Here is a 72,089-nt window from a genome sequence, read left to right on the forward strand (position 1 = left end):
TTAAACTTTTCAGTTACTTAATTGAATCCATCAACCGATAGATTTAGACTGAACAGCAGCATTTATGGCATTTATTGACCAATTCTCTAAACAGTCTCAATCGAAACCCTCATGGGGTTATAGTTCTCTTGAAAAAGAAGCAGATTGTTTTGCTTTTACTGAAACCATAGTGCTGTAAAAGCTCTTTACTGACCTTTCTGCTCTTCACCCATTCCAACACTTTTAGACTACGAGAATTAATTTCTTAAATGAAATTATATTAACACTAAACAAATCATATCACATATTTTTAGTGCCGCACAGCTGAAATTCTGCTCAGTGAAACCTCACAAAGAAAAGTAATTGCACAGCCACTAGACAATTTTTCATAAGCCTTACAGCACAACAACATAAATCAAATTAGCCACAAGCTAATAGTAATTAACATCAACAACATTTGCTGAGTTTTTATATTTGCATGGACTATTATTTCTATTTAATGGTGAGCACTTGTGCAAATGATACTTCCTCTGCCATGTAAACATGGGGGTAAAAAGCACGGCTCAAAACAGAATGCTTTCTTACTAAATACTAACCAGTGAGGACTGTATGTTGCTCACTGTTTTTTTTTTTTTTGTTTTTTTTAGTTTTTTTTTTGTTTTGTTTTTTTTTTTTAACAAAAAGAGGTGGAACATGCATTATTCCACAATAAATGTTTCATTTTTTCACTTCAGAAGCTTCAAATTCAGGAAGTGAAATGGAATTTAAAAGGCAATCTCAATTCAGTTCTTAATGGTGAATAACCCTGGCATTCAGTTATAGGCTTAAACATAAAGGTATTTTGCTTTTTTGTGCTTTGTTAACTCATCCTGCCATGATTCACAGAATATTCACATACTGTGCACAGTATCCATACTGCAGAAATAATAAAAACAGTATGTTGTATCATATGGTATCCTAAAAATAGCCCATGACCCTGAGGTGTGATGACATGGCAAGCATGGCAAATCCAATTTAATCTTTATAGGACTAATGGTCTGCACTATCATTTGCTAGTGATGAAACTGGATCCATTTGTTCAGACTATTGTATAAATAACAAAGTGTATTTAGGTTGGATAAGCCATTAAAAAGGGTTTTTGTACAGTCGCTAACAAAATAAAAAATAGACATTTTTCCCAGCCAAGTTGAGAGACAAATCCACAGTGTAACCAGATTTTAAAGGACGTGAAACAATTATTACGCATATTAAATCTATTTATATAATGAGAAAGACGCCCAACAAAAGAAATGGACCAATCTTAAAATTTAACTGACCATAATTAGCAATAGACATACTTTACCGTTTTTCACTTTTACAGTTTTGCTCATAAGTTTACACACCCCTTGCAGAATATGCAAGATGCTAATAATATTAAAATCATAAAATGTTATTTTAGTACTGTCCTCAGTAAGCTGTATTTTTTTTTTCATCAGATGTTTACATAAAATCCACAAGACAAAATAACTGAATTTGCACAAATGAACCAGTTTAAGAGTTTACGAACCTTTGAATCCTAATACTTTTGTCATTTCCCGGATGATCAAAGGCTGTTTTTATGTTTTGTGATCGTTGTTTATGAGTCCTTTGTTTGTCCTGAGCAGTTAAACTGAGCACTGTTCTTCAGAAAAATCTGAACATTCATTGGTTTTCTTAGCCTGGATGCCAGCCGAACTTAGCTCCGCCCACAACATTTTGAGGTCGGGGAGTTCGGTCTGGACTTGATCTGTAGAGGAGTAATTATACCCGAGCAGAAACTGTACGGAACAATATTTGTCAGGTGATGATTGACAGATTGTCACCAGAAACGTAATCAGTCACGTCATCAAAGAGCACTTGGGTTGTATTAGTTTACAACAATGATGGCTGTTGTTGAAGAACTGAGATGTGTAGATTCCACTATCGCGTCCGTTATAGAAGATATCGACAGCGCATTAATTGGCAAGTACTCTGTGTATACTTATTGTTTTTACAACACCGGCAAAGATTGTTTACGCTCATATTCTACTAGTTCCAGCATGTGTGCAGTTGAGTTCTGTTGACAACTATGCGTCGCTCAACATACATCACTTACTCTGTAGCTCTGACTGGTTGTAGGTCTATCCAATTGAGGTCTTTCCTGGATCGGTTGAAATACGCCCCCATAATCAAAGCCCAATCGAGCAGTATCAGACTCATATTCAAACTAGAATTGAGTATGACCACGTCAGGCTATGGTTTTCTAGCATCTACTTCATATTTCAGCCCTTTTCAACAGTGACTGAATGATTTTGAGATCCATCTTTTCACAATGTGGGCTATTGAGAGATTCATACACAACTATTGTAAAAGGTGAAAAATAAGGGCTAGGAGGGGGTGTACATTTTTCTTATTTTGTTTATTTATTTATTTATTTATTTATTTATTTATTTTTTAGAACTGCACTTCAGAAGTAATTTGCTTAACCCTCTGCTGCTGTTCGGTCACTTAAAAAAAAAAAACAAAAAAAAAAAAAACTTGATACAGGTTTTGGCACTTGCTATGTGAACACACACACAAAAAATAAAAATATGAATATCATCTATTCTAGTGGAAATGTTTGGTACTGTGCCCAAACAAAATCTTACTGAAAGCTCATTTTTTGAGATATCAACCTCAAATTTGGAACACAACTTGATTTTATTTCATTTAAATAAAATTTTCACCCTCAAAAATGGCTGATATTTTTTTTATGTCTAAATTTGCAACCCTGTTACTCATTTTGATTTATTGTATTTCATAAACATATTTTTATTGATTTTTTTTTCTAGAAAAGTACAATATTAATCAATATTTAAACTGTATTTAGACATATCAGAATTTTGTTGACATGAAAAATTGGTTTTACTTTATTTTTTTTTACCCAATTTGTGGTGTGTTGAGAAATAGTACTAGATCATAATATTTTGTAATATGATTTACTCTGTAAAGCCAAAACACGCAGGAAAATTTCAAAAGAACTTCTTAACTTACTACTTACTTCTGCTGCCTTCAAATTTTAAGCTTAGTCAACTAAACTTAGTCAAAGTTAAAGTTCTCAACAAGTTAAATCTTTTAAATCTAAAAAGTTATTCTAATACAAAATTAACAATAGCAACAATAAATGTTGTTTTTGAGAGCTCTACTTTATAATTATACACACTGATGCAAACTTATTTTTCTCTGTGCACTGTCAGAGATAGTAGACCTTAATTCTTGTTTTATTCTGTTTGACATTGTCATGGCAAATTTAGACAAGACAGGATGTGAAAATATTATTAGATTTTATGGTATAATTTGTGTAGTGTTCTAGAATTCTTTATGAAGGCAGCAGAAAGATGACAAGGGAGGTCCAAACTCACTGAGGAAATTTAATTGACCCCCATTTAGAGAAACCTGATGAAATTAGCTTTATTTATATTGAATTATGTGCTTCATTAGCAACACAAATGTTTTAATAAGCGTCTTACTCTACAAACACTTGAGAAATGTCATTTCTTTGTGAGCTGGCCGGGAAAATATTTCTATAAAAATAAGCTTTTTTGTCATTAATGTACACTGTAAAAAAAATAGTACAGTGTTTTTACAAAATAATTTTGGCAGCTGTGGTTGCCAGAATAATTTTGTAAAAAATACAGAAAAACTGTAAACACATTTACAGAACAAACAAAATTTTACAGTATAAAACTGTACGTTACAAACAAGAAAATTTGAAGGTAAACCAGTAAATTCAACAATGCACACTACTACTAAAATCTATTTTGTACCTTTAACATATACTGACAACCACCATAATAATGCAGGTGAAGTATATACTAATATAAAGGTGCACAGAGGCATTCACACAAAGGCAAAACACCATCATGGTGACCCACAACACTTAAATAATGCAATAAACATTCATTAAAAAACAGAAGACAGAACACAAACAACAGAACATAAAACCCTAATGTACATAACTGACAGCAAAAACTATGAAGAAACATGATTATTTAAGCAAAATACTATCAAATGTGGAGTGTCACACAGGGAATTGTGGGAATATCAGTTTACAGTTTGTAAATTATACATTGATTTGTTCTTTTTTACTTATAAAAATTATAAAATGTACAGCATTTTACTGTGAAAATTACATAAAATGTCTGGTATGAGCAATTTTTTTTTATTTATTTTTTTTAGTTTTTCCCTGTATATAGTACGGGAACTTACTGTTAACCTATTTACAATTTTTTTCAGTAGCATTTTTACATTTTACCATTAAAATCACATTCATTTTTTTTACTGATACCTGAAAGCATGAATCGGTTTCCCAATGTCATGAAATCAATAAACGCCATTAAAAGATCTTCAAGGCCCAAAAAAAGAAAAAGAAAAAAAAAAAAAAAGAAAAACGATGATTATGATACAATCTATCAATCATTTAAACATAAAGGGGGTCGCACACCGGACGCGTAGCTCGTCGCCGTGCAGCGTCGCGCCACGTCTTTAAAATTCGAACGCATTGTTTCCTATGAGAGTACGCACACCGGCGGCGACAAGCAACGACTCAGGAAGTTGTTTAAAATCCTGCCGCGCCACAGAGCGCCATGTACATTGTTTTACATTAAATGTATATTATATTTCTCTCAAATCGTCGTTAATGTACATTCTGACTTCACCCTGTGCTGCAAGATACATCAGTTTCACATTCTAAGTTTAACAGCTTGAATAGAGTCTAAAAAATGTATAATATACGTAGCATTTTCTTTCTTTTTGCTTTGTTGTGCCATTTTTCCATGTACACTAACCTCAGTGCGAAATACTAAAGCAAAGGCATGTAACGTTTCCCTGTTGACGTAAAACACTCCCATTGTGCAGCTCTTCTATCAGGAGTCGAGTCAAAATTGAGCTCGCGCGTATATAATGTGCGCGGCCGGTGTGCGATACCTGTGAGTTGTCAGAGACGCGACGCTGTGCGGCGCCGAGCTTCGCGTCCGGTGTGCGACCCCCTTAAGTCTCCATAGTGTACTACTTGCAGTTTGCAGGTAAGGTGCAGTTAGATGTAATTTGATGTCGTAGTTATGAAATATACCCTTCCTTTCAAGTGTCTTTGGGATCTGTAAGATTTTTAAATTGTTTTTAATGAAAGAAGTCTCTGTTGGACTAGGCTTGTCTTTAGTGGAGTGATAAACTTTGATAAAAAATAAACTAGGTGTATCTGTGTGACCGTTCTCAAAGAAGCTGGTGCAAATTAGGACACCTAGTCTCAGGCCAAGAACACGGCTAGAATTCATTTACACTTTTAAGGTAACACTTGTATGAAACAAAACAGGCATGGAGGAAAAGACACCTTAAAGAGATGATAGAATTAATTTATCATATTCATTCTAATTACAGTCCATTTACATTCATCTTGCTGTTACAGCATTAAGTATAGAAATAAACACACTAAAGCAAAAGTTGTGTTTTACATAAGCCACAGTCAGACCAATTAGAATGCTTGAAAAACACAGTGAACACTAAAATATAAACATTTGAGTCGTAGTCACAGATTGTGCTTATTCCTCGCATCTTCGCCGCACTGCTGTTCTGTTTTCTCTCGTAGTGAACAGTAGCTATATCAAATATGACATCTTTCTGCTTTGGTATTAACCACAAATGGTGTTCACTCCAATGGTTATCACAACAGTGTTAATATCACTCATTTACATAATTATGGACACACACAAATACAATATACTAATACATATTTCAGGAAAACATTTGTGCAACTCCAATGCAATCTTGAGAAAAGATAAACAGCCAGTTTACTGATCACAGCTTGTTGCCTGATCTGAGAAAAAGGCTTAAACGACAGACACAGACTCCAGTTCAAATATCAAAAATTATCCCACAGATTTTTCTGTTGGATGTTTAGACTAGATGTTTATTTTAAATATGTGACTTTATTAGCATGAATTTGAGTAATTAAAATCTTTTAATTGCAAATTAAAGTTTGTAAACAAATGCTTTTCAAAGCAATATTTTCTTAACCATTTTCAACGATTTAGTCCCTTGGAATCAGATTGACCCCCAAATTTTTACAGAGCGATTGCATAAGGAAATATACGTTTTTTTATACGACAAACTATATATCATTTTTTATTTTTTATTTTATTTACTTCTCATCTATCCATTTATGCTGTGTTTTTTTTCTACCTATTTACTGCACAATTACTTAGGCATGTCATAATTTGGCTTATGAAAAATTGAAAAAAAAACACTTCAATCATGAACTTAATTAAATCTAAATTGTATTTGGACATTGCTCTATGTGTTAGGGATAGAATACTACCATCTAGAGGTTTGTGGAAAAACTTTAGGAATTATAGTGAAAGGAAAAAAAAGTGCAATGACTACATATATCCAATAGAGGTCAATAGTTACTGTATGTTTGTGTTTGTGTGTGTGTGTGTGTGTGTGTGTGTGTGTGTGTGTGTGTGTGTGAGTGTTTGTGTTTATGTGTGATTATAGAACATTCTATATTTGCCAATTTCTATAAAAATGCTCTCTGTTGCAGTCACACACATGTGTGTGTTTGTGTGTGTGTATGAGATAGAAAGTTCGTTCCACTTTGTGTTTATGGTCAAGGACCAGACCTTTATGGAAATGTAGAACATTTCAGATTTATACTGGATTTATTTATTTATTTATTTTGACAAATGAATTGAAAAAAAGTAAAAAAAAAATGTCATTTTCCCATTCATTTTCAATGTGGGATCAATCTGACTAAATCTGTGTTTTTTGTTTGTTTGTTTGTTTGTTTGTTTGTTTACACACCTTTAGAACAACCAAATCAAGCCCAGAATTTGTGCATGTTTAGATTATTTAGGAGGATTCACAAAGTTTTATGTCCCTGAGATGAAGGGAACACTTTTTAAAAATGAAGCAAACTGTCAGCGGGGTCAAATTGACTCCAAGGGCCAATTTATATGACTTATTTTAACGTTGTTCTCGTTTGCACTTTCCAGGAAAACAAAAATAGTGCTTGTGAATTTTGAGCCCAAAATCCCTTTTACAAGTATTTTCACAGAAATTGTCTGAAGAAGTAGTACTTTAGGACTGATTTGATCCACTTTTTCATATCTCACTTTTTCATTAAAGGTCTGTGGAGTCAGGTAATTGCACAAGTAATCTATTCATCCCAGGCTTGGTTTTTACCCACTCTGATAGGACTTTCTGGCTCCTCCATTTGAAAGACTTTTTGGTTTGTCACCCCTTTTATCCCAGATCCCACACTAGATCCTGTGTCATTGGAGCAGACCGAGTTATTACAAAGCCGCCCTGTTCTCCTGTGCTCCAACTCCAGGCATGTCCCAGAGTTCTTCAGATCACCGTCATTGTAGACCCGGTTCCTTGCACCAAAATTCAAGGGATTGGAGTTGACTGCAGGATCCCTTACATCTCTGGCTTTCTGTTGCATTCCGCTCCTCACTGATATTCCCTCACAGCAGCCCGAATGCGTCCTGCACACCGCCTGAAAGCCCCTCTTGAAGTTCTCATTGTAGTACCCGTAGATGATGGGATTAACGCTAGAGTTCGAGAAGGCCAACCAGTGAGCGAATGGGAACACGTAGCCACTCAGTAGCTCCAAGTCATCTTCGTTCAGACCTCCATAGTCTGTGAGGAGCATCAGGGTCCACAGAGGCAGCCAAGAGAGTGTGAATAACAGGGCCACGATGCTCAGCATCTTGATCACTTTGATCTTCTTTTGAGAAATGAGGGGCCGGCCTTCCTGCTGGGCTCCTGGGACCGGAGGGGAGGTGTGAGACTGTCCACCTTCGTGCTGATCGTTCCCAGAGATCACAGACGTGGTGTAGAGTTTGATTCCGATACGTCCGTACATAAGCGTGATCAGGGTGAGGGGAATAAGGTAAATGTGTGCAAACAGGATGGTGGTGTAGACTTTTCTCATCTGTGGGTTGGCCCAGTTCTCAAAGCATGAGAAAAGTGGGTATGTGTGGTTGTAGTCGTTATTGTGGACCATGTAATGATGTTCCACTCTCTTCACAGTCAACGTCACAGCTGATGGACACATTATCACCACTGCAAGCACCCAGATCATCACTATGGTAACCTTGGCAACCAGTAGGGTGAGTTTAGCTTGAAAAGGGTATACGATGCAACGGAACCTGGAGATTGGAACAGAGTTCTTTACAGCTGGAACAATCCTATGACTTTTTCTATAATTATTTTCATCCTCTTACATTATAAAGGCATTCTTTCTCTTACTTCCCTTTTTATCGTTTTTTATAATAAAACATGTCTTTATTTAAAGCAGTCATGAAATGGAAAATCAAAATGTCCTTAATATTTACACATATAAGGGGCTAGTCTACAAGAAAATCAAATTACAAAAGTTCCATACCTCAAAACAAACTCCTCAGTTTAAAGGGGACCTATTATGCCACTTTTTACAAGATGTAATAGAAGTGCATGTGTCATTAAATGCAAATGAGCTGCTGCTCCCCGCTTTCCAGAAGAGGGCGGAGCCTGTACAACTTGTGCCTCGAATACTCTGCTAAAAACTAATCAAAACATCTGTTTGGTTTTGATGATAATTTCTATCGCGGTCATGCTCATGTTGCTTTGCAGTTCTTTGTCATCATTAAAGTTAATTGTTTACATGCATTTAAACAGTCTAAACTTCAAATATATATTTTTCTGCGCACAGACATCTGAAGCATGCATGCATAAAGCTGGCTGTCAGACAACGTCCTGTAAGTATTAAACTAATTTCTCTTACATGTTGCATTTACAAAAACACACAAAGTTCACAAACACAGTCAGTTATGTCTGTGAACATAAACAGCAGGGAAAGAAATCACGTGTATATTAGATCTGTGTATTAAAGCAACAGCTGGCAGCAACGTAATATACAGTAGGATACTGGTGTAGACTATATGCTGTTAATATGAACCAAACAACAAAATAAAAGCAGAAAATCACTCACTGATTAAATAACTTTAGTAGCTTTAATAAAAATACATTTCTTACTTGAATGCTGGTGTTTAGGGATGCACCGATACCAATTTTTAAGGACCAAGTACGAGTACCGATACTTTTTTTCTAGTACTCGCCGATACCTGTACATTTATTAATTTCTCTCTCTCTCTCTTTTTTTTTGTGATGTTGCAGTTTTCCAAGCACAACAGTGAATGAACTAATGAATGCAGGACAGCTTCTTTATTATTACTCTAATGAAAAAAGTTAAATTTTTATGTGCTTGTCACAAACTTAAAGAACAAAGATTTCACAGTGTCCAATAACCTTCAAAGGGCATAATTACCAATATATATATAATTGTTGTTATATAAAAATAAATTTACAAACTATACAACAGATACTATAGAGATACAAATTAAATAAACTTGTTTTTCAGATACAGTAGGTTTATTTACCATGTTTAGGCCTACATTTATTTACTGTGACAAATATAGGCTACGGTCCCTTTAAGACCATGGATACTGACACATATCCTGTTTTCACCCAAATGTTTACGTCCATTTAAAGGGTTAGGTCACCCAAAAATTACATTTTCCACACCCGTAAGACCTTCATTAATCTTCGGAACACAAATTAAGATATTTTGGTTGAAATCCGATGGCTCCGTGAGGCCTGCATGGGGAGCAATGACATTTCCTCTTTCAAGATCCATAAAGGTACTAAAAACATATTTAAATCAGTTCATGTGAGTACAGTGGTTCAATATTAATATTATAAAGTGACGAGAATATTTTTGGTGTGCCAAAAAAAAAAAAAAAAACTTATATAGTGATGGCTGATTTCAAAACACTACTTCAGGAAGATTCGGAGCATAAATTAATCAGTGTATCGAATCATGATTCAGATCGCGTGTCAAACTGCCAACGGCTGAAATCACGTGACTTTGGCGCTCCGAACAGCAGATTCAATACACCGATTCATTTATGATCCGATGCTTCCTGAATCAGTGTTTTGAAATCAGCCATCACTATATAAGTCGTTATTTTGTTTTTTTTGGTGCACCAAAAATATTCTCGTCACTTTATAATATTAATATTGAACCACTGTACTCACATGAACCAATTTAAATATGTTTTTAGTACCTTTATGGAGGCCTCACGGAGCCATCGGATTTCAACTAAAATATCTTAATTTGTGTTCCGAAGATTAACAAAGGTCTTACGGTGTAGAACGACATGAGGGTAAGTAATAAATGACAGAATTTTAATTTTTGGGTGAACTAACCCTTTAAGCCATAACTGAATGTATTTACATGAGATACTCCACACTATGGACATTTTGACAACTATGTGTGTATCACTGACCATTCAGGCGTGAGGAGAACCGATCGTGCACTGTCTGAGAGAGCCGGAATCGCGCGCAAGAAAGAGAGAACGCGTGCGAGAGAAATCTCTTCTTTTCTGTGTCATCGAGCGCGATTCCGTCTATCCCGCCTTCACTAATTGATAACGAATTGTGATTGAAAGCATGCAGTTCACAATGTGTGTGTTGTCATTAATTTTGAAGTATTTCCACACCTCTGAGGCTGACATTGTTTCTGTGTCTCTGTGCACGGACAATTATGTCAGTTACGTCACGTGAGGTATCGGTCTTTGGTGTCGGGGGTATTTTTACGAGTACGAGTACAAGTACATGAGCTTGGTATTGGGCCCGATACCGATACTAGTATCGGTATTGGTGCATCCCTACTGCTGTTCAATGCTCTGACGAAGAGATAAACATGGCAGACTGTATACAGCTCACTCAGGGGAGGAGCTAAGTTTCTCGTCACCAGTCATGGGTGGGGCTTCCCCCTACTCTTAAGAGGGAAATTTGGGAAAGCTAATTTGGCAAGACTGTTTATGATTTATGGGGATTATAAAAAAAGGAGTGGGTGAAATTTTACCATTATAGGCTGGTTGTTTACACACACTGTGGACACACATCTGTGTTCAAACACCTTATAAAAGTGCATTTTGCATAATAGGTCCCCTTTAAAATATGAGTATTTGCTTTCCACCCTTCTGAAATGCCAGGGTTTGAAATTACCCCATTCGTGACATTACGATTTTTCTCTAAATGTCCCTTAATATGCTTGTGTAAATCAAAGAGGCATGCTCTTTACAACTCATGTCTGTCCATCAATCACAAGAGAGATACTGCTGTCAGTATATTATAATATTAGAAAAGCATGACTTAAGTTTATTTTTAACATGTCTGAGCGGATAAACAAGAATGTTTTCATTTGTCCCATTTCACTCTTTTTTAAATTATTATCAATACGCGGCTGATTTTTCTAAATATCTTGTATTGAAAGCTATGACAGTGCCATGTATTTTGCCCTGAGAGGCAACACCAGTGCGTTTATTTATAATCTTTAATTGTGTTTGTAATGAATGTCAAACCAGCATTTAACACTGTTAGGTGTCCAAGTGAAACTGCTAGAGAACTACTAATCAAATCGGTACATACACAGATTAGCAATATTTTATTGAGTTGAATATGAATATATTGTGTGAAGAAAGCATAGTCAATATGAATATATGCTGGTGTAGTTTGTTACTGTTGCTATTATAAACCCTTTACACATTGTATTGTCGTCATCATTTAAGAAAACAATACATAATGTATATAGATAAATACTCAAACATCGAAACAGACGTCACACAGGCTGTATGTATACGGTGCAATTCATTTCGCCAATCACAGCAGTGGGCATTTATTGCATTTTTGAAAGAAAGTGAGGTGTTTTTGACAGAATAAAAAATTATATATTTCTTTTTACAAATATTTGATGTTTTTGGTGCAAACACTTCATAAACTAACCTCCAGAAACATAATATAAAAACTGAAAATGGATTTCATGACCCCTTTAAACAATTTATCTCAATATATCAGAGAAGTGTTAAAAATAACATTGTCTTACACTCAGAGAAGATTTGATGTTATGTAAATTCAAACTTTTCCTACTTGCAATAAAACACTGAAATACGTACTGGGTGAATCTCATAAAGTCAGAGTCACATTTCGGTCCAAAATCAAATGAATATATATTCACATACATAAAAAATATTAGAATGTCTTTATTTCATTTCAAATATATATAATTTAAGAGCTTTATAATTAAAATGATTATCTTTCTTTTTAATTTTAAAATACTCTTGACAAGTTTCATCAGATTCAACTAAGTGATGACACCACTGACCTGTCCACTGCAATGGCCACCAGTGTGAACACAGAGGCGGAGACAGACATGCCCTGCACCAGGCCACTCATCTTACAGACTGTGTTTGTGAATGGCCAACCTTGGAGGAAAAGAAAAAAAATATGTAATGATTGACAAAGTAAATTGGACTTTACACAACCCCCTCATCACTCGCTCTCACACACACACACACACACACACACACACACACACACACACCTTTCAGGTGAGAGAGAAAGCAATCGAGCTATATAAAGAAAAGCAGTGTGTGACAGACACAAAATATTCTTTTCAATTTATCAGCAGGTTGACTGCTGTATGCTGCGAATGTTATGTAAGGCTTGATTTTCCTGCTAAACGAAAACTGAGATCAAGCATCCTGCAATAAAGCAATAAAACTCGCCTAGAGAAGATCTCAGAGAAATAGCAAGGGGCAACGCCTTGCCCTAACTCCAAAAGGACAACGCCTACCCCCACCACACACACACAAACTCTCCTTCCCCCTGACTGAAAGTTATTCAACACGTTTAATGTAACTTGTGTATTTATTTATTTTTTTCCCTTTTCATGTTTGGTATCATTTTTACAGAAGCCCTGAACCGCATGGTGAAAAAAAAAAAAAAAAACTTGGTAGGGAGGAAAAAAAAATCGAAAGGTTATCTCGTTATTTCAACATAATAAGTCGTTATAACGACATAATATCTCGTTATTTCAAGATATTAAGTCGTTATAACGACATAATATCTCGTTATTTCAACATAATAAGTCGTTATAGCGACATATCTCGTTATTTCAACATAATAAGTCGTTATAACGACATATCTCGTTATTTCAACATAATAAGTCGTTATTTCAACATAAGTCGTTATAACGACATAATATCTCGTTATTTCAAGATATTAAGTCGTTATAACGACATAATATCTTGTTATTTCAACATAATAACTCTTCATTATCTATCAAGTATGATAAAGGAAGTGCATTTGACAACGTCCCCAGTGGCGTAACGCTAAAGTATTGGACCGCCAGTCTAGCTTTTACTGCGATCGCCGCGGTTTCGAATCCGCCTTTTGCCGAGTTTGTTCTTCTCTAGTTTCACATCACATATCAAAAAAGGCATTTATTTTCAATAGAAATTAAAATAATGTTATAAAAGTGCAAGTAACCTGCCTAACGAGTGTTTAATAACATTAAAAGTAGGTATTGGGCAGGGTTAGCAGCATGTTCGATATTACCCACTAGAGGGCAGAATAAGACAGGGAATCAATTAAAGAATGCAATAGTAATGTTGAACTACTGTTACAATTTGGTGCTCCAAAATCCCAGAGGTTTATCAAGGGAATTTGCGTTCATCCCAGGCTAACCTTTATTGAGGTTAAATTTATTAGACCATAGTAAATAAAACAATTTACAGTGCAAATCTCAGGGGTGTCAAACTTACAGCCCGGTGTCCAATCTGATTTGAACTATAATAAAACATAGAGATGCACTAGTCCAGGGGACAAAAATGTTTTTAAGCGGGTTTTTTTATTATTATTATTATTCTGGGCTTGCAAACAAATTGCTTTGTAATATTTTCCCAAAATTTCATCTGTGTATTTACGAAGTATGTAAGCAGGACTTTAACACGCTGAATATGGACACAAAGAGAACAGACCCGCCAGCAGAGGAACTACTGTACCATGCACAAGCTCACTGTTTGCGAAAAATAGGGAGAATAATATAAATATTACCGTGGGATTGATATGAATATATCGCCGAAGGCAGCTGTTTTAAGAAAAGTTTTGATGGCTTTTCCTCTTATCTCCATATAAAGTAGTAATATTCATTCAGTCCGTCTGCTAATTTTGTTTTAATTTCACAAAGCTAAAGTCAGACCAGACCTAGTTTTTGCTGTTAATCATGAAATTATTCAGTAATTTAAATTAAAAACAACTGCTCATGTGCATAACATCTTTGACTATGATAAAAAATGCCTCTAATATCCAAATGCCAGTGTTTGCCTCTAATATCAAAGATATATTTGTTTAAGGCCAGTTTGGCCTGTGGAAAAAAAAAACAACAAATACATTTGCTTTAAAAAAAATCTGCAACCAGTATCAGAATCTGGCCATGATAAATCAAAATAGTAAATAATCATAAAAATTAATTTGTTGATGTTTAATATTAATGCAACTATCTGCGCACCAAGGTTATTATAAGAAGAAGGTAATTCGGCCCACATATGGTTAATTTCTTTCCAGTCCGTTCCTCAAACTAAAATGAGTTTGACACCCCTACTGTAGATGCACACTAAGTGAAAATACCCATACATCCTATTTAAACTAAATGACAATAGCAGCATTTTCACAATATGCTATTTATACTAGGTGAAATAGCGATATATTCTATTGACACCATGTAAAAGCAGCCTATCAGTTCTTTGCAAGAAGTGTAAATAGTATTTAGATGCTGTAGGCTAGTATTGGCAGATAATAATATCAGAGTGATTATATTTATTAAAATTATTAAATGGATGCTGCATTATTGGGAGAATAAAACCCCTCCACTTTGCACCAACCCCATACTCAATGAACACTTTTAATATTATTAAACACTTGTTCACATTTTATTTCCACTTTTTGAACATTATTTTCATTTTATTGAAAATGTATATGATGAGAAAATAGGAGTGAGCTCTATTATTGGGTGAGCTCGGCAAAATGCTGATTCGACCCCACAGCGATCGCTGTAAAAGCCAAATCTGAAACCCTACATGTTATTGTTACGCCACTGAATACATCAAATTACAACTGTCCCTTTTTAAACTTGAGTGGCCCAACCAGACATTGGAGCTATACTGTAAAGAGTGTTTGTCAACAAGGGACGCTATTTGCACTTACTGTAAATAGACACTCTGTGTCCTATTATTTCAATATATTAGCACCTATTTTTATATCTTTAGAAAATATTACACAACAGTTTGTTTGCAAGCCCAGAATAATAATTAAAAAAAAAAAAAAACCCGCTTAAAAACATTTTTGTCCCCTGGACTAGTGCATCTCTATGTTTTATTATAGTTCAAATCAGATTGGACACCAGGCTGTAAGTTTGACACCCCTGACATTTGCACTGTAAATTGTTTTATTTACTATGATCTAATAAATTTAACCTCAATAAAGGTTAGCCTGGGATGAACGCAAATTCCCATGATAAACCTCTGGGATTTTGGAGCACCAAATTGTAACAGTAGTTCAACATTACTATTGCGTTCTTTAATTGATTCCCTGTGTTATTCTGCCCTCTAGTGGGTAATATCGAACATGCTGCTAACCCTGCCCAATAAATACTTTTAATGTTAATAAACACTCGTTAGGCAGGTTATTTGCACTTTTATAACATTGTTTCCGGCAAAAGGCGGATTCGAAACCGCGGCGATCGCAGTAAAAGCTAGACTGGCGGTCCAATACTTTAGCGTTACGCCACTGGGGACGTTGTCAAATGCACATCCTTTATCATAGTTGATAGATAATGAAGAGTTATTATGTTGAAATAACGACTTATTATGTCGTTATAACGACTTATTATGTTGAAATAACGAGATATTATGTCGTTATAACGACTTATTATGTTGAAATAACGAGATATTATGTCGTTATAACGACTTATTATGTTGAAATAACGAGATATTATGTTATTATATACTTTTCGATTTTTTTTTTTTTTTTTCACACATTACATTTCAAATGAGTGTTTATTCATTTCCTTACAATGATCTAACTATCAATTGATACAACTGCTCAAAATGATAAGTAACTGTTGCATTACTCTTATTGCATAGTTGTATGGAAACAGACAAACAATCTTCCATGTTTACTGTAAATCATGAAAGTTTCAAGATAACAAGATTTATTGTCACCAATTAGCGTGGAGCATGAACCAATTAGACTACAATATCCATGGATGTAGCCTAATATTTTATCATGCTTCAGATACAACTTGTGGCCCATTTCAATTCAGGACAAGTCAGAGAAGACAGAACCTGCACGGGTCCATTCAGAGTAATGAGTTCAGCTGAGCTCATGATAGGCACCCTCATGAACAAGTCACTGTTCTCCAGGCCATGGATGACGCCTGCAATGACATCACAGCAGACCAGTGTCAGGCCTGGATTTGCCATGCCCAAAGGTTTTTGCCAAGATGTTTGGCTAATGAAAACATCCATTGTGATGTAGATGAGAACCTGTGACCAAATCCACAACACAGAGCTGATGACAATGTAGAAGTAATTTCATCCGGACTAAAGAGGACAAGGACAACCCAAGTTGTTATCAGTGCTCAGTTCAGAAGCCTGCTTCTCTGATGGTATGAGGTTGCATGAGTGCGTGTGGCATGGGCAGCTTACACATCCGGAAAGGCACCATGAATGCTGAAAGGTATGTCCAAGTTCTAGAACAACATATGCTCCCATCCAGACGTCATCTCTTTCAGAGAAGACCTTGCATTTTCCAACATGACAATGCCAGACAACGTACTGCATAAATTACAACATCATGGCTGCGTAGAAGGAGGATCCGGGTACTTTCACCCATAGAAAACATTTGGCGCATCATAAAGAGGAAGATGCGACAAAGAAGACCTAAGACAGTTGAGCAACTAGAAGCCTTTATTAGACAAGAATGGGACAACATTCCTATTCCTAAACTTGAACAACTTGTCTCTTCAGTCACCAAACGTTTGCAGACTGTTACAAAAAGAAGAGGGGATGCCACAAAGTGGAAAACATGGCCTTGTCCCAACTTTTTTGAGATGTGTTGATGCCATGAAATTTAAAATCAACTTATTTTTTTAAATTATACATTTTCAACTCAGTTTGCTATGTCATCTTTGTTGTATTCTGAATAAAATATTGAAATTTAAAACTTCCACATCATTGCATTCTGTTTTTATTCACAATTTGTAGTGTCCCAACTTTTTTGGAATCGGGTTTGTACAATATTTAATGATTGTACGAACAATGACACAGTGAAACTATCGGTTGCTTGTGTGTGGGTGATCTATAGTTATGTTTCAATGGTACTTCACAGTAAATTTGTTTTGAACCAATGATTGTGCAAGTGCAAGATTTCTTTAAAGACAATGCAATGCTTTGAACATTAGACAGCCTGTGCTACAAGTGATAACCGCTTTGAGTTTTGTGTCGAGTTTTGAAAAATGACATCAAGGTTCTGAAAATAGTAGCAAAGTGATTGTAAAAAACTGTAAATCACTAGTCTTACAAGCCAGTCATCCATTTTTTTTTTTTCAATAAGATTGTTCATAACTTTTAAAGTCAGTTACATAAAAACGTACATTGGCCTAATTTGATACTAAAAGGTAAGACTGATTGCCCCTTTATTAATTGCTAGTGGGTCAATTGAGTGAATGAATGAATGAATGAATGAATGAATGAATGAATGAATGAATGAATGAATGAATGAATGAATGAATGAATGAATGAATGAATCACTGGGCATGATTTAAACTAAGCATTAGCACATTTATACATGGTTAAACACATAATAATATTAATCTGGAGTAGACATGATCAGGTGATTCCCATACATTTTATACCCAGCAGCAAGGCAATTTTTTGAAAGGTGAGAAATATGAAGCAAGATAATACAAGTGGAACAATATAAATAGATGTATTCAAAACTATGCAATCATTGATGCATATCCCCATACACGCTGACTGAGCAGGAGTAAACAAACAATCTAGCACTATTTAGATTTTTTTTTTCCTCCAGAAAGATGTCTGTAAAGAACATTTGCATGATATTTATCTCTATGGTAAACTCAGGCATTGGGAAAGCAATTATTTTCCAATTTCATTCATCAGATGCTTTTAACCTAAGCAATGCTGCATTCAATGTATACATTTTCTAAGTTTCTGGGGCCAGTTGAATAAACTGCTAAGACTAGTCTTAAAAGTTAGTCATCAAATTTTTTCTTTAAGACTGTTCATAACTGTTTTAAGTTACATAAAAATTGATTTCATACTAAAAAGTAAGACTGACTGCCCCTTGACTAACCGCTAGTTGGTCGTACAAGTACTTAAGACACTGAATTTTCAGCAACATTATTTGAGTCTTTATTGACACATGATTTTTCAGAAATCATTCTGATATGCTGATTTGTTGCTCAAGAAACATTTCCTATTATTACCAATGTTGAAAACAGTTGTGCTGCTTAATATTTTTGTGGAAACTGTAATACATTTTCAGGATTCTTTGATTAAAAAAAAAAAATATATATATTCAAAAGAAAAGCGTTTATTTTAAATATATTTTTTAAATATAAGATTGTACATGTGCACATTTTTTTTTTTTTTTTTTTTTTTAAAGCCTGTTATTGATGTGTTTGAATCTCCCACACTCAAAAAAATGCTGATTTGTTTCAACCCAAATTTGGGTCAAATATGGATAAACCCAACCGTTGGGTTAAAAAATGCATTTAAAAATTTTACCCAATGGTTGGGTTTGTCCATTTTTGACCCAAACTTGGGTTGGAACAACCCAGCATTTTTTAGAGTGTAATTCTGTCAAAAAATATCAGAAAATTGTTCTTAAATTTTAGTGAAACAAGTGCATGTGAAACAAGTTCCTGGGTCAAAATGGCGAAGTGCACATATTAATAAAAACATTAACAAAAATGACCTGTGTCATCACTTGATTAATTCTGCATAAAAATGTAGTCTAATGTGTAGTTTATTTTAAAGATGTTTTATTTTCTGTACACACAAATAAACACCTTGGGCCCTATTTTAATGATCTAAACTCAGGGCGTGTCCAAATCGAATGCTATTTTACGGAAAAACGGTCCATGAAATGGGTTGTCCCTATTCTCTTAATGAGTAATGGGCGTAACGTTCAATAAACCAATCAGAGTGTCATCTCCAATTCCTTTTAAAAGCGAGATGGGCTCGCGCCATGGCGGATTGCTATTTACATGGTGGGATTTGTTGGTGGAAAAGCTAAACGCTTTTCAAGCAAAGAAACCAATCTTCTTGTGCGCAAAGTTAAAGCGGGCTTGCAAATGCAGGCATTCAAATAGCTCCGCGCGATGAGTCATTTAATATATATGTGTGTGTATTGGCTCGATTGTTCAATTAATTAGCCAATTTCGTTCATCATTATAAGTAGTAATAGGCTGAATTGAAAATAGGTAGCCTAATTCTAATACACGCAATGACTATTCATCATTACATTTTTATATTTATGTAGCCTACACAATAATATTCTTTTACACTGTAATCCTTTTGTTTTTAATATTTGGCATGTTTGTATGATGCGCATCCCTGTGTGTAATAAGCAAAGTCACCGCGCACTATGGACGCGCCCAGAGGCGCAGTTTCTACCAACGCGCTCTAAAAAAAAATATTGCGCCATTGGCTTTAGACTTTAGACCAGGTTTGAGTTGGTCTATGGCGTAGTCTATTTTCAGCTCCTTAAAATAGCAATGTGCCTGAACACACCTCTTTTTTAGACCAGCACGCCCATGGGCGCATTAACTGGCGCAAATGCATTTACTAATTTAAGGAAGTGGCGCTGAACGGGAAAACGCGAACTGGCTTTACATTATCTAGGTTTAAGAGTGGTGCAGGGATTACATCAAAACCCAGAAGACTAATTTGCCAGTGGTTCCCTCAAGATTTTCCTACAGCTTTTTATTATGGGTTTTTTTAGTTTATGAGTAAAATAAGGTGGTAAACATAAGTTGATGATACTTTGACATTTTTTTCTACAATGTAAATTACACACACTTAAACTTTTTTTATCCAGTTGTTTTTTTAAAAAAAACAAACAAACATAACAGCTTTAAAATTCACATTTTCGATATAGGTGTGTTTAATTTATGCTGAAGAAAACTTTGTCCAAGTATCATCAACTTCATGTTTACCACAGACCTTATTTTCCTCTTAATTTGAAAAACCCCATTATAAAAACACATAGGGAAATCTTGAGCGAACCACTGGCAGATGGTCTTGGGGTTTTGAAGTCTATTATATTTCTACATAACAAATAAATATCTAATTGGGCATAAAATATCCATTTGAGTTTTATTTATTTTATCACTTTAATTGACAGACAAAGAGACATAATATAAGCGCAGTTATGTGGGAAATTTACATTTTCAGTTGAACGGTCCATTCAGGGTTGCATAGACAGTGGTCATTATGTCATATAATTTCAGAAGGCATGTAATACATTTAATTCAGATATTCTAAACATATTCTAAACATATTCATATATTACTGTATGTAACAGCGTGAGGGAGAATATAATAGTTGCCTCCAGAACACTCGCCTGTTGTGGCCAATATAATTCAAAATCATATCACAGAACATGAGGACATCAGTAGTAAATACTGTTTAAAATTCTGTTTAACAGGTTAAATAGAGTATTATCATGAAAAAGAAATGTTGGTACAAGAAAATTTTCTGTAAACTAAATTGGGTTGTCTATAAAAGACAGAAGGAGGCGGATTAACTTAACTCCACAATAAGCAAATTTATTTATTTATCCTTTCAGCCATTTCTGAGTCATGCTGAACTTAAAAGGCCAAAACCTACTGAAACTGGTGATTTTATTTACAGTCAATCCAAACTGCATTTAAAGGGGTGATGAACTGCATTGTTCCTTTTCAAAAGGGAACTCTACACTGCGTTTACTGCATATGGGGAACGTCACACAGCTTCTTCTCTGGTTTAGCTAGAGTAGGTTTGAGTTAGCACTCTTTACTTCGGATAGATCTATGTCTAGTGTCGGCCTCTCGGGCCGCCTGACATTGCTTGTTGAGCTTTGCTTTACTTAAGTTTCCTCTTCTCTGGTTGAATTCAGAAGTGAAGCCCAGGCAGATCTATGCTTCGTGTGGCCTTGCAGGCCCACAGTGTCATGATCACCAGTGAGAGTGCCCTTTCAGCCACTAGAGGGCACTCCATTCCGGACTCTCGTTTCCACCCTTTGCATTCACTACATTACCCATAACGCACTCCCCGGACTCATTATCCCATGTTCATTGCACCAGCTGTTTTGTATCACATCATTAGTGTCTGTCTATTTATACCTGGTTTGTTTCTGCCTTTGTTTGTGGTTCTTTGTTTAATGTTACATGCACTTCTGTTTTTGTTTGGACTGACTTCTGGATTTTTGACCTTTTTGCCTGTTCTTGGATTATGATTTGGATTACCCATTAAACTTCTGCTGCTATTGGATCCTATCTTCTTGTTTTTGTGTGCACCGTGACACACAGCTTAGCGGCCTAGGCTAGGACTAGGATTTAGGTGTTTTATTAATATGAATTCACCCGTATGCCCATTTTCCCCTCGTTAATAGTGTAGATGCATGGTTAAATATAGCAGCTAAGGTAGTAGGCTGTCACTAGCCTCCCTGATGCAGTTGTCTCAGATGGTAGGCCCGTATGTTTGTCTAGATATGTGTATGCTATGTTGCTTAGGCCCTACTTTTCTAGAACTTCATTCATGCTGAATTTGAGGTTACGGTGTTAGCTTGATTTAGCTCCTGTTCTCTAGGGCTCAGTACAGATGTGTTTTCTGTTTGATGAGAGCATTTATCCTTGTCAGGATAGTATGTATGAAAAACAAAGCATTATGTTTGGGTTCTAGCTTTGCCCTACACATGTGTGAGCATTACTCTTTGCTGCCACAGGTTTGCACCTGTTCTTATGAGTAGTAGGCTTGTGTTTATCCTCTGTTAAGAGCATGTTGACTATTTTGTACTCCTCTTGCTTTAGGGTTATTGGTGTTTTATTGAGTGCATGACCTGATGGATTGCATAACTCAGGTTGAGTGGTAGGGAACCTCACTTTCAGTTTGTTTGTTTTTTTTTAGCTCCATTTAGAGTTGATCTCTGCCACAACAGCTTATTGTGTCTGTGGAGTTGAAGGCAGTATGTTGTTGGTAGATGTTCATGAGTTTTGCTCACTTAGCAATGCCACAGGTTTATGCTCGTGTCTGTCTGATGTATTAGGCCACTTCAGGCCTCCTTCAGACCATGGTAGCATGTTGTTGTGCCCCCTTTCTGTTAGGGCTAGTGTGTTTAGGTACATTGCCTGTTGGAATGTGTAGACTTAAGCTCAGGTTAAGTTAAGCTAGTTAACCTACAACTGTTTGTTGGGTTTTAGAGCTGGTTCCCTTTGAGCTTGGTCCCCTATATAAACCGCTAGCTGACACCACGTGTTTGTTGAAGTTGTATGCCCTGCATGGGAACGAGACACTGCGTTCCTTGCCATGCTCTGGGGCTGCCTGCTGAACAGTCCCTTCTGACGATAAGATACTGACTGGTTATCTAGGCGCTCGTTATATACTTCCGGGTCGCGCTATGATGACATCATAGGCTGTCGCCGGCCAATAGGATTGGAGAGATTTGATGACTTATATGTCAAAAGCTCAAGGAAAATTTGATTTCTCAGTTCATCACCCCTTTAACTCTAATGTGATCAAAGAAAAACATTGATGAGAATATACTACTCGATGTTGCTGATTTGCCTCAATTTATGGTTATATTAGCAAGAAATTGAATGAAGATTGAAGAATTTTAATTAAGTAAACTTTGTTTTTGAAGCAATTACAGTAAATATTAATAAAAGTAACAAATTTAATAAAACTTATTAAATTTGTTACTTTTATTAATATTTACTGTAATTGCTTCAAAAACAAAGTTTACTTAATTAAAATTCTTCAATCTTCATTTCACTGCATTTAATCCACTTAAATTCAAATTAAAAATGAATTTAAATTGATTAAGTTTAACTTGATCCATTTGTGTTTTAGTAATTTTGTTAGTAATTTTATGTGCTTTTTATAATTTTTTATTAGTTTTTTTTTTTTATTATTATTTCTATTTAGCTGTAATTTACACAGAAAGCGTGTCCAATCTGAGGAGGGGGGGAGGGTGGAGACTCTGGAGGAAGACGATGAGCAGGCAGAGGAAGACACCACTGAGATGACGACCAGAGAGGAGATTACAGTGGGAGAAGCCCAGGGGCGGAACTAGAAAATTATTTATAGGGTGGCAAAGGGGTGGCATGAGGTCTATGAGGGGTGGCAACACCAAAGCAAGCACCCATGGATTTTTGGAGATTTCTGCCCTGACATACACAATTGTGTTCACAAACCTTGCATTACCATAAAGTAGTCCTATATACCGTTTAAAGTTAAAAATAAACAACATGATTTCAATATTCATCATGGCACCAATTAAAGGCACTATATGAAAAACATCAACAGATTCAAAATGAGTCTGAGCTTGTATCACTAAAGGAGATGAGCAGTTTTATTAATATTACACAGGCTACTTCAGTGGCATAAATCACATGTTTTAGTGCAAGTTAAAGAACAACAAAAACTTGTTTTTTGCAAACAATTTTTGAGTTTCTGTTATTAACAGAGGTGGGAATGTCTGTGTGTGTTCACCCAGAACACCCTATCAACTACATACTCTAGCAACACCCCAGAAACTGCATAGCAAGAGCCTAGCAAACACCCAGAATCTCCTAGCAACACTTTAGCAATCACCTAGAACATCTATATTCTGGCCTAACTGATCAAACTATTTATGTTTTTTAAACAAGACTTTAAGTTGACTTTATGACAAGCCAGCATAAGTTTGTCTTTCAAACTTTTCAGTCTAGTTGAAATGAAACAATTCAACATTTTCTCACAACTATAAACACAATCTCAATACTATGCACTTGTACAAACCTCAAACTTCCAGGTCAAAATAAAAATCAAACTTTGGCCTCACAAACAAAACGTAACAAATACACAGACTACTGCACTGCCCAGTGAACACTAGTGAGATCAATTCATGTAACACTGTAACAAAAATACCGCTTACTGGGATTCAGGAATTATTTTGCAGCTCACTGTCTACTACACTATACAAAAATAAATTTACAGATACAGTAAAATACAGCAATGATTTTTCTTCTTTCTTTTTTTTTTTATTTTACTATTATAAATTGATCTTGCAGTAGATTGCAGTAGTATGCACCACAATAAAGTATATTGTCAATCTCAGTAAAACTAAATTCAGCATCCTCTGCACATTTGGCCAAATTTTATTACAAGACAAGGCCTATATCCCTAGGCAGTCATTTCTCAGTTCTGCAAAAAATACAGTACAAATGGCTACAGAGAAAGTTGACAATCACAAGTTTGAGGGTGTACAGCGTGCTACAGTTACATTACTGTACATAGTGAAATTTCCCTCAAGTTTAAAACCCCTGTAAATTTTTCATCCAGCTTTCATTTAGATTTTGACTGGTCTGTCATCAGTTTTGCTACCTAATGTTGTCATTGTTAAACGTTTTGAGAAATGTGTCTTTGTTTTGAGAACTGAACGAATGGTTTGGGAAACTGGGCCAACTGAATCACTTATAATATGTTAGAATATGTGTGTTAGAAAACACATGTGTTAGAAAAGATAAAATACATTTAGATTCTTACCTAACTAGTTTCTGTGATCGGGATCTTCTAATTGATTTAATGTTACCGTTTCGTCGGATGGCAAAAAGACCATGATGAAAGTGGAGCGGGCGGTTGGTGAATCAGCTCGCAAAAAATAACGAAAATTCAAGGACTTCTGAGTTAGCCGAGAAGCAGTAATTTTCGGTTCACAAAGAAATAGGGGGAAACTTGGCTGCGCTGTGTTTTTGACTCTCAAAGAACCGGTTCATAAGAGTCATTTGTTAATTAAGCTGACTACACTGGGCACACTGCGTGCGCGTGCAACCGTCATGCAGTTTATTGAAAGACGTTTTCTTGCCATTATTCTGCAATACGCTGTCTTTTTTATGTCATCACATTGAAGCGCCGCTGCTGAAAAGTAATAGTATTTGAAACACTGCTAACATTTCTATTTTATTCTCTGATAGTTTTGGGGTGGCAGATGGGGTGGCAAAGCTTTTTCTTAGGGTGGCAGTTGCCACCCCGTGCCACCCCGGTAGATCCGCCCCTGGAGAAGCCATGATGGAAACAGGAGGGACCAGAGCATAGACGGGAGGAGCAAGAGGATGATCCAGAGCCATAACATGAAGGACCATGGTGGAGACGATGGAGGTAGGAGTCATGGTGGAGCCTTGGTAGATGGGCCAGGCAGAACCAGGGAGATGACTGACTGAGGTCGGAGATGCTGGAGGTTGAGGCCAAGGCAGAGCTAAGGGTGAAACCATAGGCCTGGAGGGCCACAGTGGAGCTGCAGGCAGGCGTGACTCGGATGGAGGCATGGGCTTGACAGACGGGGCAGAGACAGTGGGATGAGGACAATGTTAGAACCTGAGGGAAGGAGCCCAGAGGCAGATAGAGGCAGATCTGTGCAGCAGAGTGGAACAACTGGAGGAGCTGATCATAAACATACTCCGCACAGCTATAGGGAGTTAATAAAGGCCTTCAGAAGCGAAGCATTGGCTTGTGTGTAAAAAAAAAAAAAAGATCCATATTTAACAAGTTATGAAATAAAATCCCCTCCTCGAACCGTCACCTTAACGTGGTGGAGGGGTTTGAGTGCCCGAATGATCCTAGGAGCTATGTTGTCGGGGGCTATATGCCCCTGGTAGGGTCACCCAAGGCAAACAGGTCCTAGGTGACAGGTCAGACTAAGAATGGTTCAAAAAAGCCCCTTATGAAAAGATTTCCACCAAGATCAGTTACGTTGCCCGGTATGGCGCAACCGGGGCCCCACCCTGGAGCCAGGCCCGGGGTTGGGGCTCGCATGCGAGCGCCTGGTGGCCGGGTCTTACCCCACGGGGCCCGGTCGGGCTCAGCCTGAAGCAGCGACGTGGGGTCGACCTCCCGTGGGCCCACCACCTGCGGGAGGGATTGTAAGGGGCCGGTGCATTGTGGATTGGGCAGCAGTCGAAGGCGGGGGCCTCGGCGACCCAATCCCCGGACACGGAATCTTGTGCTAGGGACATGGAATGTCACCTCGCTGGGGGGGAAGGAGCCTGAGCTTGTGCGGGAGGCTGAGAGGTACCGACTAGAGATAGTTGGGCTCACCTCCACGCACAGTTTGGGCTCTGGAACCCAACTCCTCGAGAGAGGCTGGACTCTCCACTACTCTGGAGTTGCCCGCAGTGAGAGGCGGCGGGCTGGTGTGGGCTTGCTCATAGCCCCCCAGCTTAGCCGAAATGTGTTGGAGTTTACCCTGGTGAACGAGAGGGTCGCTTCCCTGCGCCTTTGGGCCGGGGATAGGTCTCTCACTGTAGTTTGTGCCTATGGGCCGAATTGCAGTGCAGAGTACCCGGCCTTCTTGGAGTCTCTGGGAGGGGTGCTAGAAAGTGCTCCGACTGGGGACTCCGTCGTTCTACTGGGGGATTTCAACGCTCACGTGGGCAATGACAGTGACACATGGAGGGGAGTGATTGGGAGGAATGGCCCCCCTGATCTGAACTCGAGTGGTGTTCTGTTATTGGACTTCTGTGCTAGTCATGGCTTGTCCATAACGAACACCATGTTCAAGCATAAGGGTGTCCATCAGTGCACATGGCACCAGGACACCCTAGGCCGGAGATCGATGATCGACTTTGTGGTTGTTTCATCGGACCTCCGGCCGTATGTATTGGACACTCGGGTGAAGAGAGGGGCGGAGCTGTCAACTGATCACCACCTGGTGGTGAGTTGGATCCGATGGCGAGGGAGGAGGCTGGACAGACTCGGCAGACCCAAACGTGTTGTGAGGGTCTGCTGGGAACGTTTGGCCGAGCCCCCTGTCAGAGAGGTCTTCAACTCCCACCTCCGGCAGAGCTTCGATCGGATCCTGAGGGAGGTTGGAGACATGGAGTCCGAGTGGACAATGTTCTCAGCCTCCATTGTAGACGCGGCCATTCGGAGCTGTGGCCGTAAGGTCTCCGGGGCCTGTCGTGGCGGCAATCCCCGAACCCGGTGGTGGACACCGGAAGTAAGGGATGCCGTCAAGCTGAAGAAGGAGTCCTATCGAGCCTGGCTGGCTTGTGGGACTCCTGAGGCAGCTGACGGGTACCGGCAGGCCAAGCGGACTGCAGCCCGGATGGTTGTGGAGGCAAAAACTCGGGTCTGGGAGGAGTTTGGTGAGGCCATGGAGAAAGACTATCGGTCGGCCTCAAGGAGATTCTGGCAAACCATCCGGCGCCTCAGGAAGGGGAAGCAGTGCCCTGCCAACACTGTTTACAGTGGAAGTGGGCAGCTGTTGACCTCAACTGGGGATATCGTCGGACGGTGGAAGGAATACTTCGAGGATCTCCTCAACCCCAGCGACACGTCTTCCTTTGAGGAAGCAGAGGCCGAGGGCTCAGAGGTGGACCCGTCTATCACCCAAGCTGAAGTCACTGAGGTAGTTCAGAAGCTTCTCGGTGGCAAGGCACCGGGGGTGGATGAGATCCGCCCTGAGTACCTTAAGTCTCTGGATGTTGCAGGGCTGTCTTGGTTGACACGCCTCTGCAACATTGCATGGCGGTTGGGGACAGTGCCCATGGACTGGCGGACCGGGGTGGTAATCCCTCTTTATAAGAAGGGGGATCGGAGGGTGTGTTCCAACTACAGGGGGATCACACTCCTCAGCCTCCCTGGAAAAGTCTATGCCAGGGTACTGGAGAGGAGAATTCGGCCGATAGTCGAACATCGGATCCAGGAGGAACAATGCGGTTTTCGTCCCGGTCGTGGAACACTGGACCAGCTCTATACCCTCTTCAGGGTGTTGGAGGGTTCATGGGAGTTTGCCCAACCAGTCCACATGTGCTTTGTGGATATGGAGAAGGCATTCGACCGTGTCCCTCGTGGCACTCTGTGGGGGGTGCTCTGGGAGTATGGGGTCCGGGGCCCCTTGCTAAGGGCTGTCCGGTCCCTGTACGACCAGAGCAGGAGCTTGGTTCGCATTGCCGGCAGTAAGTCAGGCCTGTTCCCGGTGCGTGTTGGACTCCGGCAGGGCTGCCCTTTGTCACCGGTCCTGTTCATTGTTTTTATGGACAGGATTTCTAGGCGCAGCCAGGGGCCGGAGGCAGTCCGGTTTGGGGACCATAGGATTTCGTCTCTGCTTTTGCAGATGATGTTGTCCTGTTGGCTCCATCAAACCAGGACCTTCAGCGCGCACTGGGACGGTTTGCAGCCGAGTGTGAACTGGCTGGGATGAGAATCAGCACCTCCAAGTCCGAGGCCATGGTTCTCAGCCGGAAAAGGGTGGCTTGCCCCCTTCAGGTTGGTGGAGTAGTCCTGCCTCAAGTGGAGGAGTTTAAGTATCTTGGGGTCTTGTTCACGAGTGAGGGAAGGACGGAGCGGGAGATTGACAGGCGGATCGGTGCAGCTTCTGCAGTAATGCGGTCAATGTACCGGTCCGTCGTGGTGAAGAAAGAGCTGAGCAGTGAGGCGAAGCTCTCGATTTACCGGTCAATCTACGTTCCAACTCTCACCTATGGTCATGAGCTTTGGGTCATGACCGAAAGAATGAGATCCCGGATACAGGCGGTCGAAATGAGCTTCCTCCGTAGGGTGGCTGGGCGCTCCCTTAGAGATAGGGTGAGGAGCTCTGTCACTCGGGAGGAGCTCGGAGTAGAGCCGCTGCTCCTCCACATCGAGAGGAGCCAGCTGAGGTGGCTCGGGCATCTGTTCCGGATGCCTCCTGGACGCCTCCCTGGGGAGGTGTTCCGGGCATGTCCCACCGGGAGGAGGCCCCGGGGAAGACCTAGGACACGCTGGAGGGACTATGTCTCTCGGCTGGCCTGGGAACGCCTCGGGATTCCCCCGGAAGAGCTGGAGGAAGTGTCTGGGGAGAGGGAAGTCTGGGTGTCTCTGCTTAGAATGCTGCCCCCGCGACCCGGCCCCGGATAAAGCGGAAGAAAATGGATGGATGGATGGATGGATGAAATAAAATATCTAGCTGTCGCCAGAGTGCCTTCCGTATTCAAATTAGGAAAAAAATGGAACTGGCAAGGCGTCAGTTAAGCTTTTTCCATAAGTTGGATAGGAAAGGTGTAGGACATAGCGTAAGCTTTTTGAACGGCGAGAGTTTTAAACTTTCTTCGTAAGTTCCTGAAGGGAATAACCAGCTGTGACTTGAAGCTGGGCTTCTCCAGCAGTGAATTGGAACTGGGTTTAACCAGCAACGACTTGGAGCTGGGCTTCTCCAGTGGCGACTTGGAGCTGGGCTTCTCCAGTGGCGACTTGGAGCTGGGCTTAATGACTTGGACGACTTGGAAATATCCATCGATGACTGAAATGATAAGGAACTGGCTGGGACCGGAGGTGAATGAAGAACAACTAAAGCCTTCTCATTCAGGTCATCATATAATACATTAACCCAGCTCTGTTTAAATACCTCAGCTGTAGGAGGGTGGGCGGGGCTTTAATTCAAGCCAACAAACTCCACTACAATGCCCTTGACAACTGTTTGTCTGTTGCCGTGATGCTGCTCTACCTCAATCTTGGTGGCAGGCTCGGGCTCCAAGTCAATAAAACAGGACAAAGAGAGATCGTACAAACACAATCTACATAAAATAAATATGATACAATGCATTAAGAAGTACTGAGGACTTCAATACACAGAGGAAGGTAATCAACAGAACAGGTGTGTAAGTGATTGGGGACCATGAATATGAATGAATTAACTAGAACAGACAATAAAGACTATGGGTGTGCCTCAATTAGCTCCGTAGTTCAGTAGTCAGGGCACTGATCAGGGTGTCAGCCATTTTAAGGGCTGTCTCAATCACAGAATCCTTCCAGTGCCTGAATCGCGAAAGTTAAATCACATGAGCCAACTCACTACACATAATGACACGTGATAGATGTTTTTAAAAATACAAACCATTATTATTTTTCAGCATAAACATCACTAGACACATAATGAACAAAATCTAGCTAAGATTTATAATTTATTTACAGCTGAAATGTTGCACGTATATATGTAACAAGCAAGGTATGTATCCTAATGTTTTTATATCCAATTTTTCTTTAATGCAAAATTGCTAGAAGTAAAAAAAAAATTAAAAATAGGAATGTCTTCATTGTTTGACAATTAGGGATGTTCAGCAGAACCTGCATCTGTATCTGTAACAATCTCAAAATTATTTGTATCTGTAGTTGTATTTGTATTCAAAAAATACAGTGAAAGTGACATGAAGCCCAGTATGGTGTCCCATACTCAGAATTTGTGCTCTGTATTTCACCCATCTAAGTGAAATGTTTCACACACACAGCAGCGAGTAGTGAACATGTGTACACCGTGAACACAGATTAGCAATTTTTGCTGCGGTCCCCCGGGAGCGAATGGGGTTTAGGGGTCTTGATCTAGGGCACCTCAGTTGTGGGTAATGAGAGTGGAAGAGAGCACTGTTCATTCACTCCTCCACGTACGTTTTCTGCTGGTACTAGGATGACCTTCAGGTCCGACTCTCTAACCATTAGGCCACCCTCAGTGGGCGGATCTTTAACTCAGTCACACACTCATTATTGCATAGTGATTTTACAGGTTTATGTATAATACCTTGGATCACCGGTTATCCAGCAAACACAAGGAATGACCATGTCTGCCAAATATTTCTCCTATTATTTATTAGAATTCGCTATTTATTTTGAAGCCATTATCCATGCCTTTTTAAACAAGGTATTCGACTTTCAGGCATTGTTGCTTAGAGTGAGCAAGGACACAGAAACCAGCAAAACAGGCAGTGATTCGAAAGCTGAAAGAGCATTTGCAGTTCTGACCAAAATCCAGTATTTAATAAGAGCTTTTTGTTCAACTGAGCCAAAGTCCAATAGCAAGAACAAACATAAGAACTGACATATGTGCAGAAGCCAGTGAATGTCAGAATAGGTCAATGCTATATGAGTATTAGCACCAGACTTAGAAATGTGCGATTGAGATAAAAGCCTTCGTAATGCAGTGGATAAGAGCAAACTGACCTTAGGGTTCACTGCAGTAATAAGAGAGACTTGCTCTGTGGAGAAATGCTCAAAAGGTGTGCTTTATACATTTAGCCATAATCGGTGGAAAAGGTTTTTAGCTCAAGGCAAAAGACAGTTTTAGGTTTTTTCTCTCTTTCTTTCACGTGTTTGTGCCTGTGTAGTAGTGATTTGTTTTACCTGTAATAAGGTTATCCACCAGGGTTGTTGGGATACAGAAGACACCCACCAGGAGGTCACTAACGGCCAGATTGAGGATGAAGAGGTTCGTGACTGTTCTCATCCGCCGGTTCTCCAGCACAATCAGACATACCAAGCCATTTCCCACCATACACAACAGGAAGATGAAGAGGTAGGCCATGGTCAGGGCGGCAGCCACAGCCAGAGAGTGCTGGTAGTATGGGTAGTAGGTGATACTGGTGTAGTTGGTGACATTACTGTTGTTTGTGTAAGCATTCGGGGGACTGCAGTTCAAATAGAGCATGGAAAGCTCCTGTGACATCTCCATTTCTGCTAGCTCATCCGTCATGTTGTCACAGAGTTCCTCTTCCTATGCTGGCTGCAGACAGCACCTGAGGATGAACACAAATTGCACACACACACCACAGTAGAGCCAATTCAAATCAATAATGTCAAAACAGAAAAAAATGACTTTTCATTTTAAAATGCATTCATGCAAAGAATTTGAGGACCAGAGAGAGTCAGGCTAATGGGAATGTGCAGTCAGTTTCAACAGGAAAGCTGGATGCATCTGTTGCATGCCTTATGAATGTTTTCAGATATCTTCAGGTGTGCTGTTACAGGACACAGGAAAACTAAACTGATAAGAACTTTTACAATCAGAAAGAATTTTGCAGAGACTAGTGACTCTGACTTCATTTGTTCTGAGAAGGACAAATAAACCCTCTTAATCCTATATATTCTATATATAACCACTTGAGAAATGTATAAACATGTATCCAATTTTCCCATCTCATGACTTTCCTTTTATAGGCTTTATTCTATGTATAAATTCTCTCTTTTGAGCTATTTTGGTATTAATGTTCCAGAGTTGCAAATTTATAGCTAACTGAAATCACATGGGTAGCATGTTTGGTATCTACGGACTCCAACTTTAATTTCCTATTTGGTAATTTATGTTGCATGTTACTAACTCTGTGACACATTAGTATTATAAGAATCTAGAAGGTTATTTCTCAAACATCCAATCCAATGTCTTATGCTAATATATTGCTACAGGGCAAAGACCGTAAAAGTCTCCCTCTAAGGGAAAAACTCCTTATTGGCTCAGACACCTCAAGTGGGTGCGACATCTTCACCCTTTAAAATTACTGATCACAAGATCACAGTCTCTTCTCTCTTCCCTCTCTTTTTTTCCTGTACTGAAAATGCTGATGTGAAGATGATGTTAAGAAGCTAGAAGCTTCTAAGGAACCCCAAGCTTGTGCCAGCCCTCGGCCTAGACCTTCCATTCACCAAAGATCCTCTGAATCCAACTTGTTCTCTTTCATCAAGACAATATCAGCAAAGATTCAACGGGAGCCTCCACAGATTGCATCAGGACAGTTTTAATTCAAATGGGCGAGACATGCAAGTATCAAACTTAGTCTCATTATTTGATACATTGAGTATCCTTACCCCTTTTAAAGAAGGGCCTGTTAAAACTAAACTGATGGTTTGCTCAAGGCTGTTGATCTGCTGAATTTCGAACAATGCTGTAACTTGCTTCCTGTACTCTGCTTTAGCTCTCTCTTTTCCTTGGTAAACTGTATGCATGTATGTGTGTGAATGTTAGAGTAGTTAAATGTTTAGTCTAACGGTTAATAATACTAACCAGCAAGAAAATAGATTTTTTTTTAAAGACTTTATGAGCATACTGTCAGTTGTCTATGTTCTTGTAATTAATCTCTTGAGTTCACCTGTGAATAAAACGGAATGACACCACCTACGGGGTGTCAATTTCTCAAACCAATTAAGGACCTCACAACAGCCCGATGGAGCTGGTGTTACACCCTGTGGTGCAAAGCTGTTGAGTTTGCCGCAAGTAATAAAACAATCGAGGGAGACATGCTGAGAAGCGAGAAAGTAAATATCCTTGGTATTCTGTATCAATCTCTGTCTCAGCAAGAACCGAAGAGTTGTCTGTGTGATTACGGACATATGGTCCGCAAGGGCACTGTAAAATATAGCCATACTCATTCTTTCGGTTTAAATGGCAGCAGTATTTAAAAATCCTCACAGCATGCACTGAATATGCTCTAATTATGACTTAGTAGCATAATTGAATTGTTCTGTCTTATTTAACAGAATTAAAATTCAGTTGACTTCCACCTTTCCTATCTGGCCTTGTTGTTTTGATAGTTTTTATATTTTGGTGATCTTTTTTAAATGTGAGGAGCTCTAAGTCTAAAAGCCCCACTGACAGATGAAAAAAAAAGGTTAGCCATTGCTGATTTGCATAAGCAAGACAGTACTTACACGTCTCATTCTTTCAGTGAACAATTAATTTCTCCCTTTAATCAGGAATATCATGGACAATAAGGGATTGGCATTTATTATTTACATTTGTTACAGAAAAAAACACAGCAAGCGTAAGCAGCGCACATTTTTTTTTTCGGCATGCATGTTAACCAATGGGTGCATTCATCAAGCAGCATCGTCACGTGAGCAGCAGTAAAGCAGGGGTTTCGGCGCCGAGTCAATTTTAAAGCACACTTTTGATGGACAAAATAAATATAATTTCACACAAAAAGATTTCAAAATGCACAGAATGAGCATGTCTAAAAAATTAAGAATAAAAAATATTTACAGAAGATTCCTACCCATTTAAACTTGTTTTTAGTTATTCAGTTTGGGTTAAAGGATGGTGTATTATAAGAAAAACTTAAGTAAACTAGCTAGAAAATATGATATATAAACATTCTTTTAGTTATTACACAGACAGGTATATGAGCTCTAGCACTACACAAATGCAAATGAGTTTGCTGTGTTGTAAATGTGCATATGGCAGATAATGTAAAACACAAAGCTTACCTCATTCGTGTGCAGCAATGAATGACAGGAGGCTTTTATTTATTTTTATTTTTTTATTTATTTTTTACATTTATATGCGAATAGCACCACCTACAAAATTTCAATTAAGTGCCCTTCGTGCTATGTTTCACATACAGGTATGAAATTCTGTAGACACATGCAACAGCCCAATACAAGAAAGTCCCTGGGTGCACAATCTGAAAACTCAACAGGAAGTGAGATATTTTGAATTTCTGTTCTTTTCCCATTTCCAGATGTTATATTTTAATGAACTCCTCATAGATCTTTAATAAGATCAACATCATATTTGGTCAGTCTAATCTAAAGGCACTTTGCAACGTTAAATTGCGAAGATCTAGAGATTTCGCTGAAGGGTTTGTCTGTGGTTGCCTGACAAAATTCGATGTTTCATCATGAAACAGGAAGTTGTTGTAACTCGGGCATACAGTGTCTGATCTGCCTCAAACTTCAGATTTTATTAGAGTCCTGGTGTGAACACATCTACATGGCAGTCACAGTGCCACATGCAAGCAACAGGAATTTTTTACACTGTGATTAAATCCTCATAAAAATTTAACCAGATCAACATCATGGTCTGTCTAATCTTAAGGCCTTAGCGATGTTAAATTGTGAAGATCTTGAGTTTTCACTGAAGGGCGTGTCCGTAACTGCCTGACAAAGTCTGATCTTTCGCCATGAAAGAGGAAGCTGTTGTAAGTCAGGCATACAATGTCTGTTCTGCCCCAAATTTCACATGTTTTATAAGAGTCCTGGCCTTAAGACATCTATATGCAAATATTCAGTCATAGCACCACCTGCTGTCAACCGGAAATGGCATGCTTTGCACTGTAATTCACTCCCAGAAACACATTTGTTTATGCCATGAAGTACCATAGAAACACGTTAAATCATGCAGCACTTGGCTAATGTATGCGATTAACGAAACAATGTTCTAAACTTCACATGTTTGATAACAGTCCTGGCCTGAAGACATCAACATGGAAATATTCAGTCACATTAAAAGCGCCATCTGTTGGTAGCAGGAAGTATGGCAAAGTCATTCCGACATGCCATACTTCCTGCTACCATTTCTCCTGTATTTACTCACTTACATGCATGTTGCCCACTGTTCACTGTTTTTACAGGGTGGCGGTAGCCCCAGGTGCGAAGGCCCATTCATTGCTGCTTGCAGCTTTAATTTTATTATTATAATTTTAACCCTTAAGCGCATCTTAATTGTACTGATTTTTTAGTCCTTTGGGGTCAGATTGACCCCAAACATTTACAGAGCGATTGCATAAGGAAATATACATTTTTTATATTATAAACTATATATCTTTTTTTTAATTTACTTCTCAACTATGCATTTATGTTGTGTTTTTGTGGATATTTTGTAGTAGTTTTTTTATCTATTTCCTGCACAATTAACTATGCCAAAAATTGCCTTATGAAAATTAGATTTTTATTAAAAAAAAATCACTTTAATGATGAACTTAATTAAATCTAAATTGTATTTGGACATTGTTCATTGGTTTTGGAAAAAGTTGCACTTTTACTGTTTATTTCGTACGTGGATACTTTTATTATTCTAGACCCATTTCAATCTGGTTTTAGAGCATTGCATAGCACCGAATCAGCATTGCGAAGGTCACGAATGACATTTTGCTGTCTATCGATTCTGGGTCTTCTGCTATCCTATTCTTTTAGATTTGAGTGCCGCATTTGACACTATTGATCATGACAATCTTTTGAAATGTCTTCAGTGTGTTGTTGGAGTCCAGGGCCTAGCTTTACAGTGGTTCGCCTCATACTTAAAGAGTAGAACTTTCTCTGTAAATATCGGGTCATTCACTTCACCCTCCGTGGCTATTCATCGTGGTGTTCCGCAGGGATCCATTTTTGGCCCTCTTTTATTCTCCCTCTACATGCTCCCTTTAAGTTCAATATTCCAGAAATATAACATAAATTATCACTGTTACCCTGACGACCTCCAACTATATCTTCCAATCAAACAATATAATGACTTTTCATTAGATCATCTCTTCTCATGCCTCAATTAAGTCAAGTCCTGGATGACAAATAATGCACTGAAACTGAATGAAAATAAAATCGAAGTGCTTCTATTGGGTCCTGCTGCTACCAACATCTCTATTAAAACACAGTTAGGTTCTTTAAGTAATCTTGGTGTCTATTTTGACCCTCTTTTCCAATTCGACAAGCACATAAACGCAGTTGTAAAAAGTAGCTTTTTTTCAACTTAGATCCATAGCAAAAGTGAAACTTTCTTTCTAGGAAATACCTTGAAATTGTGATCCATGCACTAATTTCTTCTCGATTGGACTATTGCAACTCTCTTTATGTTGTCCTACCTCAGTCTACACTGTCTTGGTTACAGATGGTTCCAAACTCGGCAGCCAGATTGCTGACAGGAACTAGAAAGAGGGACTATATCTCCCCTGTCCTTGAGAACAGAGCAAGGCGAGCATTTGTGCTTATAAAACTTAAAACTTTATTTTTTTTTAAATGACCGCTCGTTTCGCTAGATAAGACCCTTATTCAATCTGGTATCATTTAAAGCCCTTTGAAGCTGCACTGAAACTGTCGTTTGGACCTTGAACCGTTTGGTGCCCATTGAAGTGCATTATATGGAGAAAAATCCTGGAATGTTTTCATCAAAAACCTTAATTTATTTTCGACTTAAGAAAGAAAGACATGGACATCTTGGATGACATGGGGGTGAGTAAATTATCAGCAAAAGTTTATTTAAAAGTGAGCTAATCCTTTAAGTCTTCCACTTTTTTCACAAAACCTTTGCTCTCTAGAAACCAAGTCAGTTTAGGTTAAAATTCTTTAAAATGAAATTAAATTAAGGACACGCATCAGAAAAATTGGGAATGTTGGACAATAAATATATGAATATTACAGCTTGATTTTGCAGATTTGTCTAATGTCCGTTGAAGCAAAAGTGTCCAAAAGTGGGAATTATGCAATAATGGACACAGCAATGCATCATGTATTATAAGATAATTATGTTTGTAGCGTGATCCATTAAAACGTACAATATAGCCTATTTCAATTCAGACCTAGTTATACTATTATTATTACTATTACTCCACTAGGTCTGAAATATATTGTTCGCTGCAAACTTGATATAGATGTATTAATTTTTAATTTACTATTAATAAATCTGTAAAGTTGCATAAATTGGAAATACTCAATAAAGTAGGCTAACTATGTTACCTCAGATGGATGAATGATTGGATTCCACAACTGGTAAAATAAAACATATATATAAGACAATACAACATTTACTGTGGGAGCCATACAATTTACTGGTTACTTAATTGAAAAAACTGTTCTATAGTGCGCTTCTGATTTGGTTGTGAAATCTGTGATTTTGGGTGCATAAGATGTGAAGTATTCTATGATCCAGTTAGTATTTTCGGCCCATAATGGCGGCCGCGCTACCAGAGAGCCATCTAGTGGCTGTTTTCCAAAAAGTATCAAAGTGTCGCCTCTTGGGTTCTAAGCTCTTTGGAGATACTCCACACAATGGACATTTTGACAACTATGTGTGCATGACTGACCATTCAGGCGCGAGGAGAACTGATCGTGTGCTGTCTGAGAGAACTGGGATCATGCGCAAGAAAGAGAGAGCGCGTGTGTGAATGAGAGAGTGCTTCTGGTCTGTCATTCAGTGCGACTCCACCTATCCCTTCCTTCACTAATCGATAACGAATTGTGATTGAAAACATGCAGTTCGCAATGTGTGTGTTGCCATCATTAATTTTTAAGTATTTCCACACCCCTGAGGCTGACATTGTTTCTGCTGCTGTGGCCGTTGTCTCTGTGCACAGACAATTCTGTCAGTTATGTCACGTGAGGTATCGGTCTTTGATATCGGGGGTATTTTTACGAGTATGAGTACAAGTACAAGTACAAGTACATGAGCTTAGTATCGGTATTGGTGCATCCCTAACATATATACTAGAAACATTAAAGGCCAAATTTACTAACATCATGCACCAGCGCAAACCCTCTTTTGGTGTTAAAAAACTACGGGATTTACAAAAGATGCGCAGTGAAAAATTAGCGCTGAAAAAAGGCGTGGACTGAGTTATTTTTGTGGGTGACCTTATTGCATTTGTAGGAGTTTCCCTTTCAGACGCAAAATTTATTCCCATAAATTTCAATTGCGTCTGAAAGGGAAACTCCTACAAATGCAATAAGTATTTAAATTAATCACACAATGTGATTTACTAATATTTGCACTCGTCAATTTACTGGTATTTGCGCCACTATTTAACACCCAAAAAATCATGTCTTAACCCATTTTGCGACATGGCTGCAATTGTTGCTGCTAGGAGGAGACACCACAGAGAACAGAGAGTATGTGGTAGAAGGGAGAAAATATTTTCCATTCATATTAATTTCTTTGGCATGCCAGAGGAAGATGTTATCCAAACATATCATTTGCCAAGCCATATTGGCCTATATATACAGCTATGTGTGTGTGTGTGTGTGTGTGTGTGTGTGTGTGTGTGTGTGTGTGCACGTGTTTGACGATTACATGCACATGTGTCAAGTTGCGCATGTATCAACCAGCACCTGATGAGAGCATCAGCTTTGCTTATTTGCTTCCCAACGCTAATTTGCCCTTTTCTTGTTAGATTGCGTGTCTGGGTTGTGCGTCAGCAGTAGATTGCATGCATTACTTGCCACTCCCATCATCGCATTTGTGGAATTGCGCTCTCATGCTAATTTGCCCCGTTTAGTAAATCTGGCTCTTAAAGGCCCACTGAAGAGTGTCGGAATGCAAAGCATTATTCAATGTGTTGACGTAATTTCAACTGAAACAGGAAGACAGGGCGATATATCGAACAGCCCCGCCCTTTTTTAAAAATAGCCAATAGCGTGTTGTTTATTTTACAGCTCAGCCAGAGCCGTTAGACTCTGTAAAACCTCAGTTTCCTTCTAATCTCTAACCATTTCTCCTCGTTAATGTCCTTTATATTGCTTTAATACACAGCATTCTGTGGAGAATTTAAATGGGTCAGATACCTTTTGTGGTCTGAGTGGACTCACGGATATGATTCGGTCTGTGCTCTCGTGTCTCTGGACCAGAGCAAACTGCTCGCATTGCAGTTCATGTGACACTAACGTGAAAACGGACTTCATTCGCATTCGCACTGTCTGAATCGTTCCCTATTCTCTATATAGTGCACTATGTGCCATTCACCATGTAGAAACTAGTAAATGTGTGAGCAAGTGACTGATTTCAGCCGCTGCTCCAGCGTCTGTAAGAGTGTAAGAGGAGGTGGGACTTCAGTTTCTAGAGAGCATTTGATTGGACCGAAGATTTGATGAGAAACTGAAGTGTGATGTGATGAAAATCCGTGATCCATTTAGCAGAAGTAAAAGCCTGTTTTGAATGCTTATATTGTAGCTTTTAAGCTATCAAAAATACACAGAGTCAAGGTTGGTGTGGAACACAACTCGCGTAACTTTTATTTTTTTCTGCGTCTTAACCACGCATCAACAAACACTCCAACTCTTAAAGGGGACATGTCGAATATGCATGTGTGTGTGTGCCTGTGATGTGTGAATTATGGATCAGTAATGTGTGGATTGCTTGTATCTATTGCTGTTGTGCCCCTACACAGGCCCCCCCAGAATTCACCAACACGGGCAACATCAGCTTGCTTGGAGCTCGAACTTGTCTCCCTGAACGCGTGCAGTGACCTGAGACTGCAGCAGGTTGAACCTCTTTGACAGCTTGAGATTTCTCCCTGGGGTCTGTCCCCTTGTTGGTGGCTGGACGACCCCTCCTAGGAGCCAGCGCAGGAACTATCGGCTGACCTAGGTCTCCATGAGCTGGTTTAAGTCGATCAACAGTGACTCGTTCTGGTCGGCCACCGACGTCAACCAGGAAAGTTTTGACTCCAGCCTTCAGAACTCGAAATGGGCCATCGTACGGAGGCCGCAGAGAATGTCGGTGAGCATCATGACGGATGAAAACAAACTCAGCCGCAGAGAGGTCTTTGGGCATCCAAGCTAAAGCCAGTCCATGCTGAGAGGTAGGAACAGGTTTGAAAGTATTGATTCTGTCCAGGAAGGCAGAGCGTTCAGAAGATAGACTCCAGGGCCTTGTGCTGTCTGGAATGAAATCTCCCGGGACCCGCAAAGTCTGACCGTACACCAACTCTGCAGAGGAAGTTTGTAGATCCTCCTTGGGCGCCGTTCGCAGGCCCAGAAGGACCCAGGGTAGCCGCTCAATCCATCTGTCATCTGTCAGACTGGCCCTCAGTGCAGTTTTGAGAGAGCGATGGAAGCGTTCACACAGCCCATTGGCCTGTGGGTGAAAGGCGGTAGTATGGTGAAGCTGCACACCTAGGATTCGAGCCACCTCCGTCCACAACTCAGAAGTAAATTGAGGGCCACGGTCAGAAGATATGTCTGATGGAGTGCCGAAACGCGCAATCCAAGTGTCGATGAAGGCCCGTGCTACATCTGCCGTTGTCGTTGAGGCCAATGGCACTGCTTCTGGCCACCTGGTGATTCGATCCACCATAGTCAGAAGGTGAGTAAACCCCCGGGAGGGTGGCAGTGGACCCACCAGGTCAATGTTAACATGATCAAAGCGTCGTTCCGGTACCTCAAAAGTTTCTAGTGGTGCTTTGATGTGTCTTTGCACTTTAGCCCGCTGACATGCCACACATGCTGAAACCCAGGTCCGAACATCCTTTTTCAATTCACGCCACACAAACTTTGACGAGACCAGTTTCTGTGAAGCTTTCCGTCCAGGGTGTGACAAACTGTGGACCTTGTCAAAAACGGCTCGCCTCCACTGCACAGGTACCACTGGTCGAGGGTGGCCTCTGGAAACATCACACATCAGTGTAACTCCTGCCTCCGTGAAGCGGACATCAGCTATTTTCAAACCTGAGATAGCTGTCCTGTAAGCCTGCACATCGGGGTCAGATTGCTGGTCAGCTGCTAACTGGACAAAGTCTATACCCAAGTGTACTGCTTGTACAGTGGCCCTGGAAAGGCAATCTGCCACAACGTTGCTTTTTCCGTCGATGTGCTTGATATGCGTTGCGAACTCGGATATGAAGGCCAGGTGACGTTGTTGTCGTGCTGACCAGGGCTCAGAAACTTTGGACATAGCATAAACCAAGGGTTTATGATCCACAAATGCTGTGAAAACACGTCCCTCCAAAAAGAAACAAAAGTGTCTTACTGCCAGGTAGAGTGCGAGCAACTCTCTGTCAAAAGTGCTGTACTTCTGCTCAGTTGGGCGGAGCTGCCGACTGAAAAATGCAAGGGGTTGCCAAACACCCTCTACCAGCTGTTCGTGTACAGCACCCACTGCACAATCTGAGGCATCAGTAGTGATAGCAATGGGGGCATCTGGAATTGGATGAGACAGCATGGTTGCCTGTGCTAAGGCGAGTTTAGCATCCTCAAATGACTTAGTCATCTCCTCTGACCAGGTAATTTGTGTATTCCTGCTGTGTCCTTTGAGGGCCCTGTACAAAGGGTGCATGAGCTCAGCTGCTCGAGGAATGAAACGGTGATAGAAATTCACCATCCCCAGAAACTCTTGCAGTGCTTTGGTTGTGTGGGGAACAGGGAACTTTGTAATAGCATTGACTTTGTCTGGTAGGGGAACTGCCCCCTCGCTTGTGATCCGGTGACCAAGAAAGTCAATAGCAACCAGGCCAAACTGACACTTGGCGGGGTTTATTATCAAGCCATGTTGGCCAAGGCGAGCAAACAGCAACCGTAGATGAGTCAGGTGCTCTCTTCTGGAGGCACTGGCGACTAAAATGTCATCCAAGTACATAAATATAAAAAGTCCAGGTCTTGTAGGATTGAGTCCATCATGTGCTGAAAGGTTTGCGCTGCATTTTTGAGCCCAAAAGGCATCCGCAAAAATTCAAAAAGCCCAAATGGTGTTATCACAGCTGTTTTTGGGACGTCCTCCTTGAAGACTGGCACCTGATGGTAACCTCGAATAAGGTCCACTTTAGAAAAAATAGTTTTCCCAGCCAGTCGGGCCGAAAAATCCTGAATGTGTGGAACTGGGTACCGGTCAGGTGTGGTGATGTCATTGAGTCGACGATAATCTCCACATGGGCGGTAACTGCCATCCGCTTTGGGGACTATGTGGAGGGGCGAGGCCCAAGGACTGTCAGAGCGTCGCACTATGCCCAGTTTTTCCATGTTAGCAAACTCGGCCTTGGCCACTGCAAGTTTCACTGGATCTAAACGACGGGCCCGGGCATGAACCGGCAGTCCGGATGTAGAGATATGATGTACAACCCCATGGCTGGCCACCACTGAGGAGAAAGTGGGTTTAGTGATATTGGGAAATTGACAGAGCAGTTGGGTGAACTCACAGTCATTGGTCAATGCGCTGGACAGAGTGGTCGTGGGAAAGGTGCTCCTTGAACAAGGTAAAACATTGAAACCTTCCGCAGTGACCAAACAGCAGTTTTTGACATCAACCAACAGTCCGTTAGTGCACAGGAAGTCAGCACCCAGGAGGGGCCTACTCACATCTGCTAATACAAACTCCCATGTAAAACGTTGTCCATTGAAGCATAGTGGTACTAGTCTTTTCCCATAGGTGCGTATTTTGCCTTGATTGGCTGCCTCAAGCGGTAAGCCAACCTCGCCAGAGCGTCTATCCATTGTTGACGCGGGCAGGACGCTAACCTGCGCCCCTGTATCACACAGGAAATGTCGACCAGATAATGAGTCTGTGATGAACAGTAAGTAAGCAGTGTCGTTAGCTATTATGCTACTGACAGTCGGCATATTGCGGCTCACATTAAAAGTGCATGGAGGACGGCACTTTTTGGCTTTCGCCCCAAAACGGGCGTGAAAGAAACATAGTCCTTGTTCAGCGATCTGACGTGTAGCAGAAGCTGGCCGTTCATCTGAACCCCGTGCTGCAGCTCTCAAAACAGGGTACACAGACGTAGTTACTGAGTCATTTGCTGTACTTTTGTGTGATGCCGCCTGATACACATCTGCCAGCTGTGCCAGTTCCCTGTAGTCAGTCACTGTACTGTTTGCAAGGGAGGTACGAACGTTTTTTGGTAATTGCTGTAAGAACAATTCTTTAAAAAGAAAGCATGGCTTATGCTCACCCAGCAGCGCTAACATGTGGTCCATTAACTCTGACGGCCGTGAATCGCCGAGGCCAGGCAGGGAGAGCAAACGACGTGCTCTTTCAGTCTCTGATAAACAAAAAGTCTTCAACAGATATGCCTTCAGCGTAGAATATTTATCCTGAGCCGGGGGATTTTCCAGAATGCTGATCGCTCGTGCGGCCGTGGAGCTGTTGAGGGCTGCGACGACATAGTAGTATCTCGTGTCATCCGCGGTTATGTCCCGTAGGGCGAACTGAGCTTCGGCTTGCGCGAACCATACGGCCGCTTGTTGCTCCCAAAACTCCGGCAGCTTCAGAGATACAGCGTTCGTCGACATCACAAATAAGTTATTTGTTCTGCATCGGGGTCACCAATGTAGCTTTTAAGCTATCAAAAATACACAGAGTCAAGGTTGGTGTGGAACACAACTCGCGTAACTTTTATTTTTTTCTGCGTCTTAACCACGCATCAACAAACACACCAACTCTTAAAGGGGACATGTCGAATATGCATGTGTGTGTGTATGCCTGTGATGTGTGAATTATGGATCAGTAATGTGTGGATTGCTTGTATCTATTGCTGTTGTGCCCCTACAATATCTTCTAAATGCAAATTTTGTCATTGTTTTAGAACACGCCACCTTATTCATAACATTATGGCTAACATATTCATACTAAAAGCTAAAAAACTTCATTTCGGGGGGACTTTAATCAGTTTTCTTTGAAATATTGCCTCCTTTTCTCCTATTAGTATTTTCATATCAGTAGCAAATTTACATTAATTAATCTGTCATGAACCAACTGCAGTTTTTCCAGATGATCAGGCTGCATGATACATTTACAGATTCATCTTAAATGAATTCCTCACCATGACAGATATACACTTCCATCACTGAGGAAACAGAAAGGATAGACTACAATGTCTTTTCAGAGGCAAATTAAACAAGTCATACAGTTGAATTCACTTCCACTAAGTCACTATCTCCCTTTTCAAATATCAACTAAAAAACACACTGGTCCCTCTTTATATTAGGTGTATTTAACTACTATGTTCTAACATTTAAATTAATCATTTGATACAATGCTCTTATTGTCACAGATCTGGTGTGTTGGAGTCACCACACAAGGAAGTGCAGATAAAGTCTTTAATTAAACTCAGGAGATAACAGGAGAATCAAAATGCAGAAGATAACTGGAGAACCGAAGAAACATGAACACTAAATAAAGTGAATACAGGACAAGGAACTAATTCAAACTGAAGGCTTATATACACCGCAGACAAAGGCAAGGCCATTTTATTTGTATAGCACATTTCATACACAATGGTAATTCAAACTGCTTTACATAAAGAAGAACCAGATACATAACACATAAGAAATAGATATAACAGAGAATTTCACTATCTAGATGGAAGAGTTAGGAAATTTCAGGGAGTTTTTTTGTTGTCCGTCAGAGCGGATCTAAATGGATCTATCCATCAGAGCGGATCTAAATGAATGGGAGAAAGGGAGAAACTAACTAGACACCTGAATTGAAAACACTAATTAATCAGTAACCAAGGAGACAAACAGGCAGGCACACAAGGAGAAATTAAACAATTAAACTAGAAGATTAGCAAGAAGTGCAACAGAAATCTGAATGAAAACAGAACATACATGTGACATTACCCTCCTCCTCCCAGAAGGCACATCCTCACGCTAACTAGAAACCTGAATTGAAAACACTAATTAATCAGTAACCAAGGAGACAAACAGGCAGGCCCACAAGGAGAAATTAAAACAATTAACAAACAAGAAGATTAGCAAGAAGTGCAACACAGAAATCTGAATGAAAACAGAACATACATGTGACATTACCCTCCTCCTCCCAGAAGGCACATCCTCACGCTAACTAGACACCTGAATTGAAAACACTAATTAATCAGTAACCAAGGAGACAAACAGGCAGGCCCACAAGGAGAAATTAAAACAATTAACAAACAAGAAGATTTGCAAGAAGTGCAACACAGAAATCTGAATGAAAACAGAACATACATGTGACATTACCCTCCTCCTCCCGGAAGGCACATCCTCACGCCAATATAAGTCTACAGGGGTAGGAGTGTGGGCACCCTGGAGGCTGACAAGCAGGACAGGAAGCCTCCAGGGTGAAGCCGGCAACTCAGGAGACCAAGGCGAATCCGGCAACTCGGGGCACCATGGCGGGTCAGCCTTCGTAGCCTTGGCCAGGACCCCAGGCTCGGCCACGGGTATATATGCCCCCCACAAAAAATTAATTTGGGAGGAGCGGGCTCGTGGGCTGGAGCTGAGTCTGGAGCAGGCTCAGGAGCTAGAGCTGATTCTGGGACTGAATCAGAGTCTGGAGCTGACTCTGGGACTGGAACAGAGTCTGGAGCTGACTTGGGGACTGGAACAGAGTCTGGAGCTGACTCGGGGATTGGAACAGAGTCTGGAGCTGACTCGGGGACTGGAACAGAATCTGGAGCTGACTAGGGGACTGGAGAAAACACTGGAGTGAACTCGGGGGCTTGGCAGCGGCCATCTTGCGACAAGGCTCTGGGATAGCGAAGATAACTGGAGAACCGAAGTAACATGAACATACTCTAAATAAAGATAATACAGGACAATTAACTAACTCAAACTGAAGGCTTATATACACAACAGACAAAGGGAGAAACTAACTAGACACACCCGAACTGAAGACACTAATTAATCAGTAACCAAGGAAACAAACAGGCATGCACACAAGGAGAAATTAAAAAATTAACAAACTAGAAGATTAACAAGTGCAACACAGAAATCTGAATAAAAACAGAACATACATGTGACACGTATAATGTAAATATATGTTTTTACATTGTACTTATATTACTATAATTACCTGCATCTGTAAATAATTACTCTGCTGCCCCTTCCCTTCCCTTTTACACTTAACCATACCACATCCCTAAACTTACCCATATCACACCTCAATAGCAGCACAAGTGTTTTGGTTTACACTTTATTTTAAGGTGTCTATGCTACAGTATAATTATTAGGGGTTGCATTACTGCTGATTTCTGCTAGTCGATTTCTTATCAAAACAATACTTGAGTTACTCGACTACTGTGCTACTGTAAATGAAGACGTTAAATAGTTCTCATCAATAAATGTTTATTAATTCATAGCTTAATGCAACAATTATAAGTAAACTCTCAAAACATTATAATTATGACATATTTTCATGTTCATGTAACAGAGTAAAGCCAAATAAACCCGCGGTAAACCGTGTTGCGTCAACAGACGATGATCATGTATCGACCATAGGCTCCAGAGATACTGTCAAAAGCATCAAATCTTGGCAATATTAAGAGGATTTGGCATTTCCAATTAATGTAGGCCTGTTACATTCTTCTAGTCTATTATTATTACTATTAGATTAGGCTACTTTTATTATTAAATTAATATTAATAAATTTGCAATAGCAATAGTTGTGCTGTGAGGATAATAAAAGATTGGGATATATCTTTGAAAAGGTTTAAAACATTTTTTTAGGTCTATTATACAATGAATTATAGTCCTATAATTATAATTATTAAGTCTATAATATTTCCTAGCACTGACTGCAGTCGTCAATGAAAATTAAGACTTCAAGCACCGACTTTAAAAATACAACCTGTTTAACATGAAATACTATTATTCTCATTTGTTTCACTATATGTATGGCCACAAGAAAAATAATGGAATAAATTAAGACAGTTATATACCATTATCAGCATATTATGTTGAAATTCATCTCTAAGAATATGGTCCGTTAATGCAGCGTCAGACAGCACAATCACTTTTTCACTTTGAATACTGACCAAGTTTTTACTGGCTTAACTCTTGCGCAAAGTTTGCATGTTGCTTCTTGTGTGATATCCATTGGCTCCCCTTTTTGGTTTAAAACGGAAAAAATGATTAAGAACAATATTGTGACGTATCGCTCTCTTTAAAAAAAAAAAAAAACATTTATGGTTAATGCACGCTCGAGTAGTCGATTGTTACAGCAATACAGTATCAACACAATAAGTGCAAGAATCCAGAGATATCAAAGAATGCACATAAAGACATATCAGGCTTTGGGGATTCAAACGTTTGAAGGAGAGTCTCTTATATTAGCAGAGGGCATTAGACCTGCAGCGTAAAATGTCATTTTTTTATTTAATCGATTTCAACTTCTGATGGACCTGTCAGTGGGAACCTTGAAGAAGAAATTCTGCAGAATTGGACTGTATAGGTTCCTAGGGATTTACCACTGTTTTATCATGGCTCCAGTGCCTCTGAGATCTCAGTGAAACCACTTTCAAAAGCTGTCTTGATAAATTACACAAACATAGGGCCGAACGTAGCATACAGTAGGCAGCAGGCAACCTCCTACACTCTAAAAAATGCTGGGTTATTTGGCAACCTAGTGCTAGGTATATAGGACAGAATGCATGTTGGGTTATATTCATTAACCCATTTGCTAGGTTGTTTTTTGGCATAGTGCTAGGTCCTACAACCTGAAATTGAAGGATATTGGTTTTAAGTATATAACTACATTGACTACATTCGCTCCATTGATTACAAACACAGCTGTAAATGTGGTATTCATTTGATGGGTATAGTAAACAAAAATGTCTGACAGACGAGATGACAAGGTAAAGCTTTTTTTTTTGTAACTTTGCAAACAAATATTTGCATTAGATTGTAATTTAATGAACTGGAACAGACATGCAGCCTAGTGTTACGGTTGCTGGTGTATAAAGCACACGACGAGGAGAAATATACATAAACAAGTCTTTTACTGGAATATCCACAGGAGAATACAGGAACAGGCAGGAACATACACCAAACAATACAAGTACAATACCGGACAACACAGGACTGGAAACACAGGGCTTATATACAAGGGATAACAAGCAGGGTGATAAGGAACAGCTGGGTGTGATGATTAGTTGCTGTGGTGACAAACTGGTGACGGGAAATAGAACAACAACAAGTCCAAACCAAGTCCGAAACAGAGTGCACATGTAACATATCGCCCCCTCCCAGAAAGGCGCGTCCTCGCACCCTGGAGAGGGGAAGATGAAAGAAGAGATGACAAAGATGTGGGAGGTGGTTCGGGAGGCGGGCGGCTATCCGGGAGGAGGTGAAGTGCAGGGATCCAGGAAGGTGCAGGAGATGAAGAAATCCAGGGAGGTGCAGATGGTGGTGAAGTCCAGTGAATGGCCTTGAGCAGAGGAGACCAGATGTTGCTCCAGGCCACAGCCAGGACGGCGACCCAAGGCGGCGTTGCTGGAGGGAGGAGCCGAGGTGGTGAAGCGTTCCAAACCACCTTGGGGAGGCGTGGAAGCAGCGCCGCCGATGAAGAGGGACCCTTAGGCGAAGACAGAGAGCCGAAGGAGCGGAGTGATGCCGATGACCTCTGAGTCCGCGACAACGTCCTCGTGACGGCCCCCCGAGGCAGCAGCAGTGTACCGGAGGGCTGAGGTGGAGCTGGAACGACTGAGGGCCGAGGCGGAGTCTGAGGGAAGGCGGAGCCCAACGGAGCCGTAGGGGTGGAGGGTCTGAGAAATTCGAACGACCCGTAAGTCCGTGGCGAAGTGAAGGCGATGACTGACCCAGGCGGAGTCGCAGGACCGAGGGAGTCCAGTGGAGCCGAAAGCTCGATGGTCACTGCTGTAGACGAGGGTGGCAGGAGCAGAGGCGGAGGAGTCAGGACGATGAGTTGAGGTGGAATGACGTGATCTGAGGCCGGAGGCGGAGCCACAGGATCCTCATCGCCTGAGGCTGGCTCACAGCAGGCCCCAGATGTAGCCACGCCACTGAGAGGAGGCTGGAGTAGAGCTGAGGGCGTGGTGTGAGACATCGAAGGCTGGGTACACTCAAAAAAATGATTCTAGCTGCTTGTTCATTTTATTTAAATAAAATAAGCTGAACCAACACAAATCTTTAGTTTTTTACTTAATTGGCATTCGCACTCAATTGTATTATGTTAAATGAAATTAAATTTGCAAAATGTTAGGTCAACCTAAACCATTTGTGTTGGGACTACATGAATCATTTATGTTGCATTGATTGAACCTGGGCAGTGGATTTCTAGTTCCCAGCATGCTTTGCGTAGGGAAAGATTGGGACAGTAAATGTTGAACTTAAGTGCTGTTTAATGTGTTTTTTTAGTAAAGGGAAATACCTTTTAAAGTTTGAAGTTCAGTTATATTTGACATTTAAAAGAGTTTATGTTATGTCGATTTTTTGAGGTTACCATTATGCTGAAGTGTAGACCTTGTGGTTAGGCTCTAGGTGGCTACATAAAACAAATTTATATTGTTCTCAACAAGCATTAACTGTGCTCAAGCCAGTAATGAGAAGTTCTTTATCTGATCATTACTTGCATGCTATAAATGTTACTTACCATATGATGAGTGTTATTTTAGTTTAGTTTTTATAGAAATATAAATAAATTAGTTTGAGGGCCAGCACAAAATTTACACAGTCTACATATGGTCATCAGCTTTTCCCCTCTCAATGGTCATGAAACATGTATGTCTGTGTACAACAGCTACTCAAAACCTAAGCACAAGCGCACATCTTCACCATGATGGTAACAAAAAAAAAAAAAAAAACAAAGCACTGGTTGGATCAACAAGAATGAATTATGTTCAGGAAACATACACAGAATACGTCAAATGAAACTGGTGTGATCTCATTCAATTAGGATGAATTTCACTCATTAGTACAATTAACCTAGCTTAAGTTCAAATAAATCAGTTCAACTGTGTGGAAATAGGTGTCATAATTGAATTAAGTTAGACCAACAAGTTATTTTTTTGAGTGTAGCAGGCAAGGTTGTGGGTTGGAGAACAGGTAGAAAAGCAGGAAGACTATAACAAACAAAGTCATTATCAAGGCTTTGGAGAGGAGGCGGGAGAGGGAGGCTGGGTGGGACCATCTCATCCAAAATGGAAATGACAGTTTCAGGAGGAGTTAACTGAGTTAGGGAATCCTCTCCAAAGTCATAATAGTCTATAGTGCTTGCCTGGAACTCACTCTCAGTGGCGGGAGTGTGGGCGGGGCTCCCATCCAACCCCTCATCTTCCACACTGTCTCCCTCGGCGATGGTGACAGCAAACTCACACACCTGGTCAGACACGCTGGGCTCCGTCTCCGCGGCGATGTTACGCTCAGTCGTTCCGCTCATCGCTGGCGCTTGCATCGCGGTGGAGGCGGGCTCTGTCTTCGGTGGCGCAGCGCTGTCTTTCCACGCCGTCAGAGGGTTCCTGGCTGGGCACTGGAGTGGGAGTGGGACTGGCGTCGTTGTCACAGAACCCACTCCACGTATTCAGGGAAGCTCCCTCTAGGTCCTTCCCCGAACAGAAGCGCTTTGGTGGCGGTGTTCAGTCCAGCAAACAGGAACTTGCAAAGGCTGCTGTCCGGGTAATGTGTCGATGGTACAAGAAACAGAAAGTCATTCAAATGTTCCTCGAGGGAGCGGTCCTTCTGCTCAAGGCAGATTAACAGAAATGCGGGTGTGTACATAGTGACGGGGAAGAGGAGTGAAACACGAAAAACACTGAGACGGAAAACAACAAAACACTAAACACGCCGCAATCTGTTTGACTGTTTCGGTCCGGTATTCTGTTACGGTTGCTGGTGTATAAAGCACACGACGAGGAGAAATATACATAAACAAGTCTTTTACTGGAATATCCACAGGAGAATACAGGAACAGGCAGGAACATACACCAAACAATACAAGTACAATACCGGACAACACAGGACTGGAAACACAGGGCTTGTATACGAGGGATAACAAGCAGGGTGATAAGGAACAGCTGGGTGTGATGATTAGTTGCTGTGGTGACAAACTGGTGGCAGGAAATAGAACAACAAGTCCAAAACAGAGTGCACATGTAACACCTAGCAAGTGTACACTGTAAAACTCAATAAGTTCAGATTACTCAAAACATTGGAGGAAACTTATTACCTCAAGAGTTCACATAACTTTTCCTATTAAGTACAATGAACTTTCATTATTATTTCAGTGAAACAAAATCATTTTTTAATTTCACTGTTCGGTTTTACAAGCAACTTTATTACATCGGTAGTAGGGCTATAATCCTGCAATACAGGGAAGCTGCAGTTTCAAGATGGCAGTTTTATGATACATTTCCAAGACCATCTACTCTATTTCTACTCCATCAGAGGTGAGCTGAGAAAAGAAGTTAGAATTGCAAGATAATAAACTCACATTTGCGAGAAAATTTGAGAGCTTATATCACACAATTCTGACTTTTTTCTCACAATTTATATATCACAATTCTGAGAAAAAAGTCAGAATTGTGAGATAAAATGTCGCAATTATCTTTTAAATTGTTTTATTCTGTGGCGGAAACAATCTTTCATAAAATTGCTTAGTTTTAGCTAAAAGATGCTAATATTTTTTTTGTAAAATTTTAGAAACAAAAGGCAGCTGAGAAATTTTCCTATGAGTCTTCATATCATCTGGGGCTAATCACTTGATCAGAGTTAAACCAACGTTTGATCGCTTCAGCAGAGGTGTTACCACTGCATGCTTAAAATCTTGAGGGCATGACCCCCAGATCAAACACTTGTTAATCAACTGCACAAAACTAAGTCCCTGTCCACAGTGCCACACTTCATATGGTCATTTGCGGTCTTGTGGAACTATAATGGCTGCATAGAGTGTCATTTGTCCACCCCTATAATGGGTCATACCATTGCAATTACTGTACCTGAGCAGTTGAATTAAATATGTTAGAAAACCTCACTCATTTAAGAACATATATTTATTGCATGAACTGAGTAAGAACATAATGTAAGTGTTTAAAATGCCATGCATGCATAGCTCAGTTGAAACTTTGCCCTCTTTGACTTGATGTTAATGCTATTAAACTGAATGTAATGTATGTCTGCTTAACCACAATAGCAACAACAACACTGAAATTAGAATGTGCTGTTTATCAATCAGATGTTAAAGTTGCATTTGTGTCACAAACCTAGCCTCTGTGGCTCACTCCAATTGCCACCAGAGGGCTCCCTCACCTGAATATTTACCTGTCCTGGACTACATTTCCCATAACCCTGTATCTGGGTTGATTACCCACACACCTGATCCCTATAACCCGGACTATTTAAGCCGACGCACACACTCACCCATTGCGAAGTCTTGTATTGCCCTGGCTGACATTACTGAGCGTTTTCCCTTGTTTACTGTTATTCTGTGTATGACCTTGGACTGCCTTATACCTCTGTGTTTTACCTGCTGCCTGCCTTGTGATTTACCTTGTGATTTCCTGGATTACTGTGCCTTGTCTGCCGCTGCCCTGACCATTTGCCTGTCCCTGTTTCTGATTACGTTTTGCCTTTGACTTTGCTATTGCTGGTATTTGACCCCTGCCTGTACGACCACGATTGTTTAATAAAGCTGAACATGGATTCCAACGAGTCTGCCGCCTCGTTACAATTTGTTACCACAGCAAGAGTAGGCTCCCATCATATTTTCAATCAGATTCAACACTAAACAGTAGAAAAGTGATCTATCCATCCATCCATCCGGGAAGAAAATTAAGAAAATATTAAAGGGATAGTTCACCCAAAAATGAAAATTTGATGTTTATCTGCTTACCCCCAGGGCATCCAAGATGTAGATGACTTTTTTTCTTCAGTCGAACGCAAATTATGATTTTTAACTGCAACCACTGCCGTCTGTCAGTCAAATAATAGCAGTGATTGGGAACTTGAACAATAAGAGTCGAAAAAACTTCCATAGACAAATCCAAATTAAACCCTGTGGCTCGTGACGACACATTGATGTCCTAAGACACGAAACGATCGGTTTGTGCGAGAAACCGAACAGTATTTATATAATTTTTTACCTCTAATACACCACTATGTCCAACTTCGTTCAGAAGCACAGAATTTGCTCATCTCAAACAAGCCTAATGTCTCCATCGCGCTATGATTGGATGTAATTGGTTATGATTGGATATGATTGGTTTGTGCGATAAAATCCCGCCTCTCGTTGACGTGCGCATTCCGCGCGTAGGTTTGACTGAACAAATGATGGCGTCAATCGGAAGACTAATCGAAAAGTAAGTAAACAGATCACCCAGTTAGATATATCACTACTTTATGTTACGTCAAAATCAAACTTGAAATGGACTGAAAGCATGATTACTGCGGGTTTTTTTAGTGCAATCAGCTTGGTGAAATTAAAAATGCAATTCGTGTCTGTGACAGACGGTGTTAATGGAGCATGACTGATGATCCAAAATATTCTAGGTTGACAATTAAAAAGAAAAACCGCAATAAACAAATAAAATATATTGTTTAAATTATTATTGCCTTTACTTATTATTTTGGAATGAATGTAGAAATGCTTAAAACACTTGATGCTTGATGAGATTGACTTGGTTTTGATAAATAGAACATTGCATTGTTAATGTAAAATTACAAGATAGAGTTGTATTTGGTTTCTTTTTTTTCTTTTTTTTTTTTGATGTACTGTAAAGTAAAGATTTGTCAACTTTAAGAGTAATGCACATGAATTTACAATGATTCATAAAAAAAAAAAAAAATGTGCCTCCTCATTTCAGAGCACCACTGCACGCCACTGGTCAGTGGATAGTTACTTTGTTTTATTTATAACAACATATTGCCCTTAAAGTCACCATGAAAACAAAATTGACAATTCCTGTTTTTGTATGAATACTGCAATGTTTATTATAAATGATTAATCAGTGCACATAATTTTTAAAAAATTAATGTGCCCTCATAATCTTTAATCAAAATAACTTCCGCACTTTCTTGCAGTGACATCTCTTCTCTGATGATGTGTTTACTGGTGTGAGGGCGGGACAACCTGCCACTCGCATGAGATCCATCAATTGCAAACCACATCCATCCATTCAATTCTTAATGGACAAAATCAAGTCCCGTATTACATTTTTTATTAAGCTATTAATAAGCTGTTTCCATTCAGACAGACGTCACAATAGGGAAGAAAAGTCTATAACAAAGTTCACTAATAGGTTTTAATAAGGATGTCTTTGTGCTTAAAGGTCCCGTTCTTCGTGATCCCATGTTTCAAACTTTAGTTAGTGTGTAATGTTGTTGTTAGAGTATAAATAAAATCTGTAAAATTTTAAAGCTCAAAGTTCAATGCCAAGCGAGATATTTTATTTAACAGAAGTCGCCTACATCGAACGGCCAGTTTGGACTACATCCCTCTACTTCCTTCTTTAATGACGTCACTAAAACAGTTTTTTGACTAACCTCCGCCCACAGGAATACACAAAAAGGGGGGCGTGGTCTTGTTGCACTCCCACGGAGAAGAGCAAGAGTTGCGTTTGTAGAGTGTGTTTGTCGCCATGTCGTCGAAACGGTGTTATTTTCATCCCGCAGTCCAATCACCTTTGTTTGGCCTTCCCAGGGATGCTGTACTTAGAGATCAATGGTTACAATTTATGTTTAACTTGGTTCCCGAAAATTATAATTGTGGTATCCTTACTGCAATAGTTAATGTTGTACTGCAGTGCACATAATGGCCACAAGAGGGGACTATGTTTATGTATATGGCTGTTTTCCGTATGAGGTACTCTTCTGAGTGAGTGCTAACGTTGTACATTTTCTGTCGCTGCTTGTGGAGATTAAAGAGTTCAGTCTCTCGGGAATTATTGTCTTTTGTGTTCATTTGGCACAACACCACAATAATCCACATGTAAAACTATGTGCAGCACACGTTATGGTAAGAGGCGTGACCTTTCTGGGCAAGGAGCGCTAAGCTGCTGTCGAATCACAACACAGGAACCGCTGGCACAATCAGAACTCATTATGTATTTCTGAAGGAGGGACTTCATAGAACAAGGAAGTCATCAGCCCGTTTTTATGACAGTGGAAACAGCGGTATACAGATAATTATGTGAAAAATACTGTGTTTTTTTACATGTGAAACATGAACACATGTTATATTGCACACTATAAACACAATCAAAGCTTCAAAAAACTACGAAAAACTGGAATTTCCAGTTCCTCTTTGATCTTCTTTTTCAAGTAGCCAAATGGAAGTTATTTTTCTTAGCCATAGGCTGGAGTTTATTAAATATATGACTTTACACTAGGGCTGCACGAAAGAAAAATTACATTGCAATATTTTGTTTTTCTGCAATATATAGTGCGATATGAAAAAAATAAATAAAAATTAAAAATCACCAGATGACTTAAAATAGCTCTATTTAGAAAGAATAAATCATTCTAGGATTTTGTAGGTGAGTGAATATGCATAGAAAATAACAAACAAGTTATAGATAAATATAATAAAAACAAAGATACAAATGAAATAAATAGTGCTTTATATTTTCCAGGTAAATCTAACAGTATTCAGGTACAGAAATTGAATAATCAAATGTAAAATAACACTGCATATTCTCCCTGTATAAATTAAACATAATTATTATGTGTTATAACTACAAAAACTGACTTTTCTCTTTGTCTTTTGTTGTTTGATTAACATTCATGACACAGAGAGCAGCAGGGGCTTCTGTCACTTTAAGACCGAATGCCCGGCGCAGAAAAATACTGATAACACATCCATTATTTTTCTCAATTGTTACGTTCAGCTAAGCCATAATCAGTTGTGTTTACGATGATAGACGATATTTTACGCGCCTTTTGACTTTTTTTTTTGTGTCCGTTCAGGCATAGACGCGGAAGAGAACAGCATTTGGTGTTCACGTGAATCTGCGTGGCTCTGTGTGTGCCGCACGTTCAGAAGAGTTCTCTTTCGTGCCATCTTGCACTCTTAAATATTTAAACTGACCGGACCTAAAACATTTTCAAATGATAAACTTTCATTGTATGATGGTAAAACTTTGCAATTAAACAGAGAATCACCTGCATTTTGAACCGTGGTGTCTGGTCTGTACGGAATAACGATCCCTATACTAGACACATCGCGATTTCGATGCTAAAACGATATATCGTGCAGCCCTACTTTACACATTTGTCATTTGAGATCAGGGTTCCATTATGCACAAACAGAAGCAGGGTTAAGGCTTCAGGTGTGCTTGTTTTGATGACCCGTAGCCTATTGCTTTTAGAGGGTATAGGATAAGACACTCATTGCAATCTTCTTATGCTCATCCATCATAAGATCAGTAAACATGCTTGAAAGAATAATAATATTCAATACAACTTTAAACCAAGCACAAGCTACAACACTGAAGCTTGTCTTTTCATGTTCTAAGTGTGCAAAATCAAACTGTTTGTAAATCTGGCTAGTCTTTTATGGTGCTTTTTAAGTTTTATGAAACGTGAAAGCTCTAGTCCCCAATTCAATGTAATTGCATGAGAAAGAGTGAACAGAATATCTTTCAAAACATTTCCTTTTGTGTTCCACAGAAGAAAGAAACTTTTGTACATGAGCGCGAGTAGGCTAAATGTTAACTTTTGGAACATATCCTCTAAAAGTGAACAAAATTGCTTTAAGTGTTTTCACAAAGACACCGATCGTCATGAACAGCTTGACCTTAGTTCAAAGTAAAACTAAACCTAAGATGGAATAAAAATTGGATTCATGGGTTGACTCACATCGCCTCTCATCTGTGTTGGTCAGAGACATTTGCGCACCACCAATTACTTCTACATTCATGGAAGGAAAGTGTTTTATCAATAGTAATTCATCCTCCGCATTTTCTAAGTATTTTGTTTGAATCAACAGTTGCCATGGAGTCACAAAAATGGCAACACCAGTAAGAAAGTGCTTTTGCAACATTGTGTGGTGCAAATTAATATAATATCTAATATCTAAAACTAATTAATAAATATGTTGTTTTATAAATTCCAACTAATTAGCAGAGTACATGCTTTTCAAATTATTTGCATTTACATTAAACAATATTAAAAGTCATTAACTAAAAAAGTTTTGCATGGTTAAATAAAATGCTATGTAGTTAAACTATCTCTCATATGTTTGTTGATAAAACACTACATTTTATTTGTTGCATTTCAGCTATTAAAGTAATCAAAATGAACTAACTTTTCACCAGCCAAGTCCTCAGTACCAACCCAGTATAGCTCACAGTGAAAGGTTAAGTAAGTTGGTTGACTCAAATTGTTGATTCAAGACAGATACTTTATTAATCCTTTGTAGGAAATTATATTTGTTAAAATAGCAGCAATCACATAATCCTTGCACACAGACAAACAATGATCTATCTACAAGACTACATAACTAAAAACAAAGAACTTGCATTAAAACATATACATTAAAACATACCCTGAAATATATAAGCTAAAAACATACAATTCCCAATAATAATAACATTGAAAACTAATACACAAACAAGTGCTGTTCACAACCTCAATGAAAAAAAAAACCCAAATAAAAAAATAGCAAACACTGAAAATAGCAGAGGCATCTTTGGTATTTTATGAAAAAAAAATATATAGTAAAATTTCAAGCCAGAATCCCATAGGTAATTCCATTCAAAATGCTTGCAGGTGGAGAGGAGGGTAATAGATTTCAGGTTCCTTCAGATGCCTTTAAAGCTTTTCTATGCCTCATTTCATTCTCAGAATAATTTAAAGTGATAGCTAATGTAATTTTTTCCTACGTTTTCAAGAGGTAAAGTGTCTGAAATTGAGGGAATGAGAAGATGAGAATAATGAATGGCCATTTGGTTGTGTGTCATTGCCAGAGGAGGTAGTGACTAGCATTCTCAACTGTGTGTGTGTGTGTGTGTGTGTGTGTGTGTGTGTGTGTGTGTGTGTGTGTGTGTGTGTGTGTGTGTGTGTGTGTGTGTGTGTGTGAGAGAGAGAGAGAGAGAGAGAGAGAGAGAGAGAGAGAGAGAGAGAGAGAGAGAGAGAGAGAGAGAAAGATGGATAGAGAGAGAGAAATTATCACTTTCCTTTCAGGTCAGGGATGGAAAAATTAAAAGGCCTAACATATAATTTTCTTAACAATAAAGAATTTAATGATGGGGCTGAGAAGTTTTTTTTAGTTGATTATTAATAAAATTGTTCCTATACCATTTTGAGCAAGCATGAGCCTTGGTGGTACAATTATCTGCAGGAAATGCTGACATTAAAAGTGTGCATGCCAATTATCTATGCAAATTTGATTTGGATGCTCTTCATCACTTGAATGGACCCAAACCTGAACACTGACAAAAGCTTAAAAATTTGGTGCATGTAATTTGCCTCTGGCCTTTTGTAGAAAGTCAATATAATTAGTATTTTATTATAGTCCAGGCCAATATCTACACTTTCTGTGGAATTTAGAAGTCCTTTAGAAGTGAGCTACTGGCAGAGGATCAAGGTTCCCTTTCGATACTTCACTCATAAAGTCTCCCTTTTCCCCCCGTCACTGAAGCCTTTTTCAATAACGCAGTGTAACTGCACCGTCATTGGTTCACTCACAGACAAGTTGTTGAACCAATGGCGGCGCGGCCGAAATGGGCGGAGTAAGGGGCTATATAAGCAGGCGTTTCGCCATAGGATTTCAGTCCTTTCTCCTTCAGCGACGACAACGCATCTCCTCGCTGATCTCTGTCTGAAGCCAGAAAAAGCTTGCCGCCTTGAAGAAGCTCTCGCCGCCGTCTGAAGAGGCCCCGCAGTGGACCCAGCTGAACAGCGCCGGCGCCCTCGCTGACTGCCGCCCCGAGCGCCGTCCTCGAGACACCCGCCTCCCGCTTCCGGCCGCCTTTTCAGCATGTCTCCTGCCGCCATCCGGCGCGCCCATTGAGAGCTTTTCCCCCGGCTTATTGCCGCTCTAAGAGAGCCCCCCAATCGCTGTTATAACGGCGGCAGCATTGCTGCAAATGCCGCGCCACTCTTGTGGCACGTGCAGAGCCCCTCTGCACGATGACGATGGACACAGCGAGTGTGTCGCGTGCCTGGGCAACGTCCCTCTGCAGATGCGAGCGACCTCGTCTCGTTTGAAGGATCTGACGAAGAGCTGGACGACTCCATGTCTCTTGCGGCTTCCGAAGCGGAAGGATGGGCTGGCAAGCCAGACGACCACGCTGATCACGGCCAGGGTATGGATGCCGAGCTCTTCCGCATCCTATCCAGAGCAGTGGAAGAGCTAGACCTCGACTGGGCCCCTCCGGAGGAGCCATCACATAGCCGCCTGGATGAGTGGTTCCTGCCAGGCCGCCGCCAGGCCCCTCGCCAACGTTCCGCTCAATTTTTTCCTGAGGTGCACAAGGAGCTTACGAAGTCGTGGCGCGCTCCGTACTCCGCCCGCCTCCACACAACACACCGTTCTGCCCTCACTGCTGTCGATGGCGCGGAAGAAAAGGGCTACAAGCATTTGCCGCCCCTGGATGAAGAGGTGGCAGCTCACCTCTGTCCTCCCGCGGCTGTGGGATGGAAGACCAAAAGAACTCTACCTTCCAAGCCCTGAAGAACCACCTCTACTCTGGCTGGGAGAGCCTACACCTCTAAAGGCCAAGCTGCTTCGGCGCTTCACACCATGGCGATCTTCCAAGTATTCCAGGCCAAACTCCTCCGCTCCTTGGACGAGTCCGGCATTGATGCACCTGCCTTCAAGGATCTCCGCAGCGCCACCGATCTAGCCCTGTGGGCCACGAAGGCCACTGCCCAGGCCATCGGTCGTTCCATGGCCAGCCTGGTTGTGCTTGAGCGCCATCTTTGGCTCAACCTTACGGAAATCAAGGACCTGGATAAGACGGCCTTTCTGGATGCCCCGGTCTCCCCTTCCGGTCTTTTTGGGCCAGCGGTGGATGGTTTCACCGAGACCATGAGACACTTTCTGCCCAAGCGCTCCAGCTCTGTCTCTGCTTCTAGCTGCCCCAGGACTGCGCCGGCTCAGCAGACCAAACCTGCCTCATCCACCTCAATCAGCACCGCCTAAGGAGCATCGTCAGCGCCCTCGCCCTGCTAAGCACCAATCCTCCTTCCCGAGACGCCAGGGACCCCGGCCCAAGATTGTGCTGGACCCGGTGACCCCGAAGACGTCCTGATCCAGCAGGAAGGAAGAGGGTTGGGGAATGTCCCGTTGCGACCGGACCACCCAAAAAGCTCCCTCATGCAGTCTCCCCTGAGCCTCGTTTAATTCCGGGCGTGGGAGAAATGCTCTGTGTTGTAGCTGGGCCCACACATGTTGCGCCCAAACAAAACGCTGTTTTCACGGCGAACACTATTTTACTTCCTCAAAAAGAGAGCAAATTTCCTCTTCCACCTCCCTCGGTGTACGGCCCCCTACCCGGCAGCCTGTCATCCGACATCATTCAACCCCTTGTCACTCGGGCCGAGGCCTGGCAGGCCATCCCTGACATGTCAAACTGGATCCTCGGGATCATAATGCAGGGCTACTCGCTCCAGTTTGCACGACGGCCCCCTCGCTTCGGCGGGGTGCTTCAAACCTTGGTGAACTCGGATGACGCTCTTGTCCTCCGGGCCGAGGTAATGACCTTACTGAAGAAAGGGGCTATAGAAATAGTTCCCCCTTCAGAGAGCGAGTCAGGCTTTTACAGCTATTACTTTCTGGTCCCCAAGAAGGATGGCGGCCTCAGGCCCATCCTAGATCTCAGACTTTTGAATCGCTCCCTCATGAGACTGACGCTCAGATTTGTCACGAGGACTGGTTCTGCTCGCTGGATCTGAAAGATGCATATTTTCACATCCAGATAGCCCCCCATCACAGACGATTCTTGAGATTCGCGTTCGAGGGGGTGGCATACCAATATACGGTCCTGCCCTTCGGGCTGTCTCTGGCTCCTCGCACTTTTACCAAGTGCATGAACGCAGCGCTTTCCCCTCTGAGACAGATGGGAATCCGGGTTCTGAACTACCTCGACGATTGGCTCATTTTGGCCCATTCGCGAGCCGAGCTGGAACGCCACAGATCCGTGCTCCTCAGCCATCTTCAATGCCTGGGTCTCAGGGTCAACCTAGCCAAGAGCTCGCTGCTCCCCAGCCAACACATCTCGTTTCTGGGGGCAGTTTTCGACTCAGTCCGCATGACGGCACTGGTCTCGCCAGAGCGCGCCCTGGCAATACAGCAGCTCGCGGCTTCTGTCAAGAACAAAGCCTATCTTCCTCTGAAGCTCTTCCAGAGGCTCTTAGGGCTGATGGTTTCCGCCTCCCCAGTTCTACAGTTCGGCCTTCTTCGGATGTGGCCGCTGCAGTTCTGGCTGAAGTTTCCGGGTCCCTCCACACGCCTGTCGGCACGGCCGCTTGTGTCTCAAGGTCAATCGGGCCTGTCTTTCAGCCCTGAAACCTTGGATGAACCCTGCTTGGTTCAGTCTTGGGGTACCCCTACAGGCAGTCTCACGAAGGACGGTGCTCTCGAGGGATGCATCCAACTCAGGTTGGGGGGCTCTGTGCGAGGGCAGACCGGCTTTCGGCTCGTGGTCCCACGAAGAGAGCCATCTTCACATCAACTGCCTTGAAATGTTGGCAGTGATAAAAGCCCCGCAGGCGTTTCAGGTTCACTTGGCGGGACGCCACGTCCTAGTCCAATTGGACAGCATGACTGTGGTGTCTTACATAAATCACCAGGGTGGTCTTTCGTCCAGCCGCCTATGCGCTCTGGTGAAACGTCTTCTGGAGTGGGCACTGCCAAGGCTTCAGTTGCTCAGGGCGACTCACATACCTTGCAAGACCAACCTGGGTGCAGGTATGCTATCACAGTGCAACGTCCCCTCAGACAAGTGGATGCTCCATCCCCAAACGGTTCTCAAGATTTGGGAGTTCTTCGGGAAGGCAGAGGTAGACCTCTTCGCCTCAGAAGACAACTCTCACTGCCCAACATATTTTTCAAAGGAAGTCGATGCACTGGCCCACACCTGGCCCAGCGCACTCCTTTACGCATTTCCCCCGATCGCACTGATCCCGCAGGTCATCAGGCGAGTCAGGGAAGACAGACACAGAGTCATCCTAGTGGCCCCGCTCTGGAGGAGCCAGACTTGGTCCTCAGAGCTGTTCAGGCTCTCCACGAGAGCCCCGTGGCCCATTCCTCTGAGACGGGATCTCCTCTCTCAGGCAAACAGAACAATCTGGCACCCCCAGCCAGAGCTCTGGGCTCTACACCGCTAGTCCCTCGATGGGAGCCGACTGACCTCCCCAGGGACGTACTAGATACCATATCTCAGGCGAGAGCCCCGTCCACGAGACGCCTCTACGTCCAGAAATGGTCTGCCTTTGTTGATTGGTGTTCCACACGCAACATAGACCCTGTGGAGTGTGACGTATCTCCGATACTGTCTTTCCTCCAAGAGCGTTTAGACCTGGGGCGCACCCCTTCAACGCTCAAAGTATACGTAGTAGCCATCGCGGCGTTTCATGCTCCTATCGCTGGACAGTCAGTGGGTCGAAACAACCTTGTGGTACGTTTCTTAAGGGGCTCTAGGCGATTAAATCCTCCTCGTCCCCTTACGGTTCCCACTTGGGACCTTTCTTTGGTCCTTAGGGCTCTCAAGGGTAACCCCTTTGAGCCGCTGAGTTCAGCTGACCTCAGGCCTTTAACCCTGAAGACCGCTCTGCTGCTTGCACTAGCATAGGTCCTTGGGCATTGAATGCCCCATAGGAGTTAGGGCCCATTCCACTAGAGCAGGGGTCGGCAACCCAAAATGTTCATAGAGCCATATTGGACCAAAAAAAACAAAAAACAAATCTGTCTGGAGCCGCAAAAAATTAAAAGCCTTATATAAGCCTTATATGAAGGAAACACAGGCTGTATATTAGCTATATTAGCCTAGTATCAAAATGACTAAGTAGGCTACAAATACATAATGAGGTATTCCCGAGGTAAGTTATATATTTAAAATCTGCTGAAAGCTACAGAAAAAAGAAGCAAATTGATCGCTGCAATTCACAGAAACAGCAGGATTTTGCAGTTATTTTGTGTCAAATTGTTGGATTTTGAGGTAAAATCATTCCATTTATATTGTATTGTTAGATGATTTGTCAACATAATATATATTAAATATTTTCCATCTTATATTCTGCATATTTTTTTTTTTTTAATAGTACTACGAGACACAAACCTTTACATTCAATCCCGTTTGTGCTAGGGGGGTTCGGGTGCATGTTCCCCTGAGAAAATTTTTATTTCTTTGGTGTACATATATGCATTTTAATACGTTTTAAGGCCAACAAATTGGATAACAATAGCTTTAAAACCATGTCAACAAATACATACATGCATGCACAGTTTTGAGGCAGCTTTATTCACATGTTTGGTCATTTCATGACTTAATTTACAACAGAATAACGACGGTGCATGCCCGTAGTTTCTTTAGCGCTTTAAGCTATAATAAAGTAATATGCAGCGCGCGTCGGCGCATTTGCTCGAGCAATTCTTGGGTTCACGCTTCGAGCACAGTAGGCTATCGCCTAACGGCTGATTGGAGTTTTACTGGCATAGCCTGACAACATCTCATCTGACCGCAGTTCACTGTTGAAGCTACCTTTTCCGCGCTCGTTTGACTTGCGCCTGGCGCTGAGGCGAAGTCGGAATGCGCGTCTGAAAAGTGTCCTGTTTATTGTGGTCGGTTTGGGCCTGGTCTAATGGAGTTTCCATTAAGGACATATGTGAGGCGGCCGGCTGGTCCTCGCCGTCCACTTTTGTCAGGTTCTATCATCTGGACGTTCCGACCTTACAAGCTCGGGTCCTCTCGGTGTAGTCAGGCGGCCTCTTCGAGTTCCGACTCTCGCCTATTCAGGAGTTATCTCCTCTTGTAGCGTAACTAGGGTTAACGACGGCTTTGGCCTTCTTACTTGCTCTCTTGGTCCACTCTCGGTGTCCAAAACAAGTTATGTCGTTCCCTGCCGTGGCACGGCGCGGTTGAATTCGTTCCCCATACGCAGTACGAGTGAAGTATCGAAAGGGAACGTACTCGGTTACTAACGTAACCTCGGTTCCCTGAGATACGGAACGAGTACTGCGTTACTTGCCGTGCCACGAGGCTGCGGCTTCAGAGTCGCCGCTTCAGTCGATTGGCACTGAAATCCTATGGCGAAACGCCTGCTTATATAGCCCCTTACTCCGCCCATTTCGGCGGGAAAGTTTGCGCGCTTTCTCGCCATAGGCCGCGCAGCCGTGAACCAATGACTGTGCAGTTACACTGCATTATTGAAAAAGGCTTCAGTGAAGGGGAAAAAGGGAGACTTTTCCCCATACGCAGTACGAGTGAAGTATCTCAGGGAACCGAGGTTACGTTAGTAACAGTATGTTTGGCTTTTAGTATGGCCCCGTTATGTAGAATCAATCTGGTTTTAAAGCTTTACACAGTACTGAATCTGCCCTTTTAAGAGTTTCAAGCAATATTTTTACAGAAACTGATTCTGGGAAATCCATTGCTTTAGTTTTATTAGATCTGGGTGCTGCATTTGATTTGGTCCACCATGAGGTCCTGCTAAGACGCTTGGAGATATCTGTGGGCTTTCATGATGTAGTCTTACAGTGGTTTCATTCTTATCTGTCCAACAGATGGTTTAGTGTTTGTATTGGTCATTAGTCCTCCTCTAGTATACCTCTCAACTGTGGAGTTCCACTGGCTTCCATTTTTAATAAAAAAGTGGTGTACCCTTTCATCTATACGCTGATGATACTCAGATCTTATCTGGCTATCACCAGACCAAGCTCAATTTAAAATTGAACATTGGTCTGGGGAGTCTGTACGTATTTTCTACTGCACGAGGCGTGATCAACGAGCATTATTCACGCAATTGGATAGTCCTTTAACCAATCAGATCAACGATCCGGGTGACGTACTTTGCAGAGCGATGCGAAAACTCCAGACAGATTTAGTTTGTAGCATTGATCAGCGGTTTGCAGAAGCAGCAATGGCAACGAGCGATTTTTGCAGGTTGTGCAAAAAAAAAAAAAAAAAAACATGAAAGTGAGTGGTATTTACACCCACTCGAGCAATTTGTTTGCTAAATTAAAGAAGTCCTTCAGCATCGTTGAGAGGTTTAAAGGAACTGGATTGATGGTCATGCTTGCCGTCGCTTCTCTATCGTCATTGTGTTATACCCGCCAATAGCAAGCAAGGTGGATAAGCCAGTCTGTGATTGGTTCTTGCAAAAGTGTAACAGAAGCAGTAGAAATGAATGTACGGGATTCCAGACTGAGTTGCCGGGCGAAATCAAATCGCCGGCAGATCAGGCTGGGTTTACCCAGTCTAACTAGATCTATTTTCTAGATCTATTTTCTAAAACATAACGATGAAAATCGTTTACCACTGTTGCCCTGTTATCCCAGAGTAACAAGCGGTGATTCATGCTTTCGTAACAACTCGTATAGATTATTGTAAAATCACTTCTCTCAGTTTTCCCTCTCCTGTCTACAGCTAGTGCAAAACGCAGATGCTAGACTCCTCACTGGGACCCACAAGTATGAGCCGGTAACCCCTATTTTATCTGCACTGCACTGGCTAACTGTCAAATTTTGAATTGATTTTACAATTTGGCCCCTCACTACCTGACTGATGTGCTCTGTCCGTACACACGTACAAGAACTCCGAGATCCAGTGGTCACTGTCTACTCATTGTGCCTAGATCCAGACTTAAAAAACAAGGCGCTCGAGCTTTTAAGACAGCAGGTCCAAAACTTTGGAACAGTCTACATTTTAACATTAGATTAGCTCCCTCTGTTTCCACCTTCAAATCTGCTCTATAAGACTTATTTGTTTTCTTTGGCTTTTAATACTCCTTGATTAAAGGTTTGATTGTTGTCTTATATTGTTGGGTGTTCCTTTATTGGTAGTGTTTTATTTTTTAGTTTCATTCTTTTCTGTACACCACTTTGGTCAGCCTCGGTTGTTTTTAAATGTGCTTTACAAATAAATATTGTATTGTATTGTACAGAATCCATAACTGTCTGGCAAACACCATCTGGCAGCAAAAAGCTTTATTTTTTCCATTGACGGGCATTTAAAAGTATCTGTGTAAAGAATGTGCTAAATGTTTTCATCTGCAATTTACAGAGTTGTTTGTACATGCACTGCAATTTAAAGTCTGCCTTCAAAGTGTTTTGCACTGAATGTAGTTGTTTCCTTATGGAATACTTTTTGAGAGCTTGCACAGAAAGAAAATTTCATTCATTATGTCTAAGCTGCACCATAACAAAGTTGGTATTTGTTGTTCTGTTTTGCCATGGCTTCTTTTTGTGTTGATCTGGCCTTGTATGTTTTATTTTTGTGTTACCTTACATTATTTTTTTTTCTGTTCATGTTCCCCAATTGTGTCTAACTGAATCTCATTTTATTAGTCCTATTGTCAATGTATATACTGCATTTATACTCTTGTGTCTTCAGTTATTTATCTAGTCTTGGCCTTGTGTGTGTGTTTGTGTGTATATGTCTGTGTGGTTTGCTTTGTATATTTTAAATTGTATACCAGCATTTTTCAATATCAGCACTTTGGTCAACATTGTTTAAACATTGTGTATTGTAATGTATTGTATATATTGTATGGTTGTAAAGTTTGGTAAGTTTTGACAGTTGTTTTACAAGATTCAGGTTCTGGATTCCCGTATCTTGCCTTGAAAATTAAGCTGCAATGAGTTCCTCTTAACCTCTGCTCAATGATGCTGTCAAAATACCTGAAAAGACTTGATTAGGTTGGGAGATTTTAACAAACAAAACAAAAGCTTAATTTAAATGACCAGCCCCTAAAGTAACATTAGTAAATCAGTTCATCAAATTTTAATCACATTTTTATTTGATGTTATTTTAGCACACTAAATGAAAATGAGAAATTTAGCCAAATGATGGCAACTAGCTAAAATAAAATGTTTAAGGGTTTTTATATTTTATTTTATTTCAGGTTTCTTTTATAGTAACAAAAACATGTAAATGTTGTGGTACCACTACACTGCTTTGCTGCACTTTTATTTGTTAATATGTAAATTGGGACAGTTTCTGCAAAACAATATACAGTGAAATGTGCCAGTGACGTGAAGTTTTGTAGGTTACAGTTTGTTTTCATATACAATTTCATTGCAAATTGGTATTGCAAACAGTTTCCTATTTTTGTTGCATTTGTGTGCAGACTACTTTATGTGCATCAATAACAAGATCACTCTCCTCCCTGATATCTCATGATTTGTTCTTACATTCACTCACGCACACAACAAATGACTTTTGATTTTTAATAATGTCAAGAAAAACATGTCGGAAGGGCTTGCAGTGATTTTTGCCCTGATTTGCAGGAACAGGAACAAGCACCAAAACAAATATGAATAAGACAGAGCCTGTGGGGAGATGTAGCCATCAGTTTGATATTTTTTTGTTTTGTTTTTTGGCTGCTTATCTTGGTCTCCTTTTACAATTTCATTGGTTGTTGGTCATCACTGCTCTCTTGCTAGTCAGGACAGAGCATACATCTGATGACACGTGTTTTCTCACAAATGTGTCCTATAGCCATGATTTTTGTATGTTGGTTCTAACATCTAGTTCAGATAATTCCTAATCATTTTTGTGAATTATGTCCTGCAAAACAATTATCCAATTTTATCATATTTTGAACAATTAAATTAAACCACATAACACATTCAGGATTGAATTTTTAGATTTAAATTCATATTCTATGTTAAAAGGGCAAGGCAAGTATCACATTTGCTCTACACGTTATATTAAAACATTAATTAAAAATAAAAGTATTGATTACAATATTTGTAGCCCAAAACATATGGGTTGATAACTTTATTTTTCATTCATTCATTCATTCTCTCTCTCTCTCTGTGTAATATATATATATATATATATATATATTTTAGTCTCAGGTTACGCATGTAACTATGGTTCCCTGAGAATAGGGAACGAGACACTGCATCCCCTAGGGGTTGTAATGGGGAATGCCTCGGGCATGCCAGGTGTCTGAAGAATGAGTCTAAACATGACAACGGCAAAAGAGCACCAGTGAATAACGTAATTTATTTCTTGTCTGAAGGAGACCAGAGTAGGAATCCCTAAAGCATGGCAAATGGACGCCGCGTCTTGTTCCCTATTCTCAGGGAACCATGGTTACATCCATAACCTTGTATCAGATTATTGTTATAGTTAACCCTATCATTAGGGGGTGTTCTGTAGTCAGAGTTGTCCATCTACCTAAAAGGGGATAGAGAAGAAGCATTGGGTAGAAAGTGGTGTGCTAAGCACATGGGATGTCTTCTTTAACCTCTGTTTGCTGTCCTTTGTTGGTGCCCTGATTTGAGGAACATTTTTTTCCTATTCTCCAATATAAGTAAGCACCTATCTTTGAATGTGTATAGGGTTTGTAAATATACTTTGTCAGAGCTTCTCAAGAACGGAGGCCTCAAAAGGACAATTATAAAGAGAGGAAGCCTAACTATGTTCATACTTAGGCCAGCTTCCAAGAGGCTCACTGAGAGCCTAAAATACTCAACTTCCCTAATGCAGCCCTGGAGAGTAGAGGCCTCAAAAACACTCTAACCCAAGGGAAGTGACGGGTTGAGTCAACTGGCTCATGAAGCTCTGCAAAGTGGAGGCCTATAGAATGCCTCTCAGATTGAGAGGAGGCCTAGCAACACTCACACTTAGTAAGTAGCCAAGGAGGCTCCAAGAGAACCAAACCACCAAGCAGACTATCCTACCACCTAGCAGAGCTCTAGGAAGGGAGGCCTAGAAAACTACTCTCTAAATCGAGAGGTGGCCTAACAATGTCTCACATAGCAGATATCTGCAAGGAGACTCAAAGAGAACCACCAACCCGCAAATACTGTCCTGGTGGAGCTCTAGAAAGTAAAGGCCTCAAGAAAGATAACACTCTAAAAAGAGAGGAGGCCTGATGTAGGTGAAACCAGCGCATCGAGGAGAAAGTTTTTCTCTTCCTTCCTGATGTCTCTCTGTAGCCACCATGGTCGCCATGGATCTATCAATCATGGCGGCAGTATGTTTAGTGGCACAGAGAGCCAAATCTGTGGTGCGGCGCAGCTCCTCAACCACCTCGGTGGAAGCCCCCGGCCCTGGTCCAGGTCTTTCAGCAGATCAGCCTGGTAGGCCTGCAACATAGCCATAGTGTGCAGCGCCGCACCAGCCTGACCTGCTCCCGCCTATGCTCAGCCATTAAGATTCGAGGCAATGCGCAAAGGTTTGGTAGGCAGAGATGGAGCCTTTGACGTGGCCAGCGTCTCTTCGATCGGAGGGATCAACACGTAACCATGCTCCCGCATCCCCTCAACATCAGCATAATTTGCATGAGTGCGATGGATGCGGGCAGAATAGGGCTTTCCCCAAGATCTCCGCACCTCAGTGTGAAGATCTGGGAGAAATGGAAGGCTCATACGAGCTGGAAAATTATGTCCTTACAGGAAACCTTTTGAAGTTAATGTAAAAACTGCCTTAGGTGCAGCTTACATTTTTGCATAGCCCTACAATTTGTTATTTGAGTGCTGATTATTTTATCTAAAAATAAAAAGCAATTATATTTAAGCTAATATTTTAGGCTCAGTTGTTAACCTTTAATATTATAGTAGCATAATGTTCAAGCTAGGGCTCCCTACATAGTTTATAGCATTAGCAGAGATCATTTTTTTATCCTTAAGAAACTTTTAATTATAATTTTATTTAATATATTTAAAGACAAAAACACAATTTGTTCAGTGAACCTCTGTAAACCTGCAATTTTATGTTTATTTTTCTCCCCACCTGTACCGAAAACCGTACCAAACTATGACTTTAAAACCGAGGTACGTACCGAACTGTGAGTTTTGTGTACTGTTACACCCCTAATATACAGTATATATAATGTACATCACTCTAAAAATGCTGGGTTAAAAATGGCGGTTGTTTGCCCAATGTGCTGGGCAGTTGTATACCAACTATTGTTTAAAAATTACTACATGACTAGCTTAAAATGGACCCCCCCCCCAAAAAAATTTAAAAATCAGACATAATTATTAGAGGCAACAATAATAATCAAAAGGTGAACATTTATTAATAAGAAATTAATAAATGAGTAACACTTTACAATAAGGTTCATCAGTTAACATTAGTTAACTACATTAATTAACATGAACTAATAATGAACTGCACTTCTACAGCATTTATAATTATTATTTGTTAATGCTAATTTCAACATTTACTAATACATTATTAAAACCAATAGTTGTATTTGTTAACATTTATTAATGCACTGTAAACTAACATGAACAATCTATGAACAGCTGTATTTTTATTAACTAACATTAACAAAGATTAACAAATACAGTATGCATTGCTCATGGTTAGTTCATGTTAGTTAATACATGAATTAATGTTAACAAATGAACCTTATTGTAAGGTTAACAATAAATGCGTTTTGTTTAATTATTATTCATTAAACTTATTAAGCTAGCAATACAGTAATTTTTCAACAATAGTTAAGTTAAATAAAACATTTAACTGCTGGGTAAAAACAACCCAATTGCTGGGTTTGTCCATTTTTAACCCAACTTGGGTTGTCTTTTAGAGTGTGTGTATATATATATATATATATATATAAAATATAATATAATATAATATAAAATATATAATATATAATATATATTATATTATATTATATAATATATATTATATATATATATATATATTGTGTGTGTACTCTACATTATGTAACAGATGCTTTCAATGTATGTTCCCTGAACATAATTTGCTGGTCCGTTTATCACAGAGTCAATTTTGCAATCCCCTCAGCATTTCCCTGGGTACGCATGTGCAGTTTTCTGCTCTGACTGTCTGATACTCAAAAGATTTGTATAGAAGTTCAAGATGACACTCAGCAGCTCTTAAAAGCATGGAGTACTGCTGGACCAAAAACTCCTCTCTATTTTTAACATTTAAGTTTGCAGAACACCAGATAGCAGTGGACCAGTTCTGTATCATCTGTTAATGACACACTTATCTAAATAATCACAAGTTATTATGTTGCTTTTTTATTCATTGCTGTTGGATTTTCACTTCATAAACCAACTCTAAGACCACTTGTACAAAAGCTCTCCTGAAGTATCAGTATCTCTCTGCAGCTCTCTCATCTTTTGATTAGTCTGGCAGATCCTGACTGCGATATCAATTGCTCGAAAGAGACATTTCTTTTCTGAGTTCATCTGCTCTGTCCTTCAGAATTAATTTTTTAGAAGCATAGGCTGTGTCCACCAAAGCGTTTTTTCCAGCTACTAGCGTACTTTTTAAAATTGTTTCCAATAGGAACGCCGCGTTTTTTAAACGCCAGGAGCGCAAGGAGGCGCTGAGCGTCTTTTTCACGCTCAAGCGCTGAGAGCTCAGCGTTTTTTACTGGTCGCCTCGAGTTGAAGAATGTTTAAGTTTGAGTAAAACCAAAGACTATAGAGGGTATGGAAAAGCATAAAGGAGGGTGCTGGGCCAGACGTAAGCCAGCGCATCGTCCTCCTTTGAGAAATAAATTGGGCAGTGAGAGTTGTCTTCTGAGGCGAAGAGGTCTACCTCTGCCTTCCCGAAGGACTCCCAGATTGTGTGAACCGTCTGGGGGTGGAGCATCCACTCGTCTGAGGGGACATTGCTCCGAGATAGCATATCTGCTCGTGACTGGGCTAGGATGAGACTGGATTCCCAACTGTCTCAGTGGGGAAAGCGCCGCATTCATGCACTTGAAAAAAGTGCGAGGAGCTAGGGACAGCCCGAATGGAAGGACCGTATATCTAGAATCACCTGTGATGGAGGGCTATCTGGATGTGAAAGTATGCATCTTTCAGGTCCAGCAAGCAGAACCAGTCCCCGGGGCAAA

General features: G+C 40.5%; 1 protein-coding gene across 1 annotated transcript; it reads right to left on the reverse strand.

Annotated features, from left to right (window-relative positions):
- Nucleotides 1-4,916: 4,916 nt before the first annotated feature.
- npffr1l2 (neuropeptide FF receptor 1 like 2) lies at nucleotides 4,917-31,665 on the reverse strand. The gene is made up of 3 exons (XM_067406609.1): nucleotides 31,317-31,665; nucleotides 12,224-12,323; nucleotides 4,917-8,165 (listed from the first exon to the last, which is right to left on the reverse strand). Exons 1-3 carry the CDS (start codon nucleotides 31,663-31,665, stop codon nucleotides 7,169-7,171), a joined length of 1,446 nt encoding a protein of 481 aa, XP_067262710.1. The 3' UTR covers nucleotides 4,917-7,168.
- Nucleotides 31,666-72,089: the final 40,424 nt, after the last annotated feature.

Source organism: Chanodichthys erythropterus, chromosome 13 (assembly GCF_024489055.1).
Source record: "Chanodichthys erythropterus isolate Z2021 chromosome 13, ASM2448905v1, whole genome shotgun sequence".
In the NCBI taxonomy this organism is placed as follows: Eukaryota; Metazoa; Chordata; class Actinopteri; order Cypriniformes; family Xenocyprididae; genus Chanodichthys; species Chanodichthys erythropterus.

Bases quoted from the DNA above. Each gene is read 5' to 3' on its own strand.
- npffr1l2 (XM_067406609.1), bottom strand. From the start codon at position 31,665: ATGACGGATGAGCTAGCAGAAATGGAGATGTCACAGGAGCTTTCCATG. The intron at 12,324-31,316 runs GTAAAACAAATC...TTTTCCTCCAAG, and splicing joins GGTGGATAACCTTATTACAG to GTTGGCCATTCACAAACACA. The intron at 8,166-12,223 runs GTCAGTGGTGTC...TCCAATCTCCAG, and splicing joins GTGGCCATTGCAGTGGACAG to GTTCCGTTGCATCGTATACC.